At 40.4% G+C, this 72,089-nt stretch overlaps 3 protein-coding genes across 3 annotated transcripts; 2 read left to right on the forward strand and 1 right to left on the reverse strand.

Moving 5' to 3' along the window:
- Positions 1-6,770: 6,770 nt before the first annotated feature.
- Positions 6,771-10,432, forward strand: LOC311052462 (V-set domain-containing T-cell activation inhibitor 1-like; the record flags this gene model as incomplete). Its single annotated transcript, XM_084067422.1, has 3 exons — positions 6,771-6,855; positions 8,018-8,353; positions 10,341-10,432. The coding sequence occupies 3 exons, from the start codon at positions 6,771-6,773 to the stop codon at positions 10,430-10,432; spliced, it is 513 nt and encodes a 170-aa protein (XP_083923548.1).
- Positions 10,433-15,820: 5,388 nt separating this feature from the next.
- LOC311052463 (uncharacterized protein) lies at positions 15,821-21,036 on the reverse strand (the record flags this gene model as incomplete). Its single annotated transcript, XM_084067423.1, has 7 exons — positions 20,902-21,036; positions 19,401-19,457; positions 18,995-19,273; positions 18,034-18,288; positions 17,443-17,493; positions 16,560-16,610; positions 15,821-15,831 (listed from the first exon to the last, which is right to left on the reverse strand). The coding sequence occupies exons 1-7, from the start codon at positions 20,930-20,932 to the stop codon at positions 15,821-15,823; spliced, it is 735 nt and encodes a 244-aa protein (XP_083923549.1). The 5' UTR covers positions 20,933-21,036.
- Positions 21,037-44,515: 23,479 nt separating this feature from the next.
- Positions 44,516-48,132, forward strand: LOC311051754 (growth arrest and DNA damage-inducible protein GADD45 beta-like). Its single transcript, XM_084066377.1, has 4 exons — positions 44,516-44,778; positions 45,372-45,473; positions 45,929-46,259; positions 46,724-48,132. The coding sequence occupies exons 1-4, from the start codon at positions 44,735-44,737 to the stop codon at positions 46,838-46,840; spliced, it is 594 nt and encodes a 197-aa protein (XP_083922503.1). The 5' UTR covers positions 44,516-44,734; the 3' UTR covers positions 46,841-48,132.
- The last annotated feature ends 23,957 nt before the right edge of the window (positions 48,133-72,089 follow it).

The raw sequence follows: 72,089 nt of genomic DNA on the forward strand, positions 1-72,089 counted from the left end.
ATATATTATATATGTGTCACATTGTCCTCAATAATTCACTGCAGCTTTACTCACAACTACTGTAAAACAAAGAGTAAAACACATCTGTGTTCAATGCAGGAGCTACTGATGTGCTGTCTCACCTTGATGACATGTAGCAAAGATTGTTAATATAGCAAGATACGCAATCTCCGGTTTACTTCCCGTTTCTGCGTGACGTAGGTGGACACCTTTTTAGGAGACAGGAAGCAAGTTGGAGTCTATTGATTCCAATGGAAGAGTGAACGTGAACTCAGCTTCTGAACCATTCCTTAGCTCCATGGATACTGAACTAAATATTGGACCCAATCATCACAAGCCACACAATATGTACAAGATTTTCATACTAAAATGGCTTTTTTTAGAGACACAAATTAGGAGAAAATCTACTTTGTTATCGACCTTTCTCTATCCCATCAACACACTCTCGCGAGATTTGGGAAGATATCTGAAGAGTCCATCTGCAGTTTGACGGACGAGACATAGAGGGCTCTCTCCCTTATTTTTTAACTCTATGCTCTGTCCCTATAAAATGTTCTAAAAACTGATTAACTGAGATTATATATGTGAATATAGTACGTGAAAATCATTATGGACATATTAAAAATTAAATAAAATGTGTGTTCCAATGCTCAATAATATAATGTTCCATTATTAACTGTCTTGATTGATGGGGTATGATTTGGGAATCATAACATTTTGCTAAACAATAAACTAATTTTCTAAACATATGGTCTATAGTGGTAAAATATATACCTTAAAAATAAGGGCCTTTTATTTATAAGGTATATATATATAAGTATAATATAATATATATTTATAATTATAGTTATATATCTCTATTATATATGGTTAACATTGAGCAGAAACAGGAGCACATCTAGCATAAGACTGAATAATGTGTGTGTTTGTAGTGGGAATTTCATAGGTTTCTTAAAAGCATCTTTGCCAATAACAGTTTGCTTTCAAACATGTAAAGCATTTATGTTCTTTAATGAAGAAAATACACAAACACACATCCATATGACGTTGTCAGCCAGGGAGAGGGGAGGGGGAGGGTGGTGGGGTGGTCGGGGGAGAAGACAACCATGCCTACTTAGGAGACCATTTGTAGGATTTGTGTACCACTTCGCCTCTAGTGGCTCCAATGGAGAATGCGTATCTTTGTATATTAACAATCTTTGCTGAAGCCCCAGGCTTGTAGCGAGCTGGCGAATGGCGGGCGGGCTTGTAGCGAGGTGGGTGGAAGCCCAGTCTCAGAAGTGGGCGTGGGGAAAATTTGACATCGGGAAAGGTTTGCCATGTCTGCTTATTATGAGCGACTTGGGCTTGTTTTTCTGTAATGTTGCTCGTAAATATTGGTAGTTGCGTTTTTTGTGGGGTCTTGTTTCTAAAGTGTAGTTGTTTATTTGGTCTTGTTTCTAAAGTGTAGTTGCTTATTTGGTCTTGTTTCTAAAGTGTAGTTGCTTATTTGGTCTTGCTTCCTAATGTTTAAACCAGTGGTTCCAAAACATCTTCATGTCAAATGAATTCATATGTTTGACCCACGGACCCCCATCTGGAAATGTTTTATGCCAGGGACCACCATACATAGATTTGTGTTGTTAGAATGCTTAAAAAATATTCCACATTTTGCACTTTTTTTTTTCAAGATTTCTTTGAAAATAGCTGAAGTGTATATACGTTGAACGTGTGACCCAGTCGCTTCTTTTGGGCTTGTTTTCATAGACCCTGTTGCTTGCTTTTCAAAATATGGCAACACTTGAATAGCTTCTACGATCACGCTAACACTGCTGCGGCACATCTTCACAACCTGCAGCATCTGAACAACCAGAGGATATTGTTTTAAAACGTCTTTATTAACATTGGATAATAATAATGGATCCAGTCAGACATGTAAGTTAACTCTTATATCTTAATTTGTTTTGTTGTGAGCTTATTGATCTGTTCTTTTTTTAAATACATTTTGCCTTATATTATTTTGGCCAATGAAAAAATCACAAAACACAACTTTCAAAGTCAGCTGGCAGCTGCTGCAACCATTAGAGTGATGAACATTTTACTGGGTGTATCACCAGGGGCGTAGCACCAAATGGGCCCTGGGGAAAAAGATTCACTGTGGGCCCCCCTAAGATTTTTTTTTCTTTAAAAAAGACCAAAAAAAAAGTTTTCTTTTTGTTTTTTTGGGCCTTAGTAACTCAGTCCCACTTACACCCCCCCTGTGACGCCCCTGTGTATCACAGATAAACATTACGAAAATAGCAGATCTACAAGTTCACAACGGCGTTGTGAGCTTATAGATCTCCTCTTTTTTTAAATACATTTTGCCTTATACTATTTTGGCCAATGTTTGACCAGTTGTTATAGTATATAGTTTGTTGATTACTTTTAATGCAGTAATGGTCTTTTTTTAGATATTAAAAATGTCTTAAGGTCCCTAAATTGTCAGTTAACTATGATCTGGGGGACCCCTGAAAGATAATGTGGCGACCCCCTGGGGGTCCCGACCCACAGGTTGAGAACCACTGATTTAGCAGACGCTTTTTTCCGGACCAGGAACGTTCTGCAGGTTTGAACTGTGTGTGTGTGTGTGTGTGTGTGTGTGTGTGTGTGTGTGTGTGTTGATTACACTTATTGTAAGTCGCTTTGGATAAAAGCGTCTGCTAAATGACTGTAATGTAATGTAATGTAATGTGTGTGTGTGTGTGTGTGTGTGTGTGTGTGTGTGTGTGTGTGTGTGTGTGTGTGTGTGTGTGTGTGTGTGAGTGAGTGAGTGAGTGAGTGAGTGAGTGAGAGAGAGAGAGAGAAAACCAGTGGTTCCAAAACATCTTCATGTCAAATGAATTCATATGTTTGACCCACGGACCCCCATCTGGAAATGTTTTATGCCAGGGACCACCATACATAGATTTGTGTTGTTAGAATGCTTAAAAAAATATTCCACATTTTGCACTTTTTTTTCAAGATTTCTTGATGTATATACATTGAACGTGTGACCCAGTCGCTTCTTTTGGGCTTGTTTTCATAGACCCTGTTGCTTGCTTTTCAAAATATGGCAACACTTGAATAGCCTCTACGATCACGCTAACCCTGCGTTTTAACAGCGGGCAATACTGGGCGATTCTCGGGCGATATTGCCCAAAATATAAAGAAAGTCTATGAGAGCCGGCGATCGGGCGAAGCCGGGCGATATCGTCCAAAAGATGGATTTTCTTTATCTTTTTGGGCGATATCGCCCGGCATCGCCCAGAGTTGCCCGCTGTTAAAACGCACCGTTACACTGCTGCTGCACATCTTCACAACCTGCAGCATCTGAACAACCAGAGGATATTGTTTTAAAACGTCTTTATTAACATTGGATAATAATAATGGATCCAGTCAGACATGTAAGTTAACTCCTATATCTTAATTTGTTTTGTTGTGAGCTTATAGATCTGTTCTTTTTTTAAATACATTTTGCCTTATATTATTTTGGCCAATGAAAAAATCACAAAACACAACTTTCAAAGTCAGCTGGCAGCTGCTGCAACCATTAGAGTGATGAACACTTTACTGGGTGTATCAGTGATACACCCAGTCAGTGATACACCCATTCTGATAGAGTGTGTGACACACACTGTGTGTCACACACTCTATCAGAATGTGTGTGGGATTTCACACGGAAATTATTGTATTTACTCCATTGACCAGATGTGTAGAGGGTTGGACCGTTTTGAGTTTATAGGCAGTAGGCACTGCTTATTATGATGGCAAGGCTCATCTGAATGAATGCTGGCTTCATTCCAGAGGAGAGGGGGGGGGGGGCTACCATCGTCCCACGTTCCAGTCCAAACGTGACGGACAACCAGGCGCGTCCACTGACTGCATCCGTAAAGACACACACACGCCTAGATGATAGTAGGCTAGGCTGATGTAGTTCAGTTTGGAACTGAGAACTAAAACTCGCTAACTCAACAACAAAAACGCGCTGTTTTTTTAGGCTACACATACAAGTTTAGCATATCTTCTCAAGGGAGCGAAGTCTTTCTTTGAGTCTGAAGGAACGTCATCAGACCAGCATCATTTGCGCTGAATCTGATCATAGGAGAACATCGTTTTAAAGCTGATAACATTCAATGATGGCTTCAAACACACATGTAAGTTAACTAAACTATAAATATACCTTGATATAAATGTATTTTTATTTTTTTCCTATTCCATGTTTTTCTCCTTAAGGTCCTTACATACCGGCGAATATACGCAAAATTCGGACTCGTTCCGAATAATTAAAAGACGCTTTTTCGCTCCATGTACGGAGCCATTGACTTTATAAGGTTTAAAAAAAAAACGCATTATTCGCACGAAAAAAATCGCCCCGGTGTGTAAGGACCTTAACTCTTCTTATTCCTATATATCTCTTTATCTCTCCATCTCTCTCTCTTAAACTTTAGCTACTTAAAAAAACATAATGTGTATTTAAAATCGTATAAAAGTGTATAAATCGTTATGTACTTGGTTGTAGCCTACTTATTTATGTTATGTATAAATGCAGAATAACTATTGTTTTGTTTCATATTGTTAGAAGCAGCAGCAGCAGCAGCAGACAAAGGTACGTCAAACTTTGACGTACCTTTGTCTGCTGCTGCTTCTAAGGTCAAACACATGCTTGTTTAATTGTTTGCAGTCCTATATGTGTTAATGTCCAGTGGTGGAAAGTAACTAAGTTCTGTACTTTAGTACACATGAGGTATTTTATTTTACCATAGAGGAGTATGTCCAATTTTCAATACTTTGGACTTCTACTCAACTACATCTCAAAGATTTGAGTAACAAAATGTTTGCTTTTAAAAATATATATTCAAAGATTTGCACAAATATTCACGATTTTTCAAAAAATAGCAGTGCCAAGCTACAAGCTTGTAGATCTGCTATTTTTTTAATAGCCAAATAAATCTAAAATGACATGATATTGAATGGGTTAATATATACAATATCTAATGAGGTCAGAGAGAGAGAGAGAGAGAGAGAGAGAGAGAGAGAGAGGCCTGGTCCAGAGTGTTTTAGTGAGTTCTCTCTAACGCTCTGCCAGGCGCTCGGCTCTGCTAGACATAAAATTCCACTGCCCTGTGAGGGCTCCGACTTTAGTAAAAATAAATAAAACCACTTCACTACTCACCAAAACGAAGGCTGTTTTGTGTTGTTGAAAGTCTGTTCTCAGAGGTGGGAAGTCTGTCAGCACCCCACCTTCTCTGTAAAATATTTGTTTTGGCCAGAAAATAAAATAGACCACCGGAAGGAAAAATCTGGTCAATAAAAAGTAAAAAATCCAATGTAAAACATTGTCTGTCTGTAGAGGGCGCAGTAGAGCACCCAAAAATGTGTTTCCTTACAGTGAAATGTTTTATTTTCTGGCCAAAAAGTGTATTTTACAGAGGAGGTGGGGTGCTGAAAGGCTCCCACCTCCAAGAACAGACTTTCAACGACTGGAATAAGGAATTCCTTGTCTATGAGGAGATCCGAGCGCCTGGCAGAGCGTTAGAGAGAAAACGAATCCACAGACGCGCTGCCGATAGCTGCCTGTAGGCAGCCATTGTTGCGTCTTGCGTGCGTAGACCAACGCTCCGCACTGAGGTCCTTACACACGGGGTGTTTCGCCAATCGTCCCTCGATCATTTCGTAAATGGTAACCCGAGTCATCATGGTGAGGAGGGACGAGTACGGTTGCCACCCGTCCCGTAAAATAAGGAATCGTCCCGTAATTGGAAACTAAAAGACGCGTTCCGTATTGAACTGTCGCTGACTGTGTGACTGACTGGGAATGTGAGAGCTCAGCTGTCCGCAAGTTACTCAGTGTTGCCAATTATTGTGAGAGAAATGAGCCAGGCCGACCTACAAAAACAAGCCAAAAACAAGCCATTTTTTTTGTTTGACAAGTTGCGGGAAATAAGCAGTCTTGGCAACTCTGGTATGATCCCATCGTCTGGGAGTGCGCTCAGCAGCTCACGACCAATGAGAATTAGCGCTTTCACGTTGCTAAGATACGTTCTGCGCGGTTGTGCCAATCCTCTGTCTGTGCGCTGCCGTCATGGTTGCCTAGTTACTTCTGCTCAGCTCAGTGACAGTCACCACCAAACTCTGTGGTCACCACCGGGCTGTTTGAAAATGTCTACAGCAGACACTCCACCTCTTGAGAGGGGATGAGGAAGACACAAACGCGCGCGCACGCACACACACACGCACGCACGCACGCACGAACGACACACACACACACACACACACACACACACACACACACACACACACACACACACACACACACACACACACACACACACACACACACACAGTCAGTTCAGGCTTTGCCGAACGTGTTGAATGTGTTTCAAACTATATATCTTTTAAAGTTATGTTGAGTGTTGATTAGGTTCACGCAGGTTTTATTATAATGTCAACACAACAAAATGTGTTTTTTAGACTCGCGTACCAATATTGCCATGTCTGCTTATTATAAGCGACGTTGGGCTTGTTTTTCTGTGAAGTTGTTTGTAAATATTGGTAGTTGCGGTTTTTTGTGGGGTCTTGTTTCTAAAGTGTAGTTGTTTATTTGTACTGTCTGTGTGTGTGTGTGTGTGTGTGTGTGTGTGTGTGTGTGTGTGTGTGTGTGTGTGTGTGTGTGTGTGTGTGTGTCTGTCTGTCTGTCTGTCTGTCTGTCTGTCTGTCTGTCTGTCTGTCTGTCTGTCTGTCTGTCTGTCTGTCTTTTTCTAGTTGTGAACATGGTGATCTTACATGTGATCTACGATCAGAGACATTCATCAAGTCTCCTTCAGATGTTATTTCTGTTGCTCTGCATCACTGGAGGTAAATTACACTGCAACTAACCTACAGTTTATGACATGAAAATAAATTGCCCTTACATTACATTTACATTGAAAGACAGGAGATCAGGTCATTTTAAATGATGGAAATTCAAATAATGTGAAATAAATGAATCTCTGGTGTAACACTGACACAGTTTACAATGATTTTATAACAGCAGCATGGTTAACCATTCTAAAATCACTAACCTCATGTGGCCTCGTGTAGCTTATTGCTTTTATTAAACTGTATTAAACTATTAAACTCAAATACGGCAACATGAAAATCTGACATATTCTAATTTAAAGAAATTCACTGCAAGAACCAAAGTACAGTAGTCACCTAAATGTTATCAAACTGTTTTTGTTCATCAAAATTCACAATAAAACCTGACATTGTTAAACAATGAGTTTGGTGCAGAAAACTGAACGGCTTTGAACACGGCCAATTATATATTAATTGGCCGTTTATATTTAAAATATATATTTTAAATATAAATTCAAACATAAATAAAGATAGAGATAAAGAAAGATAAAGAAAGGCAGAGAAATTTCTACACCTATGTGGGCAAATCTGCTGCTAACATTACATGTACACTACTAACATTGACTAATATCGCCCCCTTGTGTTTAAAATATGTAACGTCTACTTTTGTTGTAACGTTTACTTTTGGGGGGTCCCCAGATGATAGCTTAATGTGCAACATTGTTTTCTCACTCAACAGTAAACAAACCAACATACAGTATAAGTGTATACAGGGTATCTGTGCATTTATAAAGAGACCATTTAACATGCTTAGTTATTGCTGTTGCTGCTGTGACACTTGCATGTCCCTCTAGGGATCAATAAAGATTTTCTTGGCATGACTTGACTGAAAAATACAATACGTGTGGCCCATTCGAGCTGTAAACCGGCTTTTCCGGGGTACTAACTTCTGTATCATGACGCTTTTCCAAGTGAAACAGGACAGGGAGGCCTAACATAACACTGAGAGGAGAACCGTGCAGGTTTCAGGCAATCCCAATGCCAGTGTGATCTGTAATGGGGAGCAGGGCTCAACTGCATGGAGCTTTTGGAAGCACAACAACCACAGCAGCACATCACCTCACTGCCTCTACCCGGCTATGAGTGCTCAACTTGGGCATGCCTTTTCTTTTCTTATCAGGACATAGTCTGGTAGTGATATCATCAGTTGGAGATGATGCTGTTCTACCATGTGACGTTGGTCCCATCACTGATCCCACCATCGACCTGGCTGACCTGACCATAGAGTGGTCCAGGCCAGACCTACCAGGTTATCATGTACATTACCAGAGGAACGGGGCGGAACTTGCTGGCGATAAGGATCCTTCCTACGAGGGAAGAACTTCCCTCTTCCAGGATGAAGTGAAGAAAGGCAACGTGTCCCTCAAACTGACCAGAGTGAAAACATCTGATGAAGGAATCTACATCTGCGAACTCCCTGAAATCTACAAGAAATCCACTGTTCATCTCACTGTTGGTAAGACAACTGTTCTGAGAGATTATAATTGTGATTTTTTTTGTTGTTGTATTTGTATATAGTTGGAATAGTTCTCATGGATCAGTCTGTGCCCTCACCTTAAATTATCCTACATTGCCTGCGATGCCTGGTGGTTATTTCTAGTTAATGTTTATCAGTGGTGTAAAGTAACTACGCACATTATACAATGTTGAGGTATTTTTACTTTACTGGAGGATTTCCAACTTCCAATACTTTTACTTCTACTCCACTACATCTCGGATCCAAATATTGTTCTTTTACTCAATTACAATATTTTGAACACTTAGTTACTAGTTACTTTGCAGATATAAATTATTATATTATAAAACATACATTAACCACTTCAGCCCTATTTCATACATAGGCTATTTGAAAATAGCAGATCTACAAGCTCACAATGTGTCGAATCGCGACGCGTTGTGAGCTTGTAGATCTGCTATTTTCAAACATTTTAGTACTTTTACTTTTGGTACTTTAAGTATAATGCAATTTTAATATAGGATGTATGAACTACATACTTCTGTGTTCCACAAAAGTATCAAAAATAGCGAATCTACAACCTCAGTCTTAACATAACGCATTGTGATGCGATGCGTTGTACTTGTAGATATGCTATTTTTGCTATTTTGGATTGTGAAAGTTAAAGTGGTTAAGTGTGTCTGTGTTTTTTATAAATATGGAACCAATGAAAATATAGAGCTTGTGACTAAATAATAACTAGATTAGATCAATTGGAACACAAGTTATTTTTCCCTTTCCTGAAAAGTAAGAGTTTTGGACATACAATGTTTCCACTTGACAGCAACGAGGGTTGCTACTGAGGGTTATACTAATAATATATAAATATAATGTATTATTTATATAATATGATAATATGATAAGAAAACATCAAATGGATGCACCTGGGACGTATCATCAGTGTTGTAGCCTGGGGTCATAGGGTGTTTCGGGTCTCACCAACCGGTTGTCAACCTACACCCGGTGACAACCGGTTGTAGGTTGCAGTAACTCGCTTGAGGTCTCTACAACCTACACCCGGTTGTAGGTCACAACCTACAACCTACAACCTACACCAGGTGACCCAGCCGGGGTTGATCAAGCCCCGAATTACGTCCCAGTAGCTACCCACGGTCAGTCCTCTAAGAGTAAGACAGGGCCACTCAATCCGCTTCTCCGGAACTACTCTGCCAGGACTGGGGGAAAGGAGAGGCTCTGGCACGTGGAGGGACTAAGCTCTGTGGATGGCCTCCTGGGCAGCTCCTCCTTCGTCTCACCAGGTCCAGGACCTGAGCGTTGCACCAGACTCCCCGATCCAAACATTTCCTTCTGGCGTGATGGTTTCTTGGGCCGTGGTGGTACTGCAGGCTCCCCTTGCGGCTTGCTTGAATGGACCTCCTTAAAGGCCTCACCGTCAAGTTTTTAGCATTTTAACTAGTTATTGTCTTAGTTGTGTTTTGTGTTTCTGATGTTGTGTTTGTTCTGTTTTTGTTAAGCGACTTTGAGTAGGCTACCGAGAAAAGTGCTATATAAATTGGATGTAGTATTATTATTATTATTATATGTATAATATATATTATTTTTCACATGTTTACACAGATCCACTGAATTGGATATTTTGGTAAATCTTCAAAAAGATCCATACAAATGTAGCCTATGCCTAAAATCAATGGTGACCAAGTTTTCAAACAGCACAAAAGATTATTAGAAAAGATAGACGTTATTGACACCTGCAAAGATGTGGCTATCGTTGATCAATACACGTTATTTGGTAGATTTTCTCCTCAAAATGGTGTAACTAAAATATTTTCTACACAGGTGAAAAGTTTGAAAGCATTTATTTGTATTCAGGAATGTACGTACTACAGTATGTACTTGTGTATCATGTCGAGTGGTAAATCACTGATCTATAAAAGCTATTGATTATTGAGTTGTAACAATAGTTCATCTTTCATTCTAGTCTCTCCAGCGTCTTCTTCAGTTGGACCTGGTCCCGGGCAGGGTCATACTAGCATCATCTTCATCATCAGCATCATCGTCATCCGTGTCCTGGTTTGTTAGAGACAAAGCATTCTCAGATGGTACAGATTGTTTCATGTTTCATTTCTCTCACTGTTATTTTCAATCAATCAATCAAGCAAGCAATCTTTCATCACAGAGTCTTGCTCAGGGACAAATTTCATTTCATCGACACATATGCTGACCTGGCCTGGAATCGAACCTGGGGCAATCAGTGTCTCTGGCTCCCTAGGCGGGCTCACTAACCATTCAGCTATGGCCGCCCCCTATATATAAGCTCAAGCTTATATCTGCTATTTTTGAATAGCCAAAGTGTGAAATAATGCTTAAAGTGGTTAAAATATAAAATGACACAGATGCTTTCTCGGTTTAAATGGGTTAAAACCCCCTCCTGATCTGCAAACAATGTATGTATGTTACCTGGTAGTAACTTATTATTAGCTTTGAACATTGTTTGCACTGTTTGGCAATCCACTATGTCAGCAAATTTGTGCAATTCTTACTGTAAAAATAATGAGTTTGTATGTTCCTGATAACCCACATTGTTTCTTATACGTATTGCTCTTTTTTTGTAGGGTTCTTATTGTACTTATTTTATGCCCAATTCTCCATAAAATTTAGAGGACCCCACTTTTGGAACTGCTTGCCGCCTCATATTAGAGAATGTGCTAGCTTTAGCTCTTTCAAAAGACTAACACTGCTGCTATTATTATCCAACTTAAGTAGCACATCTTAACCACTCTGCTGTGTGTGTGTGTGTGTGTGTGTGTGTGTGTGTGTGTGTGTGTGTGTGTGTGTGTGTGTGTGTGTGTGTGTGTGTGTGTGTGTGCGTGCGCGTGTATGTTTTGGCCTCTCCGGCACATCATGTTTTGATTTTCTTTTCTTTTCATATACATTTTTTTTTCCATTTTGTTTAGTTTTTTATCATATGTCATTTTTAAATGTGCAATAAACTAAACTAAACTACTTAATGATGGTAAAGGCCCAAACCTCTAGTAATATATAAGTTAACACATTATTTTTGTTAAATTCATTACTGTCACTCAGGTTAATATTGTAGGGCTATTTGTGACATTGTGACTGACTGTATGATGCTCTCATATTGTAATTATTTGCTTTATTAAGAGGCAAACTTAATGTTGATTTATTTCCTTATGATATATGATTAGATTTTTCACTGATTGAACGATGCCACCTGTGATGGGCGTGTATTATGGAACTGCTCTGTGTGTGTGTGTGTGTGTGTGTGTGTGTGTGTGTGTGTGTGTGCGTGTGTGTGTGTGTGTGTGTGTGTGTTCAATAAAAAGCCTCACTGCCTTGAGAAACTGTATGAAGTAAGCTCTGTCTCGTGTCATATTTATTTATTTATTCCCCTGCAGTTCAGTGTTATTGTGTTGTATCTGAGTTCTCATGCAGAGACGTTGTAGTTTGACCTCTGCTAACAGGTTATGGGCCCAGAGTAACCCAACAACACTAGACTAGACGCGTGTTGTAAAGCACGCTGTGTCGTAGCACCATGAGGAGAGCAGCAAAGCCAAGTAGCCGCTGGACGAGCCTTTTGTTTGACGGGGATGAAAATAATTACAAACTATGAGAGACTACGTTTTTGGGCCACCTTCGTTTACAAGGGTTGAAAGAGACAATTTTAACAGAGCCTGATACTGGAGGAGAAGAAGAAGGAGCAGAAGAAGCGCTGCAGGAAGACACAGCGAAACATGCGGAACCGTATTCAGAGCTGATCCAGTTCCTGGATGATAAAAATGTATCGCTGGTGATGTGAGAGGCATCCGACGACGGGTGGGCAGCGCTACAGAATTTAAGAGGCTATTATGCAGGTTCAGGAAAGCCATGAATAGTCTGCCTGTATACAGAACTGACCTCGCTTCAAAAAATCAAGTAGCGAGAGTGTAACGAGTATGTGATTCGTGCAGACAGAGGCCGCCATCATTGCGTTAAGGTCTGTGTGGTCGTGATGTGACGGCTGGAGGACCCCTGGAGTCCTGAGCCGGGGTGCGACCGGACCTCCAGCTCCCCTTGACCCTCTAGCCCTGTTTCTATTCTATAGACCCCTTAACAGGAACCAGTATGCGTGCAACCAGTATGCGCGCAATGAAACCCATTCTGTCAGGTCTCGCTAGGACGTGCCTCACTAGCCAACACAGAAGAGGGGGAGGGCATTAAACCCCAAACACAACACATGTGGGAAATAAATGTAATCAAATGTAAATCAAATGTAGGAATTTAACAGTTTAATCATCGGCCGATCTGCGATAACAAGTACAGAGGATAATGTCACAGCTTTCCTGGAGCAGATGCACAGGTATTACGATACAGTCAGACAGCATTCTGCAGAGGTCCCTGGCACAGGGGTCCCTGGCACAGAGGTCCCTGGCACAAAATAGGCCAAATCAGCTGGCAACTGAACATTCCAGGTGGAAAATTCTCTCTACTGGCATTGTTTTCCTATTTCTGGTTTTGAATGTGAGACATTTAGGCCAATAAATATACCAAGTACCCTTGGTCATGGAAGTGGGTTGACACACATGTTGAGTTTTGCACTAATGTAAGTAACATAAAAAAAAATACATTTGCCAAGAAAATGTATAAATAAAACAAGCCTAGTGATCACAACCAAATACAATACAGCTATGACTAAATGCATTTGCTTCCATGGCCAGTGGGGGGCACTGTGTGCATGTTATAATGGCCTGGTTATATAGACGATGACCACATGACAGTGAATTATGGTGAATTATGGAGTCATAAATACACACTTACACAGACAGTATCATTACAATAGAGTTAATTTAACTATTTGGTTACATTTGTACAAATGGATACATTAATGGATTTCACTGTCAAATTGGAAATTGGACCCCAATTTATTACGTTTTGATGTGCATTTCAATTAATTGCAGATGATTAGTCAATAAATAACATTTACAACCAGAGGTGGGCAGAGTAGCCAGACAATACATCTAATGCTAACACCAATGATGAGGATTATAATAGAATGTTTTTTTTAATGATAAAATGCTGCCATCTGCAACCTTCTGCCCAAACTACATTTCTGTCTGTCTGTCCAGTTGTCAAGTTAGACCTATATGACAGCAGGCATAGATGACTTTGTCATATCAGACAAAGAATGTTGTGATGAAAACAGATCTGTGTGCTGCCTTAAAGCCTAAGCTAGCAGCTGGCTTTGTAACCACCAGGTCTCTGGTTTATACATGAAACCTAGCATCCGTATTCTGGGCATGTCATAATAGGTGAAGAGATTTGGTGTCGTGGGGAAACGGGAGCAGACCTAGTATAGAGCCCTGGGGTACCCAGAGAAAAGATGGTGAATAAGGCAAGGAGAAAGATATTGGGTTCAGAATGAGGAGGAACAATGGATTGAGAGGAAAAGAGAAATAATGGATATAATATTTATCCAGTTTCAAACCAGTACTGCAATATACTATGTAAAGCGTGTGTGCGCGTGTGCGCGTGTGCGCGTGTGTGTGTGTGTGTGTGTGTGTGTCAGGTGGTAGGACAGACAGACAGAGTGCAGATGTGACGTATTCTGATGTGAGAGTGAAGCAGGCTGATCCTCACAGAAGAAGAGAGGTAGAGTCAGAGCCGGTCCACCCTATACGCACACTACGCAGGTTGCGTAGGGCCCCGCCTACCCGCCGATCACAGATAACGTGCGCTGATGTGAACGCGATGTGAATCGATGAGCCCCCTTTCCCCTGCTTAGGGCCCCTGTGGAGTCTAAACCGACACTGGGTAGAGTCACTCTACAACACACCTAAAGCATGCATGCATGCACATGCACACACATGCATGCATGCACATGCACACACATGCACATGCACGTGCATGTGCATGCGCATGCATGCATGTGCATGCATGCACGTGCATGATTAATTTTTTTGGTTTCCAGACCAGAGTTCTGCAGGACATCTACTTCTGTATCAGTCTGAACTGTATCATCCCAACATGATGAGGTTTTATCAGGAAAGACTCTAGCCTGGGATCCAGCCTACTTCTACTGTGCAGAATCACACTGGTCAGTCATAATGTACTCAGCTACAGTGTGTGTGTGTGTGTGTGTGTGTGTGTGTGTGTGTGTGTGTGTGTGTGTGTGTGTGTAGTGGAATGGAAATGTCTCTGTAACCACAACACCGGTGCTCTCTGGTATAGTATAGCGGCATCCTGCATCAGGGGAAAACACACTGTGGTTTTCAGATATTAAACCCTCCCTGCATAGTATACATGAAACCATAAAAGATCTTATAAAACCCTCATTGACTATTAAAGGTTATAATCATAGACTTTATTGAGACATACAGTACATGCATAATGTCCTTACTGATAAGTTAATAAAATAGTTCTATAGACATAGTCAGAGATCTCTCTGTTCTGATTCCTAGAGGCAGAGGCACCCTGGAGGAATTTGATTGATTGATTAGGTGCAGTCAGACATTAAGGCTTGGTTTTATTTTTATGTTATGTTGATGCCCAACACTTGAACACATGACCACCCCACCCCCCCACCCCCCAAAAAAGTGTGTGTGGGGGGGGGGGGGAGTAACACTGTTAATTGTTCATAATTTAAACACTAACCATCCCTGTTTGTCTTGAGTGACCAATCAGAATCAGGTATTGTACAATTATCTTTGTTTGTTTATTAAAAAGGATCACCATTCTTCCTGGGGTCCTAAGACAATAATATACATCAACAATAAGAAAATCATTACATTCACAGACCAGGGGGGCATTGAGTGAAGAGAAGCGCACACACACACACACACACGCACGCAGCGTATGTATAGTGATATCGAAACATGTCCGTTAACCACAGGACTTAAGGTTGCTATGGTAACAATGACATAGAAGGAAGAGACCATTGTAAAGATGAGTTGTGGTTTTAAGGTGTGAAGAACAACTAACTTCCGCCTGCTTCAGTCCTCTGTGTGAACACTCACTATGTGTTCACTGTTTGATGTTAGAGAGTGCATAGTGTGCATGAAACAACTGAACTATGATTATTAAATGTTCATTATTTATCTATTCCAGATGTATAATACAACAAAAACACTGACAGGGATATGACACATCAATGCATCTGCGCACACACACACACACACACACACACACACACACACACACACACACACACACACACACACACACACACACACACACGTCATGTGACCATCTTCCCTCCATGGGTCTGGGGGCGGGGCAGAGAAATAACACACATCTTAAAAACATTTCAAAGCATTTTTGCAATAAAACAAAAACAAACATATTTGCATACATTGGCGGATGTGAATTAAAAAAAACTTTGAACCCTTTGCCTTGATGATTACATCCTTACTGCCTGGGTTCAGAATAAGGATATATATACATACTGTATATACATATACATACACACATTCTTTATTGAGTGTCTACACGAACACAATTGTCCCGTGTTCGGGGGAGGGAAGCCGGGCGGGGAGGAGGAGGGTGATACCGGTCATTACAGGTACTCCTACGGGCTGGGGGGCCACCTGTCAGTGGGGAGTGTTGGGCGGGAGGAGTAGGATGAAGGCTCTACGTCCTCCTGGTGGGGGCTGGTCGGGTGTTTTCATCTCTCAGTTTGTTGAGTTTTGTCACTGAGTTACATTCTCATTCCATCTTAATAAATCACACAGATAATCTCTGCTTACTGGACATTTACTCAACAACCACTTGACTGCAAAATATTAATAATATTATTAGGCCTGTAAAAAAAAATCGATTCATGAATAAATCGCGATTCTTAATAACGCGATTTTAAAATAGTTTCAAAATGTTCTTTTTTTTTTTTTATCATTTTTTTATTATAAGGTAGTACCTTTTTCACTGGCACTTTGTCTGAAATCAATGTCAGAAAGACTGACTGACATGATCTGGCTGCATTGAAGTGTATGATTCAACTTTTCATGGTTTATATTGTTCAGAATTGTTTTAAAATGTTCTAGTATAATTAAAGCAAAGTGATTTGGGGTAGAAAATCGCAATAAATCTCAGAATCGAATTGAATATCAATTAATCGCAGAATCGCAATTTTAATCGAATCGGCACCCTAGGAATCGATTTTGAATCGAATCGTGAGGTAAGTGAATCGTGACACCCCTAAATATTATGTACTTACCATTTTCAAAGTCATGAGATTGAGGGAGTTCTTCATAGTCTCTTGTGTAGCCTAAAGGTAAATAAACAAACATTACATTCAACAAATTGTTATTGTTTTATTTCAAACATAGTTACAATTATATGAATTAGTCTGCTAATTAGTAAGTAGGATAAACAATACATTTAAACTGATGAACTAGTTCTCATTAGAAAAACTAGTTTAATAAACCAACATGATTGGTTGATAGACTGACCGTGCTGCAGTGTATCGTACACATCATCAGGAGACCCACTTTGATTGGTCATCTGGACTGCAATGGATCCCTGATTGGTTCCCTGAGACTGAACACGTCTGTTATTAAAATATATACAGTATAATTAACATAAATTAAGTATTAACCAGATGTAATCTATACTACTGCTGTCATGTTGATGAATATAGATCTTTACTGAACGTACCTGGCACAACAGAGATCTGTAAATAAATAAAATAAAAAAGGACACATACAGTTAGTTATAATTGTGTACATCTTTAATCCTTCATAATTGCTATGCCAAATTATTATCTTCACCAGGCCGGACGGCCAAAGGACAGAGACTATGTTTTCTCCCCTGTCTGTCCGTCCGTCCGTCCGTCAGTCAGTGTCTGTCTGTCTGTGAACAGCTAATCTCTGGCACCGTTCAGAAACATGCCTACTAATGACATCATGCACACTTCCAGTAGGCCAAGGAAGGCCCGACGTTTTCAAATCGGCCTCATGGTGGCGCTATAACAGGGCCCTTCATTCTATCACTATTGAACCGTAGGTCAAACAATTGGATCATGACGTAACTCCCCACATATGCTACGGTCATTTGTGCCGTAAAAGTACATTTTCTTCAAAACCTTGGAAAAAACCTACCTGCGCGTTTCTTCCACAGACACAGACCCAGGATCAGCAGAACCATGGAGACTCCAGACAACATCACAGGATAGACATATGGAGGGAGAGAGAGAGAGGGAGGGAGAGGGGGAGAGGGAGGGGGAGGGGGAGAGGGAGAGGGAGGGGGAGGGGGAGAGGATGAGCGAGGGGCTCGTTGGTCGTTGTCTTTGGAGGCCGGGGAGAGAGAGAGAGAGAGAGAGAGTAAGAGTGAGAGTGAGACAGAGAGATTGTCATCATTAATTATCCTACCAAGGTCAGTCATATCAGTCTTATATTCCTGATATAGATGGTCATTTTAAACCCCCTCCCCATTTGTTTTAAGTTTCAATTGATGCAAGAAAAATGTCTTCTATTACAGCATGCTAACGTTCCAGGTTGGGAAAGGCTGTAGTTTCTAATTTAGCTCATCTTATAATTTTAGCTGCACTGGTCAACTGCCATAGAACCCCTAGGGAAGATATGACTTTAGTCTGCATTGACTGGTCAGCTGTCATATCAGCCCTAGGGTTTATATAGCAGCTGACCAATCAGCACAATCTATCAGTCCTCATATAAAGTGTGTGTTTGTACCTCTCACATCCATCCTGCTCTCTGGTGACTCTCTAAGGCCAGAGATGAGACACTTGTACAATCCTTCATCAGACTTAACAGTGTGGATGGTCATCTGTCCTGACTCAGTGCTGAGGAGGGATCCATCTTTATAGAAACCAGCTGGACGCTCAGAGGATGGTTCATCAGTTGCCTGGTCTCTGGACAGGCAGTGCAGAGTGACATCACTTCCTTCCATCACAGGAAGTACAGGCATCCCCAGGATCACATCTCCATCTGAACAATGATAAATAACATCAGAATAAAACATTTATTACATCAGTCTGAACTGTATCATCTCAACATGATGAGGTTTTATCAGGAAAGACTCTTTAAAGGAGCAAATCACCCATTTTCAACCTTATGTTCAGGACACTGGTGAAGGCCATTTTTCACTTTCCCCAAATGTAAGCGTTTTTGTCAACTGTGTCATACTGTAATCAGTGAAGTTTCAACATTACTGTGCATGCACGACCACGGGCTATGGGCTCTGTTGTCATGGTTATGTCCCCACTGGCTATAGGATCTGTAGCCGATGCGGTGGGTGGACCTAGCTTTATGGCTGCAGTGCGCACGCACGCACGCACGCACGCACGCACACGCACGCACACACACACACGCACACACACGCACACACACACACGCATTTAGTTTTGGTGTGCACATCCCCGGGTATGGACTAGTTTTTTGTTGATACAAGAACAATGTCTTCTATTTCAAAATCCTAACTTTCCAGAAATATAAAGGCTATAGTTTCTACTAGCTTGGATTCCCCAAGATGATGTCACTGGTAGGCAGGTTTCTGAACTGTCCACAGCTATCCTCTGAGACACAGAGTGAGTAGACAGAAAAAATGTCATCTTAAAATGAGCATTAGTGAGGATTACAAGGTTGAAAATGGGTGAAGTGGTCCTTTAACAGAACACTAAATTGATGAACGTACCAGTTACAGTGAGTTGAACAGAGTCACTCTTTCCCTCTGGAGACTCACACCAGTAAACACCTGTGTCTAGTGAAGGTTGCATGGTCTTGACACGACATCCCGTGTTGATCATCTTCCCCCAGTTACCACCATCAGCATCACCACACTGTGAGGTTCTGTTTCTGATGTCTGTTCTCTTCACTGTCCAGACAGTAGAGTCAGACAGTCTGTCCTCACAGCTCAGAATGACAGACTCACGTTTAAAGAACTGAGCTCTGTCAGGACTGAACGTGAGAGAGACTGTGGAGCAGAGATGGAGAAGAAACATGATTTAATGTTCTGGATGTTCAAATCAAGACTGTATTTGTTGTTACAGTTCTGTAATGTTTGTGTATTATTTGATCATCTGATGGACAGACAGACTTACCTCTCTTAACATCACCACCTTTTGGAACTTCTGCTGAGACAATCACCATGGAAACCACTAGAGAGACAGAGAGACAGAGAGACAGAGACGTCTGCTAAATGAATACATTTTTGGGATGACTGGGCACCAGGACATCTGGGCACCTAAGTACATTTACTTAAGTACTGTACTTAAGTACAATTTTTTATTTTCCATTTTGTGTATACATTTTTGTTGGTATATGTAATTAAAAATAAAAAATGATGCAGGATGAATTAAACAAGTAAAGAACTTGTAAGACAAATGAAATCAATAACATGTAATGTAATGTACGAACCTGCAATAAAGTATTTTTAAAAAAGTACAATTTTGAGGTATTTGTACTTTACTTGAGTATTTCCAATTTCCAATACTTTTACTTCTACTCCACTACATCTCAGAGGCAAATATTGTACTTTTACTCCACTACAATTATTTGAAAACTTTAGCTACTAGTTCATTTGCAGATACAAATTATTATATTATAAAAATACATTAAACCCTTCAGTCCTATTTTCTACATAGGCTAATTGAAAATAGCAGATCTACAAGCTCACAACACGTCGCGATGCGACACTTTTTGAGCTTGTAGATCTGCTATTTTCAAACATTTCAGTACATTTACTTTTGGTACTTCAAGTATATTTTGATGCCAAATCATTTTGTACTTTTTTTTAAGTAAATGTTTTAAATCCAGACTTTTACTTGTAACTTCTATATTGCAGAATTGATCCTTTTACTTAAGTAAAACATTTTAGTACTTTTTCCACCACTGGTCTTATGCCGTACGTTACGCTTACTGTAGGTTATGAGCTGCACACCAAGCTGCACATACATGGAAGGCTTTGGCACCACTGTAGACCATAGAGAGTCTAAAGATGTTAACGTTAAAGTTAAAATTAGTCTTAATGTTAATATTGATGTGGAGAGAAATAAAGCACATGTTGCATTTAAAATCTATACTGGGTGTTTTCTTATAATAATCCCCCCCCCCCACAAAAAAAAACTAAAACAAAAAACTGTAAGATTGTATATCAAGGTTTGGTTTATAATACATTATAAGTGCATTTATAATGCATTATAATGTGCTCATAAGGCACTTTTTATATAAATGTTTATAATTATAAGTGCTGCCTAATGCATTATAGCTCAGTGGAACAGCACATAATAACTACCATAACGTAGTCAGTTATAAAGTGTCTTTGTTATAAGATGCTATGCATAATATACATGTATAACAAGTGTTATGAAGCCTTAAGTGCATTACAAACACAACCTTTAAGTAAAGTGTAAAACAAGGAAGAAAAAGAATCATTTTACATACAAGCAACTTCATCAACTTCCTCCTCTTATACGTATAAATACAATGAATCCTCATAAAGGTACAAGGAAATGAACACACACATAACATGAAAGTGAGTATACTAATAATAGTACAATATAATAAACTATGTCTGTAATAATAAAGTATATTTGTACTCACAGACTAGAAGGCAGAGAGATGTTCTCTCCATGCTGTCTTGCTGCTCACTGACTGACTGACTGTGATGACACACTGACTGACTGATGACTCCTCCTACTGGGAGGAGCTACACTGGAGGTGGTCCACTGATGAGTTCCCTGACATATCCTCGTGTATGAGGACCCTACAGGAAGACATACGCTGTAATGACACCAGAAAAACGCAAAGCGTTGAAAAGGCTGAAAAAATCACCTGAACATTTTTGGGGTTAGGGTTATGTTATTTAATTCTTATTTTTGCCTGATTTTACTGATGTATTATCAAATTATCAGCTTTTTCAATTTTGCCATAATATACTGTCATCAAAAGTATGCAATATTATACTATGCTAGATATATATTATATTGTAGTGTGTCATCAACAATCACTGTGCTATTCTGCCATAAACACAACTGTCACTATATGTCATAAAAAGTCATGACACTGTACACTACAATACACTACTGTATGTAAAAGAAGATTAACTTTCATGTTACAGCCTATGCCTGCTATTGCAGTACCCCTCATCAACCATTAGGTGTCCTACCAGACCACACTCTATCCGAACTGCCTTAGATCGCATTTTTAATGTTGCTGCTTTTAACAGTTATTATTTCCCCCCTTTATGATCGCCTTTTAAAACACCTATATTTAATAATATTAGATATATTTTTATTCTACCCGTTTATTTAAAGGACCCCAATGGAAACAAGCCATAGTGCTATATAAAATACTATGCAAATAAACCAGTAGAAAATAAAAATATGTACAGTTACAGTAAACAGTTCAATTAAACTTCCATTCATAGGTAAATCATCCAGAAGAGAAAGGCGGGAAATGATCACTGTTAAAAGCAGCAATTAAAAATGTACTTGAGTAAAAGTACAAAAGTATTGGTATCAAAATGTACTTAAAGTACCAAAACTAAAAGTACTCATTATGCAGAGTTTTCCATTTCAAGTTTTCAAATGTGTAAAAATCATTTGAAAATAGCAGATCTATAAGCTCACAATGTGTCACATCAGAAATGTATGTAGGGCTGAAGTGGTTAATGCATGTTTTGTAATAATAATCTAAATGTACAAAGTAACTAGTAACTAAAGTTTTAAAAGAATTGTAGTGGAGAAAAAGTACAATATTTGCCTCTGAGATGTAGTGGATTAGAAGTAAAAGTATTGGAAATACTCAAGTAAAGTACAAATACCTAACAATTTAGTTATTTGTACCTAAGTGGTGTAAATTAACTAAGTACACGTACTTAGTTACTTTACACCACTGCATACTGTATATATTATATTGTCAATTTGTCACCAGGGCTCCAGTACCTCCTGCTGAGCTCTGAGAAATCTAGAAGGTTCTCCTTCACCTCAGATACACATAAAATACAATATTTATATTATAGACTATTTGTATTTAGCCTGTTATGAATTCAACTTTCACATTTTCCCCTCAATGTCCCTTCCTAAATGGACACACACACCTCCACAAACCTCCTCTTGGAGACGCTGGAGGTGTGGTTCATCTCCTCAGACAGGAGGGGTTCATCTAGAAACTCCTCCATCTGTCTTGAGGAGGAGAGGATGGATGGATCAGGAGTCAGGTCCTACTGCTGCTGTCCTGGAGAACACAGACCAGATGATGAGACCTGTGAATGAGACAGGAGATGAGAGTAAACAGTGAGATTAATCAAAATAATTACCATGAACTTATTTCTCATTAATAGAAAACAGAAGCGTTAACCACTTAAGCCCTGTAGGGAATACTGTATTACGAAAATAGGCGATCTACAAGCTCACACTGTGTTGTGATGCACTGGAACACAGGTTATTTTTGAAAAGTAGTGTAATTGTGTTTTTCTTTGGGTGTATTTGTTCTTGTGTGTATCTGTGGGAGTGGCCCTCAATGACGGATAGATATCACTTTTCTTGGGCTTGGAATCTTGCACTTCACTAATATGAAGCGTCTCAAACAAGGTCTTGCACTCTTCATCTGATGGCCTAAAACCAGGAACACCAGGGCCTTGAACACGACGGGGCTCTTGTTGGTGACTTGCAACACAAGTAGTGAATTATTATAGGTTAGCTATCTTGATTAAGACATGCATTTATAGGCTTCGCCAGTGGTTCTCAAACTTTTTCATGCCAAGGACCCCGATATTCGATATTTTTAAAAATAATTCAAAAAATAGCAGATGTACAAGCTCGCAGCACGGCATGAAGTGACACGCTGTGAGGTTGTAGATATGCTATTTTTTTAAATAGTCAACATATAAATGGATGAAGTGGTTAAAATGATTGTTACAGTATACTATGTATACTACTTTTGCTGGTCACAACCGTCATGGATGAACTTCAACCTGGTGTTTGCCTTTTCTCCATTTACAGCCCGTACATCTACATAAACGTTCAGATTTCAAATATAAAGTGCTGACCCCATGGCCACGGATGTTTCAATTGTGTACGGTTCCTCAGAAATACCCGTATCTTCCATATTGTTAAATAAAAAGCATTTTAATCTGATCGGTGGCCATTTTTTCTGTATTTCCTCCACGCTTTCAACAACGCGAACCTATCGGTTGGGAGGTGTATTGCACTCTTCTGCTATATTATAACTATGAGAAAATGACCACCGATCGGATTAAAATGCTTTTTATTGAACAATACGGAAGATAAGGGTACTTCTGAGGAGCCGGACACGATAATAACATCCATGGCCATGAGGTCAGCACTTTATATTTAAAATATGAAAGTTTATGTAGATGTGCGGCCAAAAAATGAGAAAGTAGCCTACAAACACCAGGTTGAAGTTCATCCATGACTGTCATGATAACAATGTTGAGCTTTATCCACAAATCTGTAATGTTCTAACAAACACCACCTTAACGGTTGTAAAAACTACATTTAATAAATGCTGTGGCATCAATACATACATAAAATATCAACATAGCAACATTTCATAACTTCTAGTCAACATGGAGTTAAAATAAACTCATTATCGTGTGTTTGGTTAAAACTGGAGGTTTTAGTAAAACAGCGGTTGGACATTTTAACATATTATAACAATGTTTTACAATAAAAACCTCGACAGTATTTTCATATATTTGATATTTCTTAAAATCTTACCAGAGTTTATGGAGTTGCTCTGTATCTGACGCTTCCTGACTGTTACGAGTGTTGCCAAATTCTGTGAGAGAAATAAGAAACCAGGCATATGAAAACAAGCTCAAAAGACGCAATTTACATCTAATCATCAGCTATTTGAAAATAGCAGATATATAAGCTCACAACGCGTCCCAATGTGACACGTTGTGCTTGTGAGCTAAAAGATCTGCTATTTTCCAAAAAGATTATTATTATTTTTTCTAAAATCTTGAATGAAAGTGAAAAGTGTCTTTTTAAAACTACTTCACAACATAAATCTTGTATGTTAGTCCCTGGAACAAGTGTTTTCAGATTGGGGCCGGGGGTCTACAGTTTAGGCATCTGGGGTCTGGACAAATACATATTAATTTAGTCCAAATAAGAAACTACACTTTAGAAACGAGCCCCCAAAAAACACAACCACCGATATTTAAACAAGCAACTTTACAGAAACACAAGTCGCTAATAAGCACACATGGCAACGCTAACATTGGCACACACACACACACACACACACACACACACACACACACACACACACACACACACACACACACACACACACACACACACACACACACACACACACACAAAGCATTAGCTGAGAGTAATAAATCAAACTAATTCTACAAAACAAATTACATAAATAAAGACAATAAAGGTGAAATACTACAAACAGTGAAAAGCTCCAAACATGCACGTGCACACATAGACATCAAATGGGGTTTGAGCCCCTGCCCTTTGCCTGTCAGTAAAAAGTGCCCCCCTCTCCCCAAACCATGGACCATGGTTAAAGAAAACACAAACACCCCTTCTCCATGCTGTACTGGAAGGCAGCATTCAAAAGAATTGCCCATGTCTTTAATTACTCTCCTGAACTGGAATGTAGCATTTTATGTTGCAAGAATTGCCCCTCTCCTGGTGCTATTTTATATGTGATGAATTGAATACCTAGGACCCCAATGGAAACAAGTGTTTTTACCCTCTCTCTCTCTCTCTCTCTCTCTCTCTCTCTCTCTCTCTCTCTCTCTCTCTCTCTCTCTCTCTCTCTCTCTCTCTCTCTCTCTCTCTCTCTCTCTTTCTCAGCACTAGCAGCAGTAGTGGGAAAAGTATACTCAATTTGTTTACTTAAGTAAAAGTACCAATACTGCAATGAAGAAATACTCTGTTACAAGTAAAAGTCCGGAATTGAAAATGTACAAAGGTATTGGCATCAAAATGTACTTAAAGTATCAAAAGTATAAAGGACTCGCAATTCATATTGTGAGCTTGTAGATCTGCTATTTTCAAATGGCCAAAATAGCCTATGTATAAAATAGGGCTGAAGTGGTTAATGTATGTTTTGTAATAACAATCAAAATCTACAAAGTAACTAGTAGGCTTAACTAAAGTTTTCAAATAAGTGTAGTGGAGTAAAAGTACAATATTTGCCTCTGGGATGTAGTTGAGTGGAAGTAGAAGTACTTAAAATTGGAAGTACTCCTGTAAAGTAAAAGCATCTCAAAATTGTACTTAAGTACAGTACTTGAGTAAATGTACTTAGTTACTTTACACCACTGGTCAGCAGTCAGTGTAATATCACAATTTGCTGTTTGGATTTTGGATCCATCACAACATTTCTGACTGACACTTCTAGGTAATCAAGCATGTTTAATACTTAATAACAGCAACTGCTAATTTAATTTGGTTTGTTATCTGTAATTCTAGGATACTGGATTGTTAGGGCAGGCTGAGGGTTTGTTGTGCAACATGTGGCTCTTCTTTCAAAGATTGTTTTTATCAATGTACCTCATGATCAGGGCAACAAAGTTGTGTCCCACTGTTATAGAGTAATACATGCTGAATGGCTTATAGATCATCAGTGGGACAGCAGTCAGCCAGACCCCCACCCCTGGCCCCTAGGTTCCCAGATTGCAGCCCGACAGGCAGCTTGCCTGGCAGGAAGGAATAGCAGGTAGTTAGTGACTTCTAACACTCTGCTCATAGACACAACATTATACTGCCATTTGAGCTTTCCGTCTTTAGTAAAAAAAATAAACTAAACCATTTCGCTTCTCACCGAAACAAAGACTGTTTTGTGTTGTTGAAAGTCTATTCTCCAGGGTGGGAGGCCTCTCAGAACCCCAGCGTCTCTATATAATACACTTTTTGGGCAGAATATAAAATATGTCCACCAGACGGAACTTATTGGTTTTACTCCACTGCGCCCCCTATAGATGTGGTCAATATAAAAATACCATTGACCAGATCTGTAGGGGGCGCAGTGGAGTAAATACAATAATAATGCAAACACGTTGTTTGTTCTTTTCCTTCACTGTTTTCTTTCTCACACCTCACACATATTGTGTTTCACCTACCATCTACACACAGCCGCTACGTAACGTGTCCATAGTTACTCTTAACAGCAATAGTAGGCAATCTCAGTGGAGCTCTCTGAAAAGGCCTGACATGATATAATAGTATTATTAGCCCTGAAACATCGTCACAGAGACGAGCGTCATGTGAACCATGGCTAAGCTATACTGATACTCTATACAATCGTTCTGGTACCACATCCCCTTCTAATGACTTTCCTTCTAAGTGAAAGACATTCACTGAGCAGCATTTATTAAAATGCAGAATATGTATTTCTTTCTCCTCCTGTTCACTGTTCTTACACTCATCAATCACCAGTAATCCATCCTGGTAAAACCTTTACTGACTTTACTTAAACATGCAGACTATTATTTTATCCACAAACTGTCCTAGGCCTACCTCTTGAGGATTCATTCACTAACAACACTGTAGGTTTGTGTATCTGCTCTCATCCCGACCTGATCGCAAACTTTCACTTTCTGACATGTTTTCTTCTTTATTTTTTTTATTTTTTTTTCATTATCCAAAAGTATCCATTATCCATTATGCTCTTGGTTCCTCCAAATCATATCGTTGGTTTGTTGTCAAATAATAATTCCACCCCCGACTCGAAAGCCATTACGAACAACCGTTGGCAGCGTGTGCCTTCACTTCCCCCTTCTAACCTGCTCAAAACCCTAAAACTATCCCTGCGTTTTAACAGCGGGCAACTCCGGGCGATGCCGGGCGATATCGCCCAAAAAGATAAAGAAAATCCATCTTCCATCGCCCCCCCGCCCACTTCGCCCGATCGCCGGCTCTCATAGACTTTCATTATATTTTTGGGCGACGTCGCCCAGAGTTGCCCGCTGTTAAAACGCAGGGTAATACCTCATCCGCACTGCCAGCGAGCGAGCGTTCTGACGGCGACGTCGTGCGAAAAACTGTCCTCATTTGGGGCGATATGGAGCGTCGGCCATCGCGTTGCGACGTAGCATTAACCAATCATATAAATGGTGGGAAAAGTATATATTTTTGGACTTAAGTAAAAGTATCAATACTGCGATGTAGAAATACTCTGTTAAAAGCTATATGTACTTGAGTAAAAGTACAAAAGTATTCGTATCAAAATGTAGGTTAAAGTAGGCTACCAAAAGTAGAAAGTAGCTACTCATATTATTTACTCAAGTTACTCAATGTATAAAAATCTTATACTAAATCTATACATCTATAAACAATAGCAGATCTACAAGCTCACAATGCCTTGCATCACTTGTAGATCTGCTATTTTCAAATGGCTGAAATGTATATAGGGCTGAAGTGGTTAATGTAGGGCTGAAGTGTGTGTGTGTGTGTGTGTGTGTGTGTGTGTGTGTGTGTGTGTGTGTGTGTGTGTGTGTGTGTGTGTGTGTGTGTAAACCTATATTTTATCACTATATTTGACCTATATTTATATAATTACATTTATACATTCTGTAACCTATATGTTTTAATGAGTTGTGATAACAGCACAATAGGGATATGTATTAATTGTAATATGGTAAAATACTCTGCAAAGTATACATTCTACAATTTCTGTAGGTGTTTTTATGATTCTGAATCCATTGCAATCATTTGTTTTGCACCAAAACCACTCCTTGGGCTAAAAACGGCCCAATCTCAATGGGCTTTTTACACAAAAAGTATACATGGCTATGGCCGTTTTTAGCCCAAGGAGTGGTTTTGGTGCAAAACAAATGCTTGCAATGGATTCAGAATCATAAAAACACCCTAGTTTGACCCCTCACATGCTACTTAAAACAGAATTAAATTTGGATTCTTTTTTGGATTTTTTTTAACCAAGGTTATGGTGGGTACCCCAACTTTAAGGAGCTGTCAAAAAATCTCCTAGGGATACTGAATTTCAGTCTTTGTGAGATGTGTTACTAGACACCTTTACAAACACATTGGTGAAGATTTTTTTTGGTAAGGAATTTATTCCAAGATTGGAAAATATTCTGCTAATATCCCCTGACTATATGGCATCAATATGTTTTGCCTGTTTCACTGAAATAAACGTGGCCTAAATGAAGTGAGGGTCTCACGCACTGTATGAAAAGATAGCCTAGTGCACGCATATGATCCACTCAAGTCTCGCACCCGCAGGTGCAGGACAAACAACAGTTCATCTATTTGATAAACTGTAAAAAAAAAAAAAAAAGCGCACATGGTAGAAAAAGCTCCGCTATTTATGTATTGCTGTCAACGTTTTGATCAGTTAGAAGTTCATCAGGAATTTTACATTTTCATTAGGAAACATGTAGCCTATGTAGGCCTATCCCACATTTTCAGGACAATTCCCGAAGAAGAAATAAATAAATAAATAAATAGCGGCTGTGGTGGAAGTGGAAAGTACTACATGTACTCAAGTACTGTGTAGGCCTACTTAAATACAATTTTGAGTTAATAGGCCTACTTTTACTTCTCCACTACAGAGGCAAATATTCCTACTTTTACTCCTCTACACAATTATTTGAAAACTTTAGTTAGTTACTTTGCAGATTATTAAATTATAAAACATACATTAACCACTTTAGCCCATTTTTATACTATTTGAAAATAGCCCTACAAGCTCACAATGCATCACCATGCATTGTGAGCTTGTAGATCTGCTACCTATTTTCAAACATTTTACTACTTTCTTTTACTTTAGGTATACTTTAAGTATATTTTGATGCCAATACTTTTGTACTTTTACTGAACATTGGCCTTTTACTTGTTGTAACAGTCAGAGTAGCCTTATTTCTTCACATTGTTTACTAATTCTACTTAAGTAAAATATGATATCTGACTACTTCTTCCACCACTAAATAGCGGAGCTTTTTTCACTCAGCTTATACTGTTTGATGCTGGTTGTTGAACTTTATAGGCTATAAATAAAATATGAAGTAGGCTAATGAGGGTCTCACTAGCCTACTGTGTTTAGAACAATCCTCAAATATGAAGAACAAAGTGTTGGCAGTAGCTGATGTGTTGTCCGTCCACTAGGTATTTGAAAATCCAAGTTCCCCCACTCTTTATAAAACATCTGACAATAAAAAAAGAATAGCCCTACTAATAGATGTATATCGAAGAGGCACAAAGCACTTATTTGTTTTCACTCTATGACAAAGCAGTGTGCAGATCTCAACCAGGCCACAATGGAAACAAGTTCCTTTAGGGTTTTTTGTGTTATCCTTTTAACAACCATTGTAAAATCCTACCTCTGTAGGCTACCGTTTACAAATCTGCTAATAAAGTATTTCATTAATAAATAAATCATAAACAATCAACCAATGAAAAGTGTTTGGGGGCGGGACATTGGCCGCGAAACCTCGCAGAAATAGAGACCTTGCGAGCGAATATAGGAGAGGTGGGCGACGTCGCTGCACGGTTCGTTGTCGCACGCGGTAGGTCAGGACGGTCTCATTGAAACACATGTATTTTAATGAGATTTCACCGCTCGCTCGCGTCGCGTCGCGTCGCATCGCTGGCAGTGCGGATGAGGTGTAAGAGAAAAGGAGAAAACCAGGTTGTGATTACCAGACGGAAGCTGCTCTTTGAAGGGGCACACGCTCATAGTCATAACATAACTCCTCCTACGATACTGAGTTCTGAAGCACCTAGGGGGTTGCCATGTCTGCTTATTATGAGCGACTTTGAGCTTGTTTTTCTGGAAAGTTGCTTGAAAATATATTGGTAGATGCGTTTTTTGGGGGTCTTGTTTCTAAAGTGTAGTTGTTTATTTGGTCTTGTTTCTAAAGTGTAGTTGTTTATTTGGTCTTGTTTCTAAAGTGTAGTTGTTTATTTGGTCTTGTTTCTAAAGTGTAGTTGTTTATTTGGTCTTGTTTCTAAAGTGTAGTTGTTTATTTGGTCTTGTTACAAGATTTGTGAGAATGTTTAAAAAACATTCTACATTTTGCACTTTTTTTTTCAATATTTCTTGAAAATTGTATATAGGTTGAAAGTATATATAGGTTGAAAGTGTGACCCAGTCGCTTCTTTTGGGCTTGTTTTCATAGAACCGGTTGCTTGCTTTTCTGGCAAATCTGGCAACTTAAGCACTTTTTCCCACTGCACTGTCTGTTCAGATGCTGTTGCACTTTAACCAACAGCATCTGAACAGACCAGACTCCAGAGAGGACATTGTTTTAAAACGTACGTCTTTATTAACATTGGATAATAATCATGGATCCAGTCAGACATGTAAGTTAACTCATATATGTATATCTTAATATTTTTTGCTTGCAGATTGGCTATTTTCAAATAGGTTGAAGTGTTTAAACAGACTTCAATGCTATATTAACACATTTTACATTGGACCACCTGGAACCCCCTCAAGGCCCCTTGGGGGTCTTGAGGGGGTTCCAGGTGGTCCCCACTTCCAGAACCACTGGCCTAGAGTATAGTTTGTTTGTAAAAAAAAAAAAAAAAAAAAAAACGTATCTACAATATATAAATATTTAGTTGTTGTGAATAAGACATTATGTTGATCAGATCTATAGAGTTAATACAATATGCCTACATAACTGTATCTTATAGGGGGGGGGGGGTAAACCCTGAAACCCTCTCTCCATGAGGACACACACACACACACACACACACACACACACACACACACACACACACACACACACACACACACACACACACACACACACACACACACACACACACACACACACACACACACACACACACCTTTAAATGAGGACTTTAAATGAGTCTGTAACTCTGAGAGTGTACACATGGAACCAAATGGACCCTTACAGGTCTGTAACTCTGAGAGTGTACACATGGAACCAAATTGGGGCACCGATGGCCTAGTCACATTATAGGATAAGAGCCAAAATAAAAGCTTTTTTAATATTTGGTAAGCTCCATTTCAGGCCTTTCAGAACCCTTATTAATGATGAACATAATTGTAATAATGTGATGTTATTACATTGTTTCTGTGCTTCTCTTCAGTTTCCAGGTATGAACAACAATCACAACCTCCAGCGACGCCCCAACCCTCCTCTGGTGGCATTGTAAGTCTGCATTTCACTTATTGTTTTATGTTGATGTCATTATAACTGGAAGTCCGTAACTTTCCAAAGGTGATATAAATGTAATCTACTATCTTTGTGATCTCAATCAGGCTGAAGGCAAGGAGGTGGAATTATGTTTTGTCTGTCTGTCTGTCCGTCCGTCCGTCCGTCCGCAGCTAATATCACAAACCACTACACCAACCATCATAACAAATCTCTAGACCATTGGTTGAACAATTTTTTGGGGCTGGATCATGACGCAATTTGTGCCATAATACAATTTGCGTGTATTTCAAAACACATTTTTGCTACTTCTCCTACAGATTGTGTCCAAAACTCACACAAATCGGAGCACATTATCTCTAGGGTCGAGTGATCAAAATGTATGAGATTTTTCAGATCCCATTCCAATTAGCTATGACTTTCTTCCTAAGTTTGCAGGCCCTGGATAGGCCACTCGGCCTGGCGGAGACCTGTGCTCCGAGGAGCACACATTTCTAGTTAAACTAGCAAAATGCTTGTGTGTTGTGTCCCCAACAAACCTCTTCTTTCCATGTGTCCTCCACCATTTGCAGAATGCTGCCAAATGAGATCCTTGACAAGATCAAGCAGTTCTATGTTGTGTGCCAGGGGAAAGAGGACAAGTTCACTAAACTCTGTAACATGTATGGATGCATGAGCCTCGCATGGGTCCTGATCTTCTGCAACGTGAGTCATAAACCTTAATGCTTTGTACACTGCAAAAGTACTTGAATCAACAACATACTATGTCCTAAACCACGGGTCCTCAACGTTTTTCAGGCAAAGACCCCCTTGCTGAGAGCAGGGACCCCCCAAAATTTGGTGACCCCCATGTAGTAACTCTGAGGACCCCCTAGGGGTCCCGGACCCCCTGTTGAAGACCCCTGCTTCTGTATCGACTTGAGTTATGGTGACAACACTGAAACACGACCGTCATATCATGACAGTCATGACGAAACTTCAACCTGCTGTTTGCACTTTCTTCATTTTGGTCCGTACGTCTACATGAATAAATGTTCAGATTTCAAATATAAAGTGCTTAACTCCATGGCCACGGATGTTACAATTATGTACGGTCCCTCAGAAGTACCTCTATATTCCGTATTGTTCAATAAAAAGCATTTTAATCAGATCGGTGGCCATTTTCTCTGTATTTCCTCCATATGCTTTCAACTATGCCTACCGGTTGGTATGTGTACAGCACTCTGATAACTATGAGAAAATGGCCACGGATACGGGTACTTCTGAGGGCCCGAACATAATTGTAACATCCGTGGCCATGAGGTCAGCACTTTATATTTGAAATCTGAACATTTATGTTGATGTACGGGCCAAAAAGGGAAAAAATGCAAACACCATGTTGAAGTTTCGCCATGACGGTCGTGAGAGACGACCGTCATGTGAACCATCATGTGAGTTATGGTGACATGTTGACTTTCTTTCAGTCCGGCGAAGTGGCCGCCTGGCTGACTGCAGTGCTGAGGAAGGAGGGGCACCAGGTGGCGCTACTGAGCAGAGACATGACTGAATTACAAAAAGCTGCGTCCATCCAGCGCTTCAGGGACGGCAAAGACAAAGTTCTGGTGACCACAAGTGTTTGGTCAGTCAGAGGTAAATCCATTACTAGCATTGTGAAATTCACAATTCCCCTTTTCTTTCTCTTCTGTTGCTTAACAGCTGATGGTGTGGTGTTTGGTGGGAGAGGGTGAGCAAGCTATCTGTGTATGAATGTATCTGTATACTTGTATGTATCTATGTCTTTTTATGGGACCGCCTAGAAAATGAGATGCTGCATCTCAAGGGGTTATCACTTCAATACAAATAAAAAAAATGTTTTCCAAATGTCTTAATCCATTTAGACCTGAGGCCGATTCTATAAAACACCTTCTAAATTCTTATTAAAAAGAATATATAAAAAGGATGTTGCTATATATATATACATAGACCACCGAAGTCCTGACGTCACTCGTTCATCCCCAGGGTCGTAAAGTCATTTCTCTATGGAGAATAACATTGGGTCATCTTAGAATCGTCTCATATAAGAATTGTGGTTCAAAAATAAACAAACTGTCTCGGCGTCATTGTCAGGGAGGAGGTTCTGTATCGTTTATGATAGTCAGTCACTTATATTTGAAACAGTTTCTGGCGAAAATGTAACTAATTCGGCGGAAGTAACATTATTTTTTTCTCACCGTCAGTTTATGCTTCATATCCATAAGAGTAAAACCGCCTTGGTCATTTGTTTATTTTTGGAACACAACACAGTTCTTATTTGACGCGATATTAAACACGTCTATGGGATTCAGAATAGGGGTGGAAAACTGCGAACCAGGTAGACAAACAAAGGATGCGTAAATTACGTCAGACTTCGGTGGTCTATAGCAACAGCTAATGTGACACAGAGGTGTTCCCACCTTCAAAGGTATAACAACGTATAGGTGTTCCAGGTCTAAGAGAAATCACTTTTATGTATATTGTTCACACAGACGTTGATGCAGAACGGTTGTCCATGGTGGTGAACTTTGACCTGCCTGTGGACAAGGATGGGAACGCTGACATGGTGTCATACCTTCAACGGATCGGCCGCACAGGGAGTGTTAGAAGGTGGTTTACCTTCAACATGGTGGACAACCACCAGGACAACATTATCCATCAAATTCAGGGATATTTCAGTAAGTTTTATTTTACTTATCTAAATCAAAATAGATTGATACTACTACAAGACAATGATTATTTGGATCTTTTTAAACTCTTACTAATAGTTTTCTTTTCTCCTCCTGTAGACAGGAGAGGCAGGACCATCTCCCAGGTTGACACTGAAGATCCTGATGCACTTGAGGCTCTTGATGATCTGTATTAATTCTTCCAAATCGGCCATCCCACTCCTGACCCAACATTGCACTATAAACTAAATACCAGACACCTGTTACTGGTATTTTACTTGTGCGGGTGGATGTATTTATGTGACATTTTCAGGGATTTTTGTCTGTTAAGTGCTGTTCATTTCTGTGTTGAATTAATCCGTTGAGTTTTCTACTATTTAAAAAGAAATGGAACTATATAATTCTTAAATATTTGGCCTGTTGTAGACGTAGGCTAGCACATTATATATTTTGATTATTGGTAGCGGTCACTGTCAGTCAATTATTTCTACCTTTAAGTTATTTGCCCTGTGACGTTTCGACTTTGTAAACAAAAGTTGCAAACAGGAATGCATTTTTTTAAATGTTATATATCTTCCAATGTTTGTATGACTATCAATTATGCACTAAAATGTGATGGTCCTAGTGTCTATAGTAATTATGGATGTGCCTTAATTGGACCAAAGAGTTCTTGGCTACATTAGCTCGTGTTCACACTGCAGTCAAATCTGATTACCGGTGGTTTCTCATATCCATTCTTCAGGACTAACTGTCCACACTGTTAGAGATCTGATCTGATTTAAACAACGTTGACCTTTCTGCTTTTGTCTTTCTTTGTTGATGAAACTAAACTACTATAAAACCAATCCGACTTCAATCTGAATACGACCAGAAATCTGATTTGAGCTGCCAGTGTGTACACAGCCTTGTTAACCAGGATTTTATACAAAAAATATATTACTGACTATTCCCCTTTGCTATTCCATTTTTTCTATTTCTATAAAATAAAATGTTTTATGAACACCTGAATCTTTGCTGTTGTCTTAATAGCGGTATACTTTAATATACTTTAATGAAATCCTTGGGTCATGCAGGCTCATTAATAGCTCAGTCTAATCAGCTGTGTGATTAATAATTGCATTATGACGTTAATAACAGGACATATGATGCTCTATGACCAATACTATGAATGTTTTACTAAATGATCACCTTTTGCAAATCAGAACATACACAAAGAGACAAGGGGAGCTTGTGTCCAAGGTTACTATAGTTAACTACATCTAAAGAAATAAAATAAAAATGAGGCTTTTATACTAACTAACTGAAACAGTATTGTCTGGTTAGAAAACAAATTAAAACTAAAAACATAATAGAGATAATGTCTCTATATGTCTCCTTGTCCTTAGTTTGCCTCGTGCAAAAAAAAAAGGTAAGACAAAGGTAAGACACAAGTGAAAATAAAATGAGCTAATACTAATGAAACAAGAAATAGCCATGTAATGGAACAAAGAAAGGGTTATGTAACAGGAATGCTTTCTGGAACATGTACGATTTAAACGATATAGTGGAACCAGTGAGGCTAATAGTCTCTGGTAGAACATTCCAGAGCCTAGGAGCTCTAAACCATAACTTCATAATCATCTCCTATCTCACTGCTCTAAACTACAGTCACAGTAATAAGTCTTATGCAGTGTACAAAACAACATGGTCTGCCTTCACAGTTCACTACTAGATCATAATGTTTCCCCACGTTAAAAGCGGATGTGACGTTTGTGGGCGTTCCTCTCTAACTCCGTGTGTATGCATTCTGCCCGGCCACATGGCTACTTTGCATAAGACTCGCCCCACAACCTATGCCAACAACACTACAGAGGAGGGGGCGTGGCCAGATGGTGACGTGAGAGAGAGAGAGAGAGAGAGAGAGAGAGAGAGAGAGAGAGAGAGAGAGAGAGAGAGAGAGAGAGAGAAGGCACCAAAACTATTCCATCTGTTAATTAACGGCCAAAAGCTGATTAATCCAATATATATATATATATATATATATATATATATATATATATATATATATATATATATATATATATATATATATATATATATATATATATATATTAGTTCCTATGCATGGATGCTCGGAACTAGCTATAATATGACGTCATAGATGGAGCTCTCTCTCTCTCTCTCTCTCTCTCTTTGATCTCTGCTCTGCAGGAGTTAAGGAGCATATTGTGTTTCCTCTGAAAACTGATCAAACTACAATAATAACTATATAATAATACTATCACCCTGACATGTGGGTGAAGGATATAACACATAAGCAAGTTCTGACTCTTATGATTCTTTGTTACATTGTTTGTTTTGCTTACTTTGTGATGTCTGCTAGTTTCATTGTTTTATTGTCTTAAGTAGGCTCCTTGCAGATGTATTACCGTTTTTAATTCAGTGTTCATATGTTTATAGGATGATGTATTTGCACTGTATTAGCCATACTGGTGGTGAGGTGACGTTAGATTTATATGTGTTGATCTGTGAGCCCTCTGCTGGTTAGATACTGTATTACTGCCACATGACCTGTAGCCTATGCTTGACTCAGTTTCTTTAATATGGAACTCAACTCTCAGGTATAAAGGATTCTCTGATGTATTATTTCCATACAGTACCAAGTTAACCATGTTCATAGCATGTTAATGTTTGCATTAAACAGGTTTAAGTTGAAGGCAGTTCTGTTTCCCATAATTACATGAAGTAGTTTATAATAGTTTGATATGGGAACAATATACTGTACATAAGCTGTATCAAACAATTCAAATACAGTATGTCCTGCAAGTTGAACCAACATCACAATAATACTGCCAAATTCTTGTTTTGATCAGATGCCAATCTATTTTGATAACAACATTTTTGGAATAAGAAGCAACTGTATAAAGTGAATGGAATAGCAAAAAGGTTTTACATGACATTACATTTATTGATTTGAGGTTTTTCCATACACAATGAACACAACAAAACAAACTTTTGAATGCAGTCGCAGTTCTATTATACATCATGTATAATAGTTTTGTATGGGAAAAACAATATGTATACATCAAACAGAATTAAAATGTAGTATGTGCTGTTAGTTGATGGAATTGATGGAAACCATCACCATTGACCTGAACTTTGAACTCACACGTTCTTATAAAAGATGGACAGAAATGTGCCGTGAGAAAGTTACATACAATAATAGTGTGTCGCACGTAAGTGAAAGAGAATACACCATCTTAAAACGTGGCACATGGGCTCATGTCCTGAATGAGGAGATATGGAGAAAAGTTAAATCTTCATGTACATTGAGTTTCAAGAGGGTAAAAGTGTATCCCAATGCCACCTCAAAGTATGTTTGTAAGATATCATAGGCCACTGCACTGAGTGTCATGTGAAACTGCCCATTCGTGAACACATCCCTGAGATGTCCGGTGTCTTTTACATGCATGATCCAAGAATATTGATGAGTCTCTCCTAAGGCTGCACGATATATATCGAAAATGTACCCTTCACTTCACACAGCTAAGTGTAAATCAGGCATTACGACGCCATCGCTGCATACATTTTAGTCGACTAAATCAACTGTAGATTTAATAGATTAAAATCTTAGTATATTTGGTCAACCAAAACTAGGCTAAAACTAAAACATTGTCATTCTTGAATTAATATGTCTTTAGTTTGCAAAAAAATAATACATTAATACTATGTACTGCATTTTTCTGTACTTATCGTGAGACATATCGTTATCGAGGTATTCAACAACGTTATCGTGCAAATATCGTAATCCTAATATCGTGCAGGCTTAGTCTCTCCATGAGTCACACTCCAAGTTGCCATGGCCATCTGAGAGTAAAGGTGTCCCAGGAACTCTGTGAAGGTCCAAAACAGCCACATATATTATGGAGAGCTGCTTGAGGCTCTCAAAACCATGGCTGTTGGTGACCCAGAGCCTAGCCACCTATAACAAACCCCTGGCCACATTGAGAAAAGCCAAACAAGAGAGGGGTGACAAAGAGCTAGGAGACAGGCACCCCATGATTTCATTACAACTCCTGAAATATAGTGTGCCATACAATGGGAGCATACATGACATTTGTCTCGATAAGTGTTTTTGCCATTACTGGACCTCATCTCAAAAAACGAGGCTCCATTGTGAGTTTTGATGCTACAGGCACAGTTTGTCAAACAACAAAAAAAAAGACCTAATGGCACATCTGGATTCTGGATAAATCTTCTTATACCAGGTAATTCTGTCTTCACAAGGAGGTACTGCAATGCTCCAGTGGTGCCAATGCTCTCTGAACATCATGACATCAACGCCATAGGAAACTGGCTTTCAGAATGGCATCGGGCAGGTGCACCTGTAGCTGTATGTGATTTCTCGCTTGCATTACTGGGTGGTCTTTGTCAAGGCCTTCACACCACACCCCGATTTGAAGTACATAAATAAATCAGTGTTGATTTTGACAGCAAATTTTGATTAAGGTTTAGTCATAGCCTTTTGAAAAAAAATCCATTTAGTTTCAGTCACATTTTAGTCATTTGAAATGTTTTAGTTTTTGTCTAGTTTTAGTCGACTAATTATCCTAAGATTTTAGTCGACTAAATCTACGGTTGATTTAGTCGACTAAAATGTATGTTGGCGGTGCCTTGTTGGTGTCGTAATGGCTGATTTTACACTTGGTTGTATGCTGAAAATAGCAGATCTACAAGCTCACAACGCGTCGCGCTGCGACGCGTTGTGAGCTTGTAGATCTGCTATTTTCAGAGCGCAACACCCGAGCGCAACCAAACATAAAATGACTTGTCTTTTAGTTCTACTGGATCTCTTCTCCACTGGTCCCTCACTGACATTTTAGTCTAGTTTTTATTTGTTGACAAAATTGTCAATATATTTAGTCTTAGTTATAGTCATCATAGCTTAGTTTTTATTTACTTTTTATTTAGTTTTCGTCAGTGAACAAAACGTAGTCGACCAACATTTTTCGTCGTAGTTGTAGTCAACGAAATCAACACTGAAATGCTAGGACATTCAAGGGAGCTCCCAGTTGTTATGGCTATAATATTCTACCATCAGAAGGAGTGGAGAATCTTCAGGCTGCAGTAGAAAAAGGGCTACTGTACGGCTCAATGCATCCACATGTCTGCGGTCACTGAAGACACCTGAAGAGTGCCCAGACCTGTTGAAAAGAAAAGGCCCTTCGTCACAAGTATGTATGTACATGCCTTTTAGTTATTAATTATTTTTTTTCCCTTTCTCCACCTTAACTATATTTTGATATCAATACTTTTGGTATTTTGATTCTATTAGACGTTATACACGGAAAAAAACATGTTACATCGTGTTCATCGGAGAAACGTCAATGATACAAACACATAAAAGTCTTGCGACTTATTTTCTTTGTGGTCCTTGGTCTGAGACAAACAACATGGCAACAAAATACATACAGGAAGACAATAGGCAACTGGTGGCCCGGGGGCCACATGCGGCCCCCACCTTCACTTAATGAGAATCAGAATAGTGATATATTATTGATTTCATCTGTTATGATTCTTAACATGCAAACATGAGCCGCTTTAATTACTTCAGTCTATATTAGTATCTTAAATGACTAGTATTCATATTCTATTGTCTTTTTTATGTCCAATGTATTTGTATTTAAGTTCATAAAGTTAACAGAAGTATAACTAAATGCATTTGAAATTAAATAAACATTTTATTTTTCAGGATTCCAATTCAAAAATAGCACAAAAAAAATCAGGGTTCCAATAAAAAAAATAGCCAAAAATAGCCGATCTACAAGCTCAAAACGCGTCGCACCGCGACGTGTACAAAGAATGGCCCGACAGTATATGCAATGTGTTCCTCTGGAGTGAGTGTGGAAATATAGTGGCCCCTCTACATCATCAAAGTTGCATCACCACTAAGGAAGACAGTACAGCAATAAATAATACAATATAGCTACACTACCTACAGCATAAATACATGTAATCACATCGCTATCATAAGTGACCCTACTATTCTGCAACATGTTCTAATAGCCATGCTTTGACCCTTATCTTACAAAGGAGATGGCTGCTGGTGCTCTTTATAGTCAGGGGCAGAGAGTTCCAGTTAACTCCTCCTCCAAATCTAAATGAGCGTTTTCCCATGTCAGTGGTGAACTGAATGTGGGCGTGGTCAGGTCTGCTATGGGTCAATCCACACATCTCCGTTCGCGACCGTTCCGCGTCCGTTCCGCGTCGGTTCCGTTCGCCGGAAGTCCCATCCACTCTCACGTTAAAAAAAACGGGACCGGTCCCGTTTTTTTTAACGTGAGAGTGGATGGGACTTCCGGCGAACGGAAACGGACGTGGAACGGAGGCGAACGGACATGTGTGGATTGACCCACTGCTGGCTCTGTTTAGGTGGGAATGGGCTTCGCTACGCTTCTGAAAAAGCTTACTTTTGTACCTTTACTCAAGTAAATTTTTAATTCCGGACTTGTAACAGAGTATTTCTATATTGCAGTATTGATACTTTTACTTAAGTAAAATATCGGTGTCATTTTTCCAACCACTGGTTGTTTGTCTTTGGTTTGCAGATCCGATCTGATGTATGTGTTCAGATTGATTGACACTACGTTGACCTTAATGACCTTTCTGCTTTGGTTGTTGACAAGACTTCATAAAATGCATCTTTGAAACTAACAAACAAACTACTTTTGTGTTTTCATAAAATAAAGAATAAAGCTTTTCTAAAACTCTTCTAAAACGTTGTAGTTTTCTTAATGTTAATACGTTAAAGTCTCGCGTCCGGCTCATTAATATCTCAATGTGTGTTTAATAAATGCATTATGATGTTAATAACAGGACATAATGATGTTTTATGACCAATACTATGAATGTTTTATAAAACAGTAATCTGTATGTTTGTCTTAAGTATGTTTAATTATGAAGCATCCTTAAGTATAAGTGTATTCTATGAATAAGGGTGACCAGATGTCACAACATATTCACAGCCAGTATTAAGTAAATGTGTTTTAAATAATTTAACAGAAAATGTGTTTAAACTGACCACTAACTCATAGACAGTGTAAAGTGAAGATATTCTCATAATCATATGTATCACATGATTGGTATTGATTGATTGATGTACTTTATTTAGTAAGACATGAGAATAACAGTACATGGAAGTACAAATTCACAATACAAGGTCTACTAAACTGGAAAACTCATAAAGCACTAAGCTTGTTTAAGATGAGAACCCCATGCACACAAATCATGATGACATACAGTATAAGAGACAGACAGATATACACACTACTATACAGAATGTCATACAATCAGCTTACAGGTTACTGGTATGAAGAGTGAAAAATATCTACAAGAGAAGAAAGAGAGAGAGGGGGGGGTAGGGGGGTAAGACATTACAGGGATATTTCACTTTAAATCATATGTGGGGTCTTTGTAATTTGTCTACTAAGGCTTTTGTGACAGAAAGAATAATAAGAGAAAAAGACAGAAAAACATGTTCTGTGACAGTTTGTCCACCAGGGGGCGTCATGAACCACATCTACATGGTCCTGTGTCGTCAGAGCTGTGATTTAACAGACCATCCCTGGAATGAGCTCCAGAGGTCCTTGAAAATCAAATCACTTCCATCTTTAGGTAGTTTCAGGGAAATGATTTCCAACATTTTTGTTCAGGATTGTAACTGCTTTATTTAATGAATTGATTATCATATATATGTTCTAGTTCTTTGACTATTTTAGTTTTTGAGTTCTCTCTGTATTCTGATTCATGTATTTATTGCTGTATGTGAATGTCTATTCCTGTTGAATTACTGTGTTCTGTATCTCGGCTACATTGAAAATGAGGGCCTGCCCCTCAACTGTACTCTGAGCTGAAATAAAGGTTATGATGATGATGATGATGATGATCCAGACATGATGACACACTGATTCATTTATAACAACTATATTTAAACAATATACAGCTGTATAATAATACACAGTTGTATATAAAAGATACAACTATGTGTTTTATATATGATTTTAGCTGCTTATAAAACTCAATTACAGCTGTTTCTATCATTACATAATACTGTACATGTCTGTCTGTCTGTCTGTCTGTCTGTATATCTACAGTATAAATGCCTATCTATCTATTTATTTATCTGTCTGTCTGTCTGTCTGTCTACACATACTGTACAGTGTCTAAAATGAGGTCATTCCCTTTCAAATTAAGTTAATATGTAAAAACATATATTATTGTAATGTGACAGTTTGTCCACAAGGAGGCACAACGACCCCACATCTGCACTGTTCCGGTGACGTCAGAGCAGTGAGTCAACAACTCTGACCTGCCAGACATAACAACAGACACAATACAGTCTATATACAATGACAACAACTATAATATTAATAAACACATGATACAACTGTGTCTCTCATGTAATATTACACATAGGCCTACGTCATGGATTATGGATTATTATTACTTGTATAGTATATTGTTTAGACTGATTCATTGTTTACCTGTGATCCTATAGTTTACTGAGACACTACACTGTCTCTCTGCATTCTATGATCCTATAGTTTACTGAGACACTACACTGTCTCTGTGTATTCTATGATCCTATAGTTTACTGAGACACTACACTGTCTCTATGTATTCTATGATCCTATAGTTTACTGAGACACTACACTGTCTCTATGTATTCTATGATCCTATAGTTTACTGAGACACTACACTGTCTCTATGTATTCTATGATCCTATAGTTTACTGAGACACTACACTGTCTCTATGTATTCTATGATCCTATAGTTTACTGAGACACTACACTGTCTCTATGTATTCTATGATCCTATAGTTTACTGAGACACTACACTGTCTCTCTGTATTCTATGATCCTATAGTTTACTGAGACACTACACTGTCTCTCTTCATTCTATGTATGTGTTTACCTTGTTTACTGTAAGTCACTCTGGATAAATTGTAGTTCATATTGATACCAACTACGTGCAGTACAATAAATGTTTACATGTTTACAAGTCTATGAAGATATCTATGAAATCTATGAAAAGGTTTAATATGCAACATATTTGTATACAGTGGGGGGTCCCTGTTTCATCTCTCTCTCAGCTAAGGGGTCCTTGGACTGCAGAAACTGCTGTATGCAGTCAGTGGTGGAAAAAAAGTACTAAAATGTAATTAAAGTGCCAAAAGTAAAAGCACTCATGCAGAATGTCCGATTTTACAAGTTTTCAAAAGTTTCGAAAATAGCAGATCTACAAGCTCACAATATGTTGCATCGCGATGCATTGTGAGCTTGTAGATCTGTAATTTTCAAATGGCCAAAATATATATATATGGGGCTGACGTGGTTTGTGTGTTTGTAATAATAATCCAAACCTACAAAGTAACTAAAGTTTTCTAATAATTTTAGTGGAGTAAAAGTACAATATTTGCCTCTGAGATGTAGTGGAGTAGAAGTAAAAGTACTGAAAATTGGAAATACTTCAGTTAAGTAAAAATACCTCAAAATTGTACTTGAGTACATGTTACTTTACACCACTGTATTATGTCCTCATAAAGCTCCATAATAATGTAAAACCTTCTTTCACAACATCTCAGCCTGTTGTTATCAGGCAGTTACACAACGACTCACCACACGGGGGCGTGTTGTCACCATTACTCCTAATCAGCCCCGTGGTGAGACAACACGAGACCTTATCAGGAGGGGAGCACGACGTCCGCGCACGCATGCACGCACACACACACATCACATATCTTACTTTATGATAAAGTAAGTATAAGTAAGAGATGACAGATGCAACATTAAAGTGATTTACATGAATGCATTTAGCTTACTAATGGCAATCCAATAAAAATGATCAATTCTGCATAATGACTTCTTAATTATACTGTTGATATACTGTGTAAAGTAATGCATATTCTGATGCCAATACTGAATTACTTAAGTACTTGTACTCAAGTAGCAAATATTGACCTCTTATTCATAATAGAGCATTTTCTACAATGTGTTTTTATGTTATTAACTTATAAACTGTGAGTGTTTCTTCCATATGCTGTCAGCATGATCACAGCTGAGCTGGAAATTCCAGTAGTCCCCCCCCCCACCCCGCCCCCCTTCCTCCATTGCAGTAAACACACTGATAGAAACAGAGAGAGAGAGAGAGAGAGAGAGAGAGGAGGGGGGATTCTCCGAAACTCTCTCCCCACGTGGGTTCCCGGCATTAGGTTACCCGCCACAGCCAATGAGCGCGCGGCGCAGGGAAGCCCTGTCCGCAGCGGCTCAGCCAATGGGAGACGGGAGCGCCTCCCAGAGCGTATAAATAGCCTGGAGTTTCACTGAGTTGAGTCACAATCTCACTGAGAACACACTAGAACACATCAGCACGGAACGGACCGCTTTATTACCAGAACAGAACGCTGTTGGATTATTATTTCATACCGTCATCATTTATTCTAACGCGCTGGACCTGCTTTCTATTGGCTGTTTCACCTCCTCGTTTCAAGGGGAAACATCATTATCTTGTGGATAACATCCTTATTTTCTTTACCCTGGCTCTTATTGTGGATTATTACCATAACATCACTATGACTCTGGAGGAGCTGGACGGATGCAATAACACCGACAAAAAGTGAGTTGATTTATCCATATAATATAACTCTATGATTACAGAGTGTAGCTATAAGAGGCATTTATAGCAGAGATGCTCTTATTATCCAAGAGCGATTTTTTTTTTGCAAGAGCAACACTGAGATAAGCAGAATGAACATGAAGTCTATAATAACCAAGATAAAAACACAATCACATAGACTGTGCAGAGAGAGAGACAGAGAAAGAGAGAGAGAGAGAGAGAGAGAGAAAGAGAGAGAGAGAGAGAGAGAGAGAGAGAGAGAGAGAGAGAGAGAGAGAGCAACTAGCATATTAGATAAACAATTTATGATGCAGTTTTTGCAGAGATGTGTTCACAGTCACACTAAAGCGACAAGCCTCGCTTGTAGTTGCACAACGGAGTCACGAGATTATTATAGCTTAGTTACTCATGTCATGAAGTCCAGCCATGCTGTCGTGACTTCAGTAGTAGGTTGACACATGCACACACATCCTACATGTCATTATATTGTAAGGTGGAGGAGCAAGTTACGGCTGAGGGGTGTTTTTGCGGGGGGTTTTGCTACAATATTTCATGTCTAATGGTCCTCCTCGTTGCTTCTGGTTTGTTCCCAGGATGGAGACCGTGCATCAGGCTCTGGAAGAGCTGCTGGCTGCAGCTCAGAGACAGGAATGTCTGACCGTTGGCGTGTACGAGTCTGCCAAGCTCATGAATGTGTAAGTACCACCTTATTACCATATATTATTACCACCGTATTACCATATTATTAGCCTAGATCGCCTATTCAAGCTCATGAATGTGTATTAATACATTATTAGCACATTATTAGCACATTATTACCACATTAGCCTAGATCGCATATTCAAGCTCATGAATGTGTAAATACCACATTATTAGCACATTATTGGCCTATATATAGATCACATATTCATCTGCATGTTTTCAGATCTTTGTAGTGTTCCTATGCAGACCCTTTTCTTAACTCTTAAACTGCAGTGAAAGGCTGCATAGTGCACACATAGGCTTATAAATAGCATTCCTGCAGCACGTTTTAACTAGTAATTGAGTCATAACTATAAAACATGCATGATATTCCAGTGATATACAAAGTGTCAGACAGCGTGGACAACGTTCTAATGTGGTTCTTCTGCTTCTGGTTGTTGTTCTACAGAGACCCAGACAGCGTGGTTCTGTGCGTTCTGGCCACGGACGAGGAGGACGAGGGAGACATCGCTCTGCAGATCCACTTCACGCTCATACAGGCGTTCTGCTGTGACAACGACATCAACATCCTCAGGGTGTCGGGGCTCCGGAGGCTGGAGCAGGTCCTCTGCACCGAGGGGGGGCCCACCGGGACCACCACCGCTGGGGGGGTCCCCATCATCACCACCTCCACCACCACCACCATCTCCTCCTCCACCATGGAGAACAACACCACCAACAACAACAACCTCCACCCTGCAGCGGCCGAGCCCAGAGACCTGCACTGTATCCTAGTGACGGTACGTTAGGGTTCTACCCTGGATGCATGTTTTACTGCTGATAGGCTAGGGGCAGGGTGTTGACCAAGCTGTGGGTCGCGGACCCGTTTTGGGGTCGCCGTGCACAGTTTTTATGGTCAGGGTCTCAAACCAAACAGATTCTGTTTTTCAAAGATAAAATAATAATAATATATCATTCTCCAAAAATATTTTTTAGAAATACAAAAAAAAAGTCATATATTTAAAAAAATATAACTGTTAAAGAAATCGTGACAATTGTAGATGTGCAAGCTCACACAACATTGTCATGCATTGTAAGCTTGTAGATCAGCTTTTTTCACCATTTCTGAACTATATAGGGCTTACATTATTAATTCATAATGCATATTTCTGCAGCCATAGGTGTATTCACATAGCATCTGTGTAGTCTGTGTTTGAATCCACACTAAAAACTAATCATGTCTTTTATCTGATCTCTACAACAGAACCCTCAGTGCTCCGCCCTGGACTCCCAGCAGGCTTTGCAGCGCGTGGGGAACTACTGTGAGGAGCGTCGGGGTCAGGACCAGTGGGTTCCTTACCTCTCCCTGCAGGAACGCTGAGCTCACAGACCTCACACACAGCTCAGTGAAGAGAGTGAAGACAAACATGGAGAAAACTAACCAGGCTGACGGACGGGACGGGGGGGAAACCCGTCAGAACGGCCCCCGTTATCCACGTCTAAAAACCTCCTGCGTTCAGGAAGGGAACGGACAGTGGGAGGAGTTATAGCGCTCTGGCTGGCTGCTCGCCAAGTCAGTCTGGGTCTCAGTCAGGGCGTAAAACGTGCCGGCGGTGGAAATGCTTTCCTTCCGTCAGACGTGACGCATCGAGAGAGCTCTGATGCAGCAGCAGCCCCCGTACACAGCACAGCGGCACGGCTCAGCTCTCCTCCCCCGCGGAAACGCAGAGAGAGAGAGAGAGAGAGAGAGAGAGAGAGAGAGGAGTGGAGGACTGTAGGGGAGGAGGTGGTTTTTCCCACCGTCAGACTGCTTGCTGCCGTATTTAGGCTTGTTGGAATTTATTCCACAACTGACTGACTGAGGGAGGTGGGAGGAGGAGGTGGAGACGTGGGAAAAAAAACAAGGACTGGAGGCTCTGGTTACCACAGAGGAGAGGAGGAGAGGAGGGGGTGTTTTGGAGGAGAGGAGGGGGTGTTATGGAGGAGAGGAGGGGGTGTTATGGGGTAAACAACAGTGACTTTGTGACTCTGCAGGAAAAGCCCCACGGTTTGTTGTTTTGTTTGAAATGTGGAGCCTTTATTTTTGTATTTATGCAGTGGTGGAAAGTAACTAAGTACATTTACTCAAGTGCAGTACTTAAGTAACATTTGGAGGCATTCGTACCTTGTACTTTGAAAACTGGGTAATGGGGACATAATGGCATAATGAGTACTTTCAACTTTTTGTACTTTTAAGTACATTTTGATGCCAATACTTTTGTACATTTTGAATTCCAGACTTTTACTTGTAACAAGAGTATTTCTATATTGCAGTATTGATATGTTTACTTAAGTAAAACAATGTGAGTACTTCCCTCCACCACTGTATTTATTTATGCAATGTGAATGTTTTAAAACCAAACTGCACACAGATGTATGTTATAGTGAATGAAGTGATTTTTATTTTATTTAATGAGGCATGATTTGTCTCACCTTGTTTCTATATGGAAAACAAAATGTCACTGACACAACATGAGTTATGATTTGTTTGTCGTTTGTTTATTCTGTGAAAAAAAGAACTATGGGAGCGTGATGCTATTTAAATGGAACAGAGTAATATATGAAACGTGAATTGATTGTTGAAATAATGTTCTATGAAAGGCCCTACTTATTTGAATAAATTATTGAACTGAATTTCTGCATACTTTGAGTGGTTCATAGTGAGTGTGTGTGTGTGTGTGTGTGTGTGTGTGTGTGTGTGTGTGTGTGTGTGTGTGTGTGTGTGTGTGTGTGTGTGTGTGTGTGTGTGTGTGTTTGTATTACTATACTTGCGAGGACCAAGTATAGTAGAATTTGAAGAAATCTACATTGTGAGGACCGTTTTCCTCACAACGCAAATGGTTGTTTTATAGTTAAAAAACTATTTTTAGAGATACGTTAATAATCAGAAAAACATTCAGGTCAGGATTAGACAATTAGGTGTCTTAGAGGTTAAGTTTAGGGATTGGAATTAAGAGTTCAACATGATTTATACTTAGTTGCGTGCCAGTGTCATGCACCGGAAAAACAGCCGATCTATTGTTGTGGGCTTGTAGATCTGCTGTTTTTCGGCTTTAGGCTTACGGTTAAAAATGGCAATTATTATTTATAAATGGCATTCATAACATGGCTGTCCTAAAGTGTTGATGTCCTCACAAGCCTTACAAACCTGTGTGTGTGTGGGGGGGTTCTGGGTTCTTTGAATTCCAGTCTTCTCTCCTTGCAAGTTCCTGGAATGCCTCTGGAATGTCTGCCTGATCCTGGGTGGTCACGTGACCGATCCTGTGTGAGGTCACGTGATCTAAAGTGGAGTCAACAACAGAGGCCAGGTCAGCTGACATCAAAACATGCTGTCGAATATAGTTGTCAAATAGTTTAAGGACGCTTGGAGGTCCCCAGACCCTTACTTTTAGAACCACTGCTTTAGTAGTCCTCCTGAGACACAATATGGCAACATTAGAGAATCATCTAAGCACTTTAAAAGTCCTCTGTGTTAATATGAATATGTAATAATGACCCTGTTAACTACATGAATACCTTTAAACATTCAAAGGATTCATGTGTGGATGGAAGTTCATACCCATGATCAACCTGGCATTCATATTTGTGACAATCAAACAGCAATAGTGGAAAAAATACCAGATCTACAAGCTCACAACGTGTCCCATCACAACACGTTGTGAGCTTGTAGATTTGCTTTTTTTTTTTTTTTTGCTTTTCTTCGTAAAGCATAATAATGATGACAGTTATTCCTCTGCTAAAAGCAGGTATCAGACCATATTATTTATACATAAACTGTACTATATAATGAATACATAACATACATGTATTATTCATAGTGCAGGGACATACAGTATCACACAGAGAAGAACTCATAACATGTTCATGTGAAGAAAGACTCCTCACAGCACAGACTGGTGTTCAAACCTTTTCCAGTTGCATAACAAGCTAGACCTGAAATATACAGTCTGACTGTAGAAGAGAATCACACCTTTACCTGTTCATTACAACCGTGTAAACCATCATACTGTTCTCTGTGTTTTTAAACTACTTCTAAACAAAAGTATTTCCCGAGTCACACCAGACTTAGTGTAGAGGGACAAAAGGAGGAGGCCAAGTATAGAGCCGTGAGGGACCCCGGTCAACACAGTATATGGGGTTTATGTACTGTAGTTAAAAGTGACTCTCCACCAAACAGACTACAACAGACTGGCAGTCTGTTGGCAGAAATTGGCATTAATTAGTCGGCTGACATTAATGAGGACAAATTCTTACAGGCAGTGTTGCCATATTTTGTGAGAGAAATAAGCAACCAGGTCTAGGAACACAAGCCCAAAAGAAGCAACTTAAGGCCAAATGAACACTTTAAACCTACAGTATTATGCGTCGGCTATTTGAACAAACAGTGTACAAATGGAACCAAATGGACCCTAACGGGTTCATTTGGTTCCATGTGTACACGGTCAGAGTTATAGGGGCCTGTGGCCCTAATGCACAGTAAACTGGAGGTCCTTGAAATGAAAAGGTTTGAGAACCACTGATACAGGATACACACACATACGTTATAACTATGTATACACGCAGGGTCTAACGCGCATGACCAGCCACACAGTCAAGTCCTGAGTGTTCATTTACCCACTAGCAAGAGTGTAAACAACCAAATTAACCTGTAAGGGTCCCTATACACATTCAGAGGTACAGATACTATGGGTTCATTGTTTATCTGGTATCCTATAGTTTCTTTGAGGCAGTAGAAACTATAGGAATTGAATACCTAGGACTCCAGTGGAAACAAGACCGCAAGGACTGTTTTGGTGTTATCCTTTTAGACAACATTTTTGACTGTACTGTTTCTACCATTCTATTTCTGTCTAATAACATATTCAATAAATCGATCAAAGTACATTGTTCTGTCTCCACTCTATACTTATGTGACAGTTTAGTGTTTACTTTGTTGTTTATTGACTATAGAGTTCATGTTTACTCTGTTTATTGTGATCTCACACTTGTAAGTCTGATTTCACTCTGGATAAAGAGCGTCTGATAAAAGCCTAAATGGTAAAATGTATAATACTAGAAGTTCGGGCCGCTACGCGGCCCGAACGTCTAGCGTGACGCGTCGTTCACTTTGCAGTGCCACCTTACAGGCACCTCACAGTGTGAGAGAGAGTTTTGTGCTCTCCTAAATCCACGGCAGGCTTTGAAAGTACCCACTGCTGTCGTGAGATTACGTCACACTGGCGTTGTGTCCATATTCGGGACGACCGTCTCATCGTGATGTCACGACCGTGATGTCATGCTGTCGTGAGATGACGTCACACTGGCCACATACAACGTTACAACGTACATACTGACAACCGACATGGCGCAGGATTCAAATTGTATATATAGATAGTCATTTATCAGAGTGACTTACAGTAAACAAGGTAAACACATTCACCAATCTTAGGATCAGAACCTCGGATCTATCTAAACAATATAATATCAAAAATAATAATCTGTGCATTGGAAATATAGAAACTAAAGGATACCAAAACTAGCATCTGTCTAAATCAGTGGTTCTCAACTATTGGTCCAGGGACCATCAGTGGTCCCTGAGGGGGTCCCGAGCAAAAGGTGTTAATACATTTTCACCCCTTTATCCATATTGTATGCGTTGGCTATTCGAAAATAGCAGATATACCAGCTCACAGTGTGTCTGCGAACTTGTAGATCTGCTGATTTTTGAACATTTTCAAAATGTCAAAATCTTGAAAGTGTTTGAAGATTTTTGTTTTAAATTTTGCAGTTGTTAACACAAACATTGGGGGTCCACGGCCAAATACATATCAATTTAGGGGTCCTTGGCCTGAAAAAGGTTGAGAACCACTGGTCTAAATAACATGCTATCTAAATGACATTTTAACCTGTGCATAAGACTGGTCATGGTGGTCAAGTGCTACTTATAGTAAACATGAACACAGTGGATTTACTCTTTAGACGGACAATGAACTGTGTGTGTGTGTGTGTGTGTGTGTGTGTGTGTGTGTGTGTGTGTGTGTGTGTGTGTGTGTGTGTGTGTGTGTGTGTGTGTGTGTGTGTGTGTGTGTGTGTGTGTGTGTGTGTGCACGTGTGCGTGTGCGTGTGTGCGTGTGTGTGTGTATGTGTCATTGGGGATACACCATGTCTGTTTTGAGCATCCAGGAGGATGAGTGGTATATAATATGTGTGTCACACTCACATTAGCAGCGTATCTAAGCATAGAGCTGGTATTTATAGGTGCTCAGTCTATTAAAGCCTCCTTTCTCTCTCTCTCTCTCTCTGTGTGTGTCATGATCTGAGCATGGTCTATTTTCTGCAGTGCTGTGATGCAGCGTACAGCGTCAGATAGACGGCGTGACCACGTGCACTATACGACCACGTTCACTACGAACACGCTCACTACACCACGTACACTACAAACCACGTACACTACAAACCACGTACACTACAAAACCACGTACAGCGCCGCGGCCCGCTTCAAACACACGTCACGTTGTCATGGAAACTGACAAATAGTTGGCCGACGGCCTTTGGTGGGAGGTGGAGGTGGGTGGAGTAGGTGGAGGGTACATTTGTACTTAAGGTTTTGTATCGTCACGTTGCTAAACTAATGGCTAAAGTCATTTTTTGAGGAAAATTATATTTTTGCCTAAAGTCAGCTCCTCATGACACTGGCCACCTCTGGTAAAATGGCCTAATATCTCCTAATAGAAAAGGATCATGCTGTTCTCTCCCCTTTTAGTATAATGGCTTTACTCCCTAGTGTGACTCAGGCCAAAATAGGTCTTTTTTTTTGGCCTGAGTCACATGATTTTGTGACTTAAGCCAAATAATTTACTGATTTCGGCCTCTTTTTTTTTTGGCCTAAGTCAGATTTAATCCTATTTAAACCTATTTAAATCTCTTATGTTACATAACTGACAGACAGTGTTATTTCTATTTAAATAGTCATCATTTGTCATAAACATTCTGGGTGAAATGATTAAGAAATATAATATAGTTTTGTTTTGGATCAGTTTTTTTTTTTTCCTGAAAAACTATTTAAAAAATGACATAGGCCATTAGTTTAGCAAGGCGACGGTATGTAAGGTAACTGCTGCTTCCCAGGGTGCAAATATGAGCTGTGATTGGAATATAATGTTACATAAAACACACATTAAAGGTAGGATATAAAACCAGCAGTACTAGAGGTCCTGGTATAGGACATAAAACCAGCAGTACTAGAGGTCCTGGTAGGAGATAAAACCAGCAGTACTAGAGGTCCTGGTAGGAGATAAAACCAGCAGTACTAGAGGTCCTGGTAGGAGATAAAACCAGCAGTACTAGAGGTCCTGGTAGGACATAAAACTAGCAGTACTAGAGGTCCTGGTAGGTATTTTATGTGGAAATGTTTTGTTTGTTATGCAACTGCAAGCCCCTGCCTTTTAAGTTATATTATCATGCAAAAAAAAGTACCCTATTCTCCATCGACTGCATGTCTGTGGGAGTTCCTTTCCCTTTTGTTTTTATTATGTTAATGAGCAGAGGCTTGGCCAATCAGGACGCAGTAGTGGTGGGAAGGCAGTGACGTGTGGGGATTCTGTGGAAGTGTCATTGTCCATATAAGGGCATGTTCTGTCCCCGTCCAAAACACATGACTCATACATGATTCATGAACACACAGACAGCGCTACGGTCTGCAGCTTGTTGTTAAATGGAGTCTTATGTGTTCAACTTGTTAAATGTAGTCTTATCAGTGGTGTAAAGTAACTAAGTACATTTACTCAAGTACTGTACTTAAGTACCCTTTTGAGGAATTTTAACTTTACTGGAGTATTTCCCATTGTCTATACCTTTACTTCTACTCCACTACATATATATTTGTACAAGTACAAATATTGTACTTCTACTCCACTACAATTATTTGAAAACTTTAGTTACTAGTTACTTTGTAATGATTTTGATTATTATCACAAAACATACATTAACCACTTCAGCCCTATATACATTTCGGGCCATTTGAAAATAGCAGATCTAGGGGGCACGGTGGCGCAGTCGGTAGCGCTGTCGCCTCACAGCTAGAGGGTCCTGGGTTCGATTCCCGCCAGGGACGCTGTGGGCGCTGGGGGCGTGTTCTCTCCTCCACGTCATCGGCGCCCATACCCTAGGTGGGGTTGGTGAAAGGGCCTACTCTGTGTGGAGTTTGCATGTTCTCCCCGTGTCTCTCAGGGTAGTTAATACCCTCACAAAAACATGCAGTAATCCTGGTCACTATACCGCCTCCCCCTGGTCAGCCGGGGCGCCTGATGGAGGAGAAGGGAACTGGTTGGAATAACGTGTTCCTTCCACGCGCTATGTCCAACCAGGGAACCTCCCCCCTGTCGGGTGATAAGAAGTGGCCTGCTTGCTCCTCATGCATTGAAGGAGGCATGAGCTTCAGCTTGGGCTCTCCCTAGGCTGGCAGAGGGTAGGTAGTGCCCAGGATTACATAGGCAATTGGCACTGGGTGAAAAAAAAATGTGGGTTACAAAATCGTGGGATAAAAATTATAAAAGAAAAAAAAAAGAAAAAGAAAATAGCAGATCTACAAGCTCACAATGTCGCAATGCGACGCATTGTGAGCTTGTAGATCTGCTATTTTCAAAAGATTTGTATGCATTTTGAACTTGTGAAATGGGACATTCTGCACACTAAGTACTTTTACTTTTGGTACTTTAAGTATATTTTCATGCCAATACTTTTTTTTTACTTCAGACTTATATGTTCAACTTGTTAAGAACTTGAACAGAGCTGCAAGACTACAAGTCACTGCTCCGTCAGGAGTAGTGTGTGGGTGTTAAGCCACGCCAGGCTGTGCCAGGCTGGCATGGGTGAGGGTGAGACTGGCATGCAGCCGTATTCTGTCTTTAAAGAACATCTAGTCCTCACACAAACATGTTAGTTTGTTTCTACAGCTATTTACCAGTATATGAGAGACAGTTATAATACTAGACAGGCCTTATAAGCTGTCACTTTACCTTTCCTCACACACGCACACACGCGCGCGCACACACACACACACACGCACGCACACACACACACACGCGCGCGCACACACACACACACACGCACGCACACGCACGCACGCACGCACGCACGCACGCACGCACGCACGCACGCACGCACGCACGCACGCACACACACACACACACACACACACACACACACACACACACACACACACACACACACACACACACACACACACACACACACACACACACACACACACACACACACACACACACACACACACACACACACACACACACACACACGACTCTAACTAGAAAATACATTTGGTTTCAAAAATAAACTTAAGGAAGTAATAATCAAAACATTAGATTAGGTTCTCTTTCTCTTTGGTATTTTCTGACAGACAAAACAACATTTTGTTCTCTAATTTAGTGGGGGGGGGGGGGGGGGGTTCACTAACATTAATGCTGTATACTGCATTTTATGATTTGTATGTGATGTTTCATTGCCTGGACCTCAGTTAGGGGATCAGGGTCTAGACCTCAGTTAGGGGATCAGGGTCTGGACCTCAGTTAGGGGTTCAGGGTCTAGACCTCAGTTAGGGGATCAGGGTCTAGACCTCAGTTAGGGGTTCAGGGTCTAGACCTCAGTTAGGGGATCAGGGTCTAGACCTCAGTTAGGGGATCAGGGTCTGGACCTCAGTTAGGGGTTCAGGGTCTAGACCTCAGTTAGGGGATCAGGGTCTGGACCTCAGTTAGGGGATCAGGGTCTAGACCTCAGTTAGGGGTTCAGGGTCTAGACCTCAGTTAGGGGGTTCAGGGTCTTGCTCAAGGACATTTCGACACACAGGAGGAGCCGGGGGAATCGAACCGGGAACCTTCCGCTCTACCTCCTACACTTCCTGTTGTCCCACGGTGCCACAGGAAGTGCTCTGGTGGCAGAGGGACGAGTCCACTCTGCACAGAAACATCATACATCAAAATGAACACTTTTTTATAGTTTATCTCAGAGATTCTCAAACCTTTTAATTAAATAAAAACCTCAGTTTGATATGCATCAGGCCAGGGGACGTTTTTCAAGCCAAGGACCCCTTAGCTGAGAGAGATGAAGCAGGGACCCCCTACTACTACGACTATCATCAGTGTAAGCCACCCATGGGAGACATAAGGTCCCAGGTTTGATTCCCCGGCCCCCGCTGTGTGTCGAGGTATTCATGAACAACACATTTAACCCCTAAACTGCAGCTGTGTAGAGAGTCTGGAACCTTGATGTCTTTTGGCAGGTCATTCCATGCATGTCTACATGTATATAATATTTATGTATGCTGTACTTTTGAATAAAATTCCATTTAGTTTCAGTCATATTTTAGTCATCTGAAATGTTTTACTGTTAGTCTAGTTTTAGTCGACTAAATATCATAAGATTATAGTCGACTAAATCTACAGTTGATTTAGTCGACTAAAATGTATGTTGGCGGTGCCTTGATGGCGTCGTAATGGCTGATTTTACACTTGGTTGCATGCTGAAAATAGCCGATATACAAGCTCACAACGCGTCGCAGCGCGACGCGTTGTGAGCTTGTAGATCTGCTATTTTCAGAGCGCAACACCTGAGCATAAAGCATAGTCTTTTAGTTCTACTGGATCTCTTCTCCACTAGATCCCTCACTAACATTTTAGTCTAGTTTTTATTTGTTGACGAAATTGTCAATATATGTAGTATTAGTTTTAGTCATCATAGCTTAGTTTATATTTAGTTTTTGTCAGTGTAAAAAGGTAGTCGACGATCATTTTTCGTCATAGTTTTAGTCGACTAAATCAACACTGGTATCTCTATAGTTTTCTGCGGATCTAATTTGAAACAAGCCATTGCGGCTTTTATGAGCGATCCATTTTAGCTGACCTTGTATTGTAAACTGTACTTCCATGTGCGTTTTCTCTGCAAATCTTCTAAATAAAGTATTCAATCAATACATCAATTTCATTCTGCAAATGTTTTTTAGTAGGAGCTTGTTTTAGTGTTGCTGTTTAAGTGTTCTATACATATAATGCACTCGACTAAATGTCTCCATACTGTTAGTGAATGCAAATGTCTCAAGCAGAACTCTTGCATTGCATTCTATTGCTATTCTATTGCTATTCTATTGCTATTCTATTGTTATTCTATCGCTATTCTCTCCAAATAGTGAAGCTATTATATCAAAGTTCAACTGCAGCTCAAAACTAGGTCAAAAACATTCAGACAAGTTATCCGTTATTAGCGAGAGACACAGAGAGTGTATGTGTGTGTGTGTGTGTGTGTGTGTGTGTGTGTGTGTGTGTGTGTGTGTGTGTGTGTGTGTGTGTGTGTGTGTGTGTGTGTGTGTGTGTGTGTGTGCATGTGTGTGCGTGTGTGTGCGTGTGTGTGTGTGTGTGTGTGTGTGTGTGTGTGTGTGCGCGTGCGTGCGTGTGTGTGTGTGTGCATGTGTGCATTTGTGTGTTTGCGTCTTGGCGCCAGAAAAAAGCGCCAGAGAACATAATATGCAAATGCAACAGTTTGAACAAAAAACTAAAAAGAGAGAGAGAGAGAGCAGTTTGCAGCCCGCCCGACGGCCCGCGCCCTACCAGCCCCCCCCCCACAACCCACCCCCCTCCCTCACACATTCCTTCCATGCTTCCCTCCACAACAGACAGACAGACAGACAGACAGACAGACAGACAGACAGGACAGGCACGAGACATAGAAGGAAAACGGTTGGCGGCTCTGACTGCAAAAATAATGAAAAGAGAAAGAGACCAGAATAGAATAAATGGAATATATATCTGTGTCCATGGAGACATTATTATCACGTTATCCTGAACTCTATACACCATGCACATACACACACTACATGACCTCATACACACTACATGACCTCATACACACTACATGACCTCATACACACACACTACATGACCTCATACACACTACATGACCTCATACACACTGCATTGTTTTTCATTGAATACCTTATTAGCAGTTTGCAAATAAAAGTCACAGGAAAGTACAGTTCAATACAAGGTCTGTTAAAGGACAACTTAGTTTTTTTTACAATCAAGGTTTATGTTTTAGATTGTAATTAAAGTAAATAAAAGATGAGTGTTAACATTTTTTTATTTACTGCTTTCTATAGTTTTAGCAATTTTCGCGATCTCTTTTTACAGTGGGCGGGGGCATTCTGTCCGGTGGCTAAATATGCCTTTTCTACACAATAAAAAAGGTCCTGTGGTCTTTGATGGCCAGATGTGAGTTATTGGGGGCTAGAAGAGCTACTGTAAATAATAATAAAGAAAACACCGGATTATTGTGTAAAGCCACCGGACAGTTCAATACAAGGTCTGTTAAAGGACAACTTAGTTTTTTTTACAATCAAGGTTTATGTTTTAGATTGTAATTAAAGTAAATAAAAGATGAGTGTTAACATTTTTTTATTTACTGCTTTCTATAGTTTTAGCAATTTTCGCGATCTCTTTTTACAGTGGGCGGGGGCATTCTGTCCGGTGGCTTTACACAATAATCCGGTGTTTTCTTTATTATTATTTACAGTAGCTCTTCTAGCCCCCAATAACTCACATCTGGCCATCAAAGACCACAGGACCTTTTTTATTGTGTAGAAAAGGCATATTTAGCCACCGGACAGAATGCCCCGCCCACACAGCAGTAAATGAAAAAGAAACTAGAAAAAGTGCTCCTCGGAGCACAACTCTCCGCCAGAAGACTTGTGTTGGTTCGAAGGTCGCGAAGGTCGCTATCCCTCTTGTATATGTAAGTGTCCTATCCATCCTGTCTGGGTAAGTGTCCTCTTCCGTTCATTCTGTGTAAGTGTCCTATCCCTCCTGTCCTATCCGTCCTGTCTATGTAAGTGTCATATCCCTCCTGTCTACATAAGTGTCCTATCTGTCCTATCTGTCCAATAAGACAGATAGGAACAATTGGACCGCGACTACTTGACTACTTCCGGTTCGAAGGTCTGGGAGTGAGCTAGTGGCCGGATTTTCGGTATTGGAATCTGGCTTATCACAGTGACACATGTATTTATAGGTCGCTATCCCTCTTGTATATGTAAGTGTCCTATCCAACCTGTCTGGGTAAGTGTCCTCTTCCGTTCTGTCTGTGTGAGTGTCCTATCCCTCCTGTCTGTATAAGTGTCCTATGTCATATCCCTCCTGTCTATATAAATGTCCTATCTGTCCTATCTGCCAATTATGTATCAGCCATGCAGCCATTTCATGGTTCCCGTCTTACCTCACTCTGACAGTGGCAGAGACACTGTCAGAGTGATGCCATGTATATATAGGCCCGGTGGCGTCACTAGCCAATCAGATCACAGTATTTCACGTGTCACGTGAGGCTTGACCAATCGGTGTGTCATGTTTAGAAAGTGAAAACGCAGTGATAACAATACTCTCCTGGCGGAGAGTAATAACACTCTTTTATCAATCTTTTATTTACTTTAATTACAAGCTAAAATATAAACCTTGGTTGTAAAAAAAAAATCACACCCTGTGTGAAGTGAGTGGTGCCTTTGATGAGCCCCGTATTGACCCCCGTATTGATGTTGTCATCAATGTTTGTGGACAGACATAGAAAACAGACTAGAAAATGTGCTCCTCGGAGCACAAGTCTCCAGCACTTACCCTATCTTTAACCATAGTTTTCTAGAAATGTTCTGATTCTTAGATTAGAACATCTAAGGATTAGAACATGTTAGCTTGGCTAACATGTTCAATCAGCCAAGCTAACATGTCCAATGTTAGCTTGGCTGATGGCACTGATGTCACTTTGAAACATGTAAACAATGTTTTGAAGTGACACACCTATTTATAGGTTTCTATTTCGTCATGCGTCTCGCTAGCCAATCAAAGCACACCCTTTCAACATAGGTAAGGTAAGGTTAGGTAAACTTTTATTGTCCCGAAGGAAATTTGTTTTGGGCTTTAACCCCAGCTGCAGCCACACGTAAAACAATGACAATACAAAATACAAAATACATAACAGGGGGGGGGGGGGGGGGGACAACATTACACAAGTGCACAGATAGTGATCGGTCTACTCTTAATGGTCACTGCAGGGCCTCATTTAGCATTTTAGTTGCCACAGGAACAAACGATTTTTTGAATCGTACATAATTCCATCTAGGTTCGCTATACCTTCTCCCAGAGGGCAGCATTACAAACTGTACATGTAAAACATGGGTAGCATCACTGACTATTTTCTGAGCTTGTCTTAGCGTGGCCTGCTCGTAAATAGACTGCAGAGAGGGGAGTTGTCTTACTCCTATGATTTTCCCTGCAGTCTGCACCAATCGGAGCAATTTGGACCTCAGTTGCACTGAGAGGTTGCCAAACCAAACTGTGATGCCAAATCTGACCAGACTTTCCAAGACCGCTCGGTAGAACACTAACATAAACTTTTGGTCAACACCATGAACCCTGAGACGGCGGAGGAAATGCAGTCTTTGCTGAACTTTACTACAGAGACTGTCCACATGTGTATTCCACGTTAGCGTGTTGTCAATGCTAATGCCCAAGTATTTATATGAGGAGACCTGTGAGATGGTCGAGTCATGGATGACCACAGGCCTGTGGTCACCTATACTCCTAGGGTCAAACACCATCTCCTGTGTCTTCCTCACATTGAGAACAAGGTGGTTGTCATCGCACCATGCTACAAACCTCTGAACCTCTGAAAAATAGGTAGCTAAATCTCTATCTTTACCCAGTAGGGATAGGATGGCAGTGTCGTCCGAGAATTTAATAATGTAATTATTCGGGTTACCGCTTCTGCACTCATTTGTGTATAAGGTGAATAGGACGGGTGAGCTAACGCAGCCCTGCGGTGCTCCAGTACTCAAGGTTCTGGGCTCTGACATGGTACCGTTCACACTGACCCTTTGTGTACGTTCAGTTAAAAAAGAATAATACCACCTGATAATAAGGGGGTGGATATTAAGGTCCCTCAACCTCGTAATTAAGATATGTGGCTGTATTGTATTAAAAGCTGAACTGAAATCCACCAGAAGAAGGCGTGCATAAGCAGTGTTCTTTCCTAAGTTATTTTCTAAGTGTCACGTGATGCTTGACCAATGTTAGCTTGGTGGACACACGGACATACATACATACATACATACATACATACATACATACATACATACGGACACACAGACAAAGCCATGTATAGGAGTGGTTGCCTTCTGCACCACTCAAAAAGTAAGGTCTGTGAACACAGTGGTCTGTGTTCAGCCAGGAGGAGAAACACACCCTGGAAAACAACACACTGCTGAGCACAATGACACACTTATACACACTCTGAGAGAGAGAGAGAGAGAGAGAGAGAGAGAGAGAGAGAGGAACAGACAGACAGAAACATAGAAACAGAGAGTCTCTCTCTCGCTCTGTCCCACACACACACACACACACGCACACACAAACACGCGCACACGCACACGCGCACACACACACACACACACACACACACACACACACACACACACACACACACACACACACACAGCTATAAATAGCAGCTTGTGGGTCTATTTATAGCCGCGGTGGTTCAGCGTCTATTTATAAAGCTGGGAGTGTCTGGAAAAGCAGAACGGTCATTTATCAATTAGCTCCACGTCTCCTCTCTCTCTCTCTCTCTCTCACCCCAAACCATCTCTGTGTCACTGTCTCTCTTTTATCACTCTGTGTGTGTGTGTGTGTGTGTGTGTGTGTGTGCGTGTGTGTGCGCGCGCGCGTGTGTGTGTATTACTATACTTGCGAGGACGAAGTATTAGTAGAATTTGAAGAAATCTACATTGTGAGGACCGTTTTCCTCACAAAGACAAATGGTTGTTTTATAGTTAAAAAACTATATTTAGAGATACGTTAACAATCAGAAAAACATTGAGGTTAGGATTAGACATTTAGAGGTTATAGGTTTAGGGATTGGAATTAGAGTTAAACATGATTTATATTTATAGTTGCGCGCCAGTGTCGTGCACCGAAAAACAGCCGATCTACAAGCTCACAACGCGTCGCAGCGCGACGCGTTGTGAGCTTGTAGATCTGCTGTTTTTCGGCTTTAGGCTTACGGTTAAAAATGGCAAAATATATAGTTTTTTTAAATGGCATTCATAAAATGGCTGTCCTAAAGTGTTGTCCTCACAAGTATAGTAATACAAACGTGTGTGTGTGTGTGTGTGTGTGTGTGTGTGTGTGTGCGTGCGTGTGTGTGCGCGTTAGTGCCTTGAGAGTGCAGAAAGCCACAAATGACAGGGTTGTGTGTTGCGCTGCCCTCTCCCCTCTCTCCCCACCAAAAAACCCCACCCACCCAAAACCGAGCCTTTCATGTGAAACCCACCGACCCCACCCAGCACCCAGGCAGACCCCCAGACCCGCTGATCAAACGCCGTGGGTTTGATTCCTGGCACACGATACGAGCCGTTCCCGTGCACCGCACGCGCCAGAGACCCACCGAACCGACCGACCGACCCACCGACCCCACCCGACCCATTATGTCTTTGAGACACATTATTATAAAAATAAACTCTCTATACCGTCGCATTATGTGTCGTTTAACCTATTAAGCCCTGGAACGCATCTGTGTCACTTTTTCATTCGAGCTAAAAAAGCATTATTTTACACTTTGGCTATTCAAAAATAGCAGATCTACAAGCTCGTATCGCGGCACCGAGTGCCGCGCTACGAGCTTGTAGATCTGTTATTTTTGAAAAATCGTGAAAATGTGTGCAAATCTTTGAATATATATATTGTTTAAAGCGAATATTTTTAACTCTATTCTTTGCTTCTGGGGGGTCCCTGGAACAACATATTTTGAGATGGGGGTCCGTGGCCAAATACATATAATTTTGGGGGTCCTTGACATGAAAAAGATTGAGAACCACTGATATAGAAACATTTGTTTTTTTTCAGAATGCTGTTGGGATTTAGAAGACATTCGTAGAATCGGCCTCAGGTCTTAATGAGTTAATATAAAAATACACTTCTTACTGTCTGGGGATTAGGTTTTATGAAGCATTTATGGATGTGACGTCGTCCTGAGTTTGACTTTTTGAGTTTTGACCCCCAGAGGTGACAGACCATCATAAATGCTTCATAAAATCTAATCCCCAGACAGTAAGACGTTTATTTCTATATTAAACGACACATAATGCGACGGTAGAAGGTTTATTTTTGGTGATCCGACCCCCAAAATGATATGTATTTGTCTGTGATTTGAGTTAAAATGTTCGCTTTTAAAAATGATATATTTAAAGATGTGCACACATTTTCACGATTTAAACAAAAATAGCAGATTGCCGCGCTATGAGCTTGTAGATCTGATATGTTTTAATGGCCAAATAAATCTTAAAATGACACAGATGTGTTGCCTGTCTTAATGGAATAACACAACAGAATGTTACACATTCCAATGCTTTGTTTCTTGTTTCTTTCTTCTACAAAGTGAATGTTTAGCCTCTTGTCTTCAGTATTTCAGTAGGACTTGTAAGGCTCTGTTTACTGACACTGACTAAACCCTTTGATAAGAAACACAACGTTAAATATAAGACCCACTGATCTACACAATGACTTATTAGTGTTACCTTACAGCAGACACATCCTTAATACCAGGGCCAGAGAGGGGGACTTCCCAGCATGCCTTAGGGGCACGCGCACACACACACACACACACACACACACACACACACACACACACACACACACACACACACACACACACACACACACACACACACACAGTTTTAGTTTTCTATTATTGTGTTATTGTGTTATTATTTGCAGTGTTGAATGGATGTGTTTGGGGGATTTCTCTGTGTTGTTAGTCATTGTGTGTGTGTGTGTGTGTGTGTGTGTGTGTGTGTGTGTGTGTGTGTGTGTGTGTGTGTGTGTGTGTGTGTGTGTGTTCATTTTGGGGGGAAACCGTGTGTGGAAGAATAAGTACTCGGATTTTGTTTTACTTTAAGTAAAAGTATCAATACCACAATGTAGAAATACTCCTGAAACGTCCTGTAAATGTGACCTCAGTAAAAGTACAAAAGCATGAGTTGAAAGTTTCTTCGTAAAGTTTTCCAAAGTGCGTTAAAAAAGTCTTCAAAATTGCCGATCTACAAGCTCACAACAACACGAGGCATCGTGACGCGATCAGCTATTTTCCAAATAGACTCTGGAATGGCTAATCAAAAACCTACAAAGTAGATATTAAACTTTTCATATAAATGCAGTGCAGTGAAAAGTACAATATTTACCTCTGAGATGTAATGGAGTAGAAGTATAAAGTACTGAAGAATGGAATTACTCCAGTAAAGTGAAAAGTACCTCAAAACTAATTACTTGAGTACGCAGTTACCACTGCAGCCCCTCCTCAGTGTTGCCAGACTTTGCGAGAGAAATAAGCAACCAGGTCTATGAAAACAAGCCCAAAAGAAGCGACTAATATATTATAGGCCACATGAGCACTTTAAACCTACACATCGGCTCACAACGCGGCACGAATTGATGGCACAAAATATGTTCAGTCCGCGGACATAATCCATATTCATCTGGGGCTCCTTGACATGAAAATGTTTGAGAACGACTGGTTTAAAACAACATTATGAAACAAGCTTCAAATAAGCAACTACACTTCTTTACAGAAAAACAAGCCCAAAGTCGCTTATAATAAGTGGACATGGCAACACTGGCCCTCCTGTGTGTTCAGAATGTGACTCTGATGTGTTTGTGTGTGAAAATAAAAAAAGAGATGATTTTCCAGCGTGTTTGAATTCCATGGTTAACAACAACATTAAAACAACCATTACAGTGCAGACTGAACCTGGCAGGAAATTAATTAATAAGGAGCGTACAGGGATCAGCTTCCTTATGTCTTGTGTGATCCTACACACAGATCAACACGTTATTATGCCTGATTTAGGCTTCACCGAAGACGGCGTAGACTAGAGCGCCTAAAATAGCAGATCTACAAGCTCACAACGCGTCGCGTCCGCGACGCGTTGTGAGCTTGTAGATCTGCTATTTTAAGGCTTTAGGCTACAATGATTATTATTATTTTGGGGGGTTTTCTGTCATTAAGCAAACAAATGAGCTGTTGTTACAACATATCCTAGACTATGGCTGCAACTTCTGCAAGGAAGGAACAAGATTCTACAAGAGCTGTGTGTGTGTGTGTGTGTGTGTGTGTGTGTGTGTGTGTGTGTGTGTGTGTGTGTGTGTGTGTGTGTGTGTGTGTGTGTGTGTGTGTGTGTGTGTGTGTGTGTGTGTGTGCATGTGTGCATGTGTGATTTCTGGGTGGTCTTGTAGTGTTAAGCGCTTTAAAAGGTCGTCTGTGTTAAAATGCATTCAGTGAAACACACGCGCTTCTTTCTTACGTATAATGTTTGACAAAAGTCCTTAAATTGCCCCTTTATAAATGTGCAGACATATCCTGTTATACACTTATACTGTATGTTTGGTCTGTTTACAGTTGAGTGAGAAAACAACAATGTTGCACATTAAGCTGCTAATCAACTGCATGGGGACCCCCCTCGCCGGCCCCCGGGGACCCCCCCTCATGGCTTGGGAACAGGGGCATGCTGGGACCAAAATTCAGCTCTGGGATTTTACAAAATTTTTCAATTAAAAAAAAAAAAAACATGCTGCAGTTGTCTTGGGTGGCCCACCGGCCGTCTGGCGGCCCGTAAATGGCGCGGCCGTTCTGGAATTTTCCCGAATTTCCCAGTGGCCAGCACGTCCCTGCTTGGGAACCACTGCTCTATAACCTGTAGGCCAGCCCCATGTCCCGCCATGCTGCTGTGTCATGTTGTGTCACACTGTAGAGGTGACACAACTATAAACCAGGCCTCTGGGTGAGGTCAGGTCTGTCTGTCTGTTGAGTCACAGCCCGGCCCGTTCAGAGTGTTACTCAAGCCTCTCACTGCGTACACGAAATTCTGAAGTAGCAACAAAGAGGAACTGATTCATAACCCTTTTAGACCGGGCAAGCATATCTGTGTCATTTTTAGATTTCTTTGGCTATTATTCAAAAATAGCAGATCTACAAAGCTTGTAGATCTGCTATTTTTTTTTAGTAAAACATTTTTTTTGAGTAAAAAAAAATCGCTTCCAAAATATATTAAAAAAATAGCAGATATACAAGCTCATATCGCGGCACTCGGTGCCGCGATATGAGCTTGTAGATCTGCTAGTTTTTGTTTGTTTTTAATAGCCAAAGAAATCTAAAATGACTCAGATGCTCTCCCGGTTTGAATGGGTTAATGAATGACACAATCAGTGGTTTCGTCACTGTCTTACGGAACGGGTAGGAAGTGGCGAAACTATAACCAAAACATTACGATTGATTTGATTTGATTTGATTGATTGATTGACGGCTGCACTGCGTCAGCAGAGCGGCTGGAGAGCGCTGAGTTCCGGATCGTCTTGGACTTTAGGCGCGTCACCGCCGTCTGTTTGATTGATTGGTTGAATACTTATATTATTCAGCGGAGGAGGATGAAAAACAGCCGGAAGTTACAGTAACACCTGCAGGGCTGAGAGGGTTTAAGCAGCGTCATGCACACACAGGGCGAGTAGCACGCGTCACCTTGTTGGAGCTCAGTTCCTCTGAACAGCCATGACTGGTAGCCATGGTGCTTTGTCACCGTTACTGAGAACACAGCCATGCTCAATCAGTACGTCAGCCAGCCAGCCAGCCAGCCAGTGTCTCAATCAATTCAATTTCAACTAGAAAATGTGCTCCTCGGAGCACAAGTCTCCGCCAGCAAATATTGGAATTTGACAAATGACATGACATCGGTTTGCAGACAATGATTATCTTCTTCAGTTTGCATAATAAGAGTTAGTTGCACTGTGTCATTAACTGTGATCTCAGTTTGTACTGGAATGTACTGTTCTTGATTAATCCTGTCTAAGCTATTTATATTACATATTGTGATGACACCACATGTGTGTCTACATAATGTATTGCTCCGCCATTTCTCAGCCATTTCGTGATTATTCCTGTCTTACCTCACTTTGAAAGAGACACAGACTCTTTCAAAGTGACACATCTATTTATAGGCCGCTATATGTCATGCGTCTCACTAGCCAATCAGAGCACACTCTTTCAACGTATTGTCACGTGTCACGTGAGGCTTGACCAATGTTAGCTTGGCCGAGTGGGGGGGGGGGGGGGGGGGGGGGGGGGGGGGGAAACATAGTCTCCTGGCGGAGACAATAAAACTAGAAAAAGTGCTCCTCGGAGCACAGGTCTCCGCCAGGTCAGGTACGTTATTCTGGCCTCCTGGTGGCGCTATAATAGGCCAATGTGAAAAGTGTGCCAACCGTGCCATTTATTCTTGCACTGACACTGCATTCATGATTTGAGGCATTTTGTTCCAAAAATTTGTTTTGCTAAATTAATTAGACCTGCTGGTGGCGCTATAACAGGCCAATGTGAGAAAGGGTGGCATTTCTTCCTCGGCTTAGTGGGAATGTGCGTGTGAAATTTCACGGAAATCGCAAGCTGTGTGTATACTTTGAGGCTTTCTGTTCAAAACGGACCAATCCTGCAAACTTTGGAAGCCAACCTTAGCCAATGAGGATGGAATATGGGAAATCGGACTGATCCGTCTTGATCACATGACTATAGTGATACTGTGTACCGATTTGCATGACGTTTGGATAAAATTTGTAGGAGTAATGTAAAAAAAAAAGGGTTTTGCACAAATCGGCCTCCTGGTGGCGCTATAACAGGCCCATGTCAAAGATTTGGGGCAGAGGTTCTGAATTGGCATCCAGGGAGTGTGTGTGTGTGCACAGTTCCGTAGCGACTGGGCCAACGGTGCCGGAGATTGGCTGGTGACAGACGGACGGACATACGGACGGACGGACGGACGGACGGACAGGGGGTAAAACAGAGAGTGTACAAATGAAACCAAATGGACCCATTAGGGTCCATTTGGTTCCATTTGTACACTCTCAGAGTTACGGACCTGTAAGGGTCCATTTGGTGCCTAATCTATCATTTAGCTGGGGACTCCCTGGAACTCCCTCAAGGACCCCTGGGGGTCCCCGGACCCCACTTTGAGAACCAATGCCTTAGGGTACTAACCATTTCTTATATAGGTGTCTCTCTACCAAACAGACTAGGCCTACTTCAGACCACAACAGATTGGTAGTCTGTTGGCAAACGTTGGCATTCAGTTGATCAGAAGCAGTCAGCCGAGGTGCAAATTGTGCGACTTTGTGCTTGATTTCCTGTAAAGTCGCCTGTAAATATTCATAGTTGGAGGTTGCTTTTGTTTGGGCTCGTTTCTGAAGTCTAGTTGCTTATGTGGGCTGGCTTTCAAGATTCTTTTTGAAAATAGCTGATGTAATAGGTAATATAGTCATATTTCAGTCATCTGAAATGTTTTAGCTTTTGTCTAGTCGACTAAATGTCATAAGATTACAGTCGACTAAATCTACAGTTGATAAAAAAATATTTTGGCGGTGTCTTGATGGCGTCGCAATGGCTTATTTTACACTTGGTTGCATGCTGAAAATAGCAGATCTACAAGCTCACAACGCGTTGCAGCGCGACGCGTTGTGAGCTTGTAGATCGGCTATTTTCAGACACAACACCGGAGCGCAACCAAACATAAAATGACGTGTCTTTTAGTTCTACTGGATCTCTTCTCCACTAGTCTCTCTCTAACATTTTAGTCTAGTTTTAATTTGCGGACGAAATTGTCAATACATTTAGTCTTAGTTTTAGTCATCATAGATGAGTTTTTATTTAGTATTTATCTTGTTTTTGTCAGTGAAAAAAGGTAGTCGACCAACATTTTTCGTCATAGTTTTAGTCGACGAAATCACCACGGCGCTATCTACAACAGGTTGTCGGCAGGAGACGCTTTTCAACGCCTTCCACAGCTGAGTCGGTCCGATACCGGTGTGGTGGAGAGTTGGCTTATCACAACCGTTCCCACATCTTGCTGCTGTGTTCACACATTGTTGTATTTCTCCCAATAGGTAGGCTTAGGCTATATACTGTAGTCCATGAGCCAGAGCCCCAAAATTGAGCAATGATTATCGAAAGAGTGGGCAAAACCAAACCTATATTAAATTGTTCATAGGGTCAATATAAGTAAATAAATATATGATAACCTTTCCACAGGAGTAGCTTTTTCATATTTATCACACATTTTGTTCTTTTCCCCATACGTACATGACAGGTGAAAAAATGACAACATTTAAAAAATAGTTATCATAATGAAACTTCCTGAGTTGATTACTTACATGAAGACAATGATTTATCGTATTACAAGTTTTCTGAAACTGTATATTTAAATATGTAAATGAGGCATTAGGAAAATATGCCCACATTTGCATAACTTTCCAGAATCAACATTGGAACATTGGACAAAGCCAGAGTCAGCATACTTATTTCATTTTGTTAAGATGTTGGAGTCAAAGGTTTTTAACGATGGAATATTCAATATCTGGCTCAATTTTGGGGCTCTGGCTCATGGACTAAATGCCTAATTTGCATATTTAAATATACAATTTCAGAAAACTTCATTATGATAACTCCTTTTTAAATGTTGTCATTTTTTCACCTGTCATGTACGTATGGGGAAAATAACAAAATGTGTGATAAATATGAAAAAGCTGCTCCTGTGGAAAGGTTATCATATATTTATTTACTTATATTGACCCTATGAACAATTTAATATAGGTATGGTTTTGCCCACTCTTTCGATAATGACATCTTGTCTGGCTCATGGACTAATAAGGAAGTTCTGTTTTTGGTCTTTGCTCATGTTTTCAAACTCAGTCAGACAGACAGACAGTCAGCTTGTCAGGTGCGTGAGAGCAGTGTTTCTGCTGCATCAGACTCTGCCTGGAGCAGCTTCACATGAACACTGAGTCACACACACACACACACACACACACACACACACACACACACACACACACACACACACACACACACACACACACACACACACACACACACACAGGGTCCCATGATGAAAGGTCTATATCATGATGACTAACACAAACAATAACATCTTCATCATAATCCACATCAAGCCGCGTCCCGCCGACTTTATCTCTACAACTCACTCTCTCTTCCTCTCCGTTCCCTCTCTCCTTCTCTCTCTCTCTCTCTCTCTCTCTCACGCTCCTCTTTGAAGTACTACCTTACTCATAAGTAAAAGTACGAGCACCACCGCCGCATGGAACTCATCAGTCCCAGCTCACATCAAAGCTGCCCCCCCCCCTCTACACACTCACAATGCCATTTTCAAAAGATGTGTGTACATTTTGAGAAACACCACGCACTGAAGAAATACTCTGTTAGGAGTAAAAATCCCACTTAAGGTGCCAAAAGTAAAAGTACTCATTGTGCCAAATGTGCCATTTCAAAAGTTTTACATTTTTTCAATGTGTCAAAACCTTACTTTTTTTTTTTTTTAGATCTACAAGCTCACAACGTGTCGCAATCGTTTCACTGGTTAATATATGTTTTGCATTAATAATCTGAATCTGCAAAATACAGTAAGTAACTGAACCGGTCAAATAATTGTAGTGAGGTAAACATCACAACATTAGCCTCTGAGATGTAGTGGAGTAGAAGTACCGAGTATTGAAATACTCCGGTGAAGTAAAAAAAAAAAAGCCTAAAAATTGCACTTGAGTACAGTATTTTTTGAGTACATGTACTTAGTTACTTTGCACCGAAGCTTTCTCCTTCTCTTCCACATGTCTTCCCGCTTCTCTCTCTCTCTTTCTCCCGCTCTCTCTCTCTCTCTCTGAAGAGCCCCCACCTTCCTGTTCTTTCATGTCTGCACGCGGCTGCTGTTACACAATGCTCCCCCTATCACACACACACACACACACACACACACACACACACACACACACACACACACACACACACACACACACCATGCTCCTCTCATGTGGAGCTCGCGTGCCACAGCGTAGTGTGACTCAGAGAGAACATTTATTACTCTTATTGTCATCAGTTCAGAACCTGTCTGTCTGCTGTCTAAAACCTGTCTGTCTGCTCAGCACGAGGAAGAAAACACCTCACACACACATGATCTGCAAGACCACGCAGACTTTATGCAAAATAATAACATGTTTTTTTAGATAGCATGTTATTGTCTCCGCCAGGCTGAAATGCATGGCGAGAGAGTATGTTTTACCCTCCCTCCGTCCGTCCGTCCGTGTGTCCGTCCTTCTGTCTGCGAGCAGCTAATCTCCGCCACCATTGGCCCAGTCACTGTGAAACTGCACACACACCCCTTGGATGCCACAGCAGAACCTCTGCCCCACATTTTTCAGATCAGCCTGTCATAGCGCCACCATGAGGCCGACTTTTGCAAAACACATTTTTTTGCTATTACTCCTACAGATTTTGTCCAAAAAACACGCAAATCGGTACACAGTATCTCCATAGCCATGTGATCAACACGGATCTGTCTGATTTTCCATATTCCATCCTGATTGGCTAACATTGGCTTCCAAAGTTTGCAGGATTGGTTCATTTTGAACAAAATGCCTCAAATCATGAACGCAGCTTGCGATTTCCATGACATTTTCCACAGAGATTCCCACTTGGCCCAGGAAGAAATGCCATCCTTTTCACATTGGCCTGTTATAGCGCCACCAGCAGGTCTAATTTAACAAAACACATTTTTGGAACAAAATGCCTCAAATCATGAATGCAGTGTCCGATTGCCGTAAAAGGCCTAAAAAGAAATGGCACCCTTTTCACATTGGCCTATTATAGCACCACCAGGAGGCCACAGTAACCTACCTGACCTGGCGGAGACCTGTGCTCCGAGGAGCACTTTTTCTTGTTTACACTGATTTAGACTGAACTGAGTATTTAACAATTTCCAATACCTTTACTTCTACTCCACTAGATCTCAGGCAAATATTGTACTTTTACTCCACTACAATTACTTGAAAACTTTATTTACTAGTTACTTTGTAGATTTTTGATTAATATTACACAACATACATTAACCCCTTCAGCCCTGTATATACATTTTGGCCATTTAAAAATAGCCGATCTACAAGCTCACAATGCGTTGCGACGCATTGTGAGCTTGTAGATCGGCTATTTTCAAATGGTTTTAATACATTTTATACATATGATACCTTGTGAAACGTGACATTCTGCATAATGAGTATAATTAAAAGTACTTTTGGTCCTTTAAGTACACTTTGATACCAATACTTTTGTACTTTTACTCAAGTAAACGTTTAATTCCGGCCTTTTACCTGTAACAGAGTATTTCTACTATCGCAGTATTGATACTTTTACCTAAGTAAAACATTTGAGTACTTCTGGTCTAATCAGTCAGATAACAGCACAGGTGTGACGGTGCATGACTCATCGTTTGTTTACCTGGACAAACAAGTCCTGCCCCCCCCAGCTGTTGATTGACAGTTCTCCTCAGTTGCCCCGCCCCACTTTAATGAGTCATCACGGATCTAACATTATGGTGGGCGGTTCTTTTGTCTCCAAACACAGAAACTACACGGACCCCTCCCTTCACCAAAACCTAACCGGACACACCTGAAGCACCAGATGAG

Source organism: Gymnoscopelus microlampas (genome assembly GCF_963454915.1).
Source record: "Gymnoscopelus microlampas genome assembly, chromosome: 9".
Lineage (NCBI taxonomy): Eukaryota > Metazoa > Chordata > Actinopteri > Myctophiformes > Myctophidae > Gymnoscopelus > Gymnoscopelus microlampas.

Excerpts from the sequence above, each read along its gene's own strand:
- LOC311051754 (XM_084066377.1), top strand. The coding sequence starts at position 44,735 with ATGACTCTGGAGGAGCTGGACGGATGCAATAACACCGACAAAAA. Across the intron at positions 44,779-45,371 it reads TGCAATAACACCGACAAAAA|GATGGAGACCGTGCATCAGG; the intron begins GTGAGTTGATTT and ends GTTTGTTCCCAG. Across the intron at positions 46,260-46,723 it reads TGCACTGTATCCTAGTGACG|AACCCTCAGTGCTCCGCCCT; the intron begins GTACGTTAGGGT and ends TCTCTACAACAG.